General features: G+C 58.2%; 1 protein-coding gene across 1 annotated transcript; it reads right to left on the reverse strand.

The window, feature by feature from the left end:
• Positions 1 to 2,589: 2,589 nt before the first annotated feature.
• NOL4L (nucleolar protein 4 like) lies at positions 2,590 to 49,502 on the reverse strand (the record flags this gene model as incomplete). The annotated part of the gene is made up of 11 exons (XM_079543568.1): positions 2,590 to 2,789; positions 3,922 to 4,123; positions 4,239 to 4,361; positions 4,468 to 4,659; positions 4,745 to 4,930; positions 5,139 to 5,410; positions 13,286 to 13,427; positions 26,850 to 26,959; positions 30,557 to 30,668; positions 33,643 to 33,798; positions 49,194 to 49,502. The coding sequence occupies 11 exons, from the start codon at positions 49,500 to 49,502 to the stop codon at positions 2,590 to 2,592; spliced, it is 2,004 nt and encodes a 667-aa protein (XP_079399694.1).
• Positions 49,503 to 64,068: the final 14,566 nt, after the last annotated feature.

Here is a 64,068-nt window from a genome sequence, read left to right on the forward strand (position 1 = left end):
GAGTTCAAAGCAGCATTTGACGTGGACTGGTACTGATCCGACCGCGGGTCGGGAGGTCTGAGTGCCACCAACCCGGAGTGCTCCCATGGAGAGACCCTGCACGGGAACGGCCCCTGCGGGCAGCTGGGAGTGACCCAAAAGGGAGAGACGACAGGGATCTCTTTACTTGATCAGCGATGAGTTTGTGTTAAATAAACACAGCACGCGGCCCAGCGCCAGCACGGGGCAGTGGGACCTGCACAGAGCTTGTGCCGAAGGGACTAAAGGGAAAAAAGAAATAAGACAAACAAAAAAAACCCACAAAAAAAAAACCACCATAAATCCCTGACAGAAATCTGTAGTCAATCCCGTTTCATCGCTTGTCTGGGATGCGGCTGTCAGCGGGGCTGTGCGTCTGTACCGTGCAGCCCTGAGTTACAGCATCCTTAGGGCAGGGGGGGGGGCTGCTCAGTGTCCTTCCTACGCAACCGTGGGGCCTCCGCCGCGTTCTGCAGCAGCTTAGAAAAGAGCTACGAAACTTCAATCCACGCTAAGACAAAGTCGAGGGCGGTCTGCTCGAAACAGCTACAGCTCTGCGTAAATCAAAGCCAAAGGAATGGATGCGGGTGTGTTGGTGAGGCCCTGGGCACCCTCGTGCAGCACGGCGGGACGCGGCGGCTGCGTGCTCTGCGGCACAGCAGGGGCAGCAACGCGGGAGCACGTCGGAAAGAGAGAAATTCTGGGACAGCGATTGTCTCTGCCTCTCCTTCTTTAACAATAAGACTTGCACAAATGGCCGTGGGTTACATATTTCGTAAAAGGTTTTTGTTACTTCGTGGTATTCACACAAAAATAAATATTTACATAAATTCCAAGGATGGGAGGGATGCGAACGGAGCGGGCTGGCGGTGTGCGGGGGGAGCGTGAGCCGGGGATGGGGATGGGTCCCACTCTGCCCCGGAGCCACCCCGATGGCACAGAGCTGCTTGGGCTCCATCTGCACCGAGGGACCGAGTCCCCTTCCTCCGAACGTTACCGGAACTGTCAGGTTTGGGGAACAGAGCAGTCAACGCAAGGGTTCGTCCCTTCTGTGCTGGGCCAGGCGAAAGCCTGTCCTCGCGTCGGTGGCTTTTCCTGCACTGTAACTAAAGGCTGGGGGTTGTTTTTCTTCCAGTGTTTGGGCGTTCGGTTGGTTCAGAAGGCTGCACCGTGCTGCCCGGCTCTGCTGGCGGGGAAGCCAGCACCACAGCCTTCACCACAACCTGCGGTGCTGGGGGCTCCTGCAGCACGGGCGAGGGCAGCAGCCTTCGTCCTCAGGCTCAAAGTGGCCAAAAAAGGGCAAAATGAAACAGCCGGCTCCAAAGAGAGCGCCTATCTCTGCTTAACGCACACGAGATGTGGTTCTGTGCTATCGAATGGGTCTGGTGTGACAATTCCTGCCCTCGAAGAGGGCCGCGCCAGCACTGGGGAGGAGTGGCACCGCGGCGCCGAGCGCGTCCCTGGTTTAGCAGCACTGGTTGTAGGTATTGCACTGAGCAAACGAAGTGCATCGTTGGGGAGGGGGCGGAGCGGTGACCGGACTGCATCAATTCCACACTTTGGGAATTGTGGGCTTGTTCCAGGACTGCGGGTGGGGAAGGGGGGAGGGCAGGGTGGGGGCTGCTGCCCAATGCACTGCACACGTGATGCGACGGTGCTGCGCTGCTGCCCCAGGGCCGCTCTGCTGAGCCATCGGGCAGCACTGGGCACTGCGCTGCTGCTCTGTGCTCCTGGGCACCATCCACATCCACTGCACTGACAGTCACAGAGCCGGGGGGGGGGGGGGTCCTGGAAAAAGCCCACAATGGAGTGTGAGGTAGAATGCGGATGGTGAATGCAAGACAGTGTTTCTCGGGTGTTTCCTTCCTTCTTATCAGCAATGACTTAGCAAGTGCGAGACATCCTTTTAGCATGAGGTCTGCTGGGCATCTGAGTCTCTGCAGGACGTGGAGCCCCGCTGCTGCTGCGGATGGGGCCGGGTGGTGGCAAACGCACGCCCTGCGGGATGGGGGCTGCCCAGAGAAACAGGCAGAGCTGCCTGGGAATTAGTAGTGTTGTGATATGGAATGTGTTATCTCACAGGAACAAATTCCTTCTGATCAGACAGACACAAAACTGGCAATCTGTACAAACTCAAAAGAATCCATTTTCAGAAAAATAAATTACTAAGGGGAGAAGAGGGTCCATTTCTCAATAAATATGTGATTCGGCTCACCTAAGACTTGGAAATTATCTGGGGACGGGATTCTAACATTTGGGTCCATCAAGGTCATCCTAAATACATCTGCAGCCCCAAACCTCCCCAGGCTCCCTTCTGCCCTCGAGGTCCTGCGTCCTTCCAAGCCGCACGTTTGGCTTCTGGTACGGGTCAGGAACGTGGCCTCGTGCCTGAAGTCCCAGGTGCTCGGAGTGTAAAAGAAAACAGCTCTGTTGGGTTCCACCTTCTACAACTACGCGGAGCTGCCGCTTCACGGGAGGACGGTGGCGGTCCTGAGCGGGACACCGCTGGGAGCCAATTGCTAGCAGGTGTAAATTGTCTTCCTGACAGAGGAGCGCCGCAGCCACGAGGAGTCAGTTCTGCTGTAAAATGAGGTTTTCCAGTTCATCTGCAGAGCGGAGCAGAAACGCTGCGGACTCCCGGTAGCCGGCGATGAGCTGCCGCACGGCGCTGATCTCTGTGGGGCTGAGCTGGGCAGCCTGCATCCCCCTGCTGGTGCTGTTGGACTGGGCCGTGCTGGAGGCCCCCCCCTTCATGCTGAGGTCAGTCGGACCTGCGAGGGAAACGAGAGCCCGTCAGTGAGAGGCAGTCCTGCAAAACTTTGGGTCTCCCCATGGGTGGGAGCTGCCACCGTGCTCAGACCTGCACGGGGCTGGGTGAGTGCTTGGGAGAAGGAAAGAAAACTGGGAAGCAGAGGTTTAAAGATCCATTAGAAAGAAGCAAAGAGGCTGACGTCTGCTGCAAGCAGGGCCTGTTGGCTCACACCGGGGCTCTCCCTGCAGCTATTTGCTGTCTCATGTCATGGGAACTGCACTCGGTGCCCACACCTGGTAAGAGAAGGGCGGTGGGGCCAGGGCTGGGCTCGGGGGGACCAAGAACTGCAGCCACAAGGATTAGGTCTCAGCAGCTGGAGGCCAGGGTGGGATCTTTATTCAGGGTTAAGAAGCATTAGGAAGGGATGATAAGAGTTAATCCCAGACAGGCATCTCTCAGAACTCCGGAAATCACATCCCTTCAAATCCGCGCTCCGTCAGGGAGGGCAGGAGCAGGAAGCTGGGGTGGGCAAAGGCAGCGGGCCGGGAAGGAGTGGCCACTGGAGCTCACAGTGAGCAGAGCCACGGGGCTGCTTTGCCCCATTCTGTTCCCCTCCAGCAGCAGCCGGCACCGCGCTGCCTCCCTGTGTGCCCCGCTCCAGCCCACACTGCTCCATGCTGCTCACTTGCTTGCAGCCTCACGTGCCTCCTGCAGCTCCCTCCTGCAGCATCCATCCTGTTTGCCGTGCAGCCATGCTCCTGAGCTGCAGCCAGAGCTGTGCCCGCAGCCTGCACTGTCCCCATCCCTGTCCCCAAGAACAGGCGACGAAGGCTGGGGAAGGGACAGCTCATACCAGCAATGAGATCAGGGTGGCGATAGGCACCGCTCTGTTAATCATTAATGAATGGCTGGTACAGATTCCCTTTTTTTCTAAGTGACACTCCTTTCCTCCACCATTTCCACCTAGACTGTCCTTTCAAGTTCAGTTCAACAATTAACTGCTTGCTAATGATGCAAGCTGGATGGTGGGGCAGAGACCTCCGTTGGTGGCACAGGGGTGTTTCAGAGAGGCTCTACAGGAGTGGGGCTCCTTTGGAGCCAGCCCCTGCCTCACCCTATTGCCAGGGCTGGGTACTGCCAGGGCTGCTCACCATTACTGTGGTTCCCGGTCTGGAGCGGCGCAGGTGGCTGCAGGCTGCCTCCCAGGGACCCATAGCCACGGTAGCTGTAGTTGAGGCTTCCATTGATGTAGACGGGGTCTTGAGAGTAGGACGAAGCTGGCAGTGAATAGGAGGAGTGGGTGATGGCTGTGGAGTCTCTGGAGTGCTGCTTGTCCAGGGCGATCGGTTCGTCCTACACAAGAAGCACAGAGGTTGGCTGCAGAGAGTCTGATTGCCTGCAGCAGCAAGAGACCACCTCCCCCCTGCTCACAGTGCTATCCCACACGCTACAGCCTCAGGCACGGTACCTGCGAGGTCTGGTAGATCTCCAGCCGCATCCTCTTGGCTGCTTTCCGCGTCTCGCTCTCGCAGGCAGCAGCCAGGATGTTCTCAGCCATGGCCGAGGTGAGGTGCGGCGGCGTGGGCCTGGTCTGCAGGGACACAAGGGAGAGCCGAGCTCAGGCCCCAGTGCTGTTTGAGGGCAAAGCACAAGAGGGCACGGCACAGCCACGCTCACAGCACGGCACAGCCACTCACCATCTCCATGCCGTTCTTCTTCATGCGGCGGCAGGACTTGAGGTACGTGCGGATGCGTTTGCGAGCTCGCTCCTGGAACTCGGGGAACTGCCGGCTGCAGGACTCGATGATGGCCTGGATCTTCTCTTTGGGCTGCTTGGAGATGGGAACCATCCGATCCAGATTCTCGTCCACGAAAAGGCGCACAAACATCTGCAGGGGAGATGAGAGGTGGGAACACCAAACCCACCAAACCCACAAGGAGGGCAAACTCGATGCCCCGTGGCGCCGTCCTTACATTGAAGGCCTTTAGCCGCTCCGGGTCCATCCCTTCCGAGTCATTTATCTTATCGTTGTCCTCGTGGTCATCGTGATCGTCGTCATCCTCGTCAGCCGTGGGGGCTCTGCCAACTGTCAGGTCCTCGGGGCAGCCACTGACCTCGGTCTTGATGGAGTCGTAGCTGCCGGAGCTGTATGGTGGGGACTGCAAGGGGGCAGGGTTTCAGCAGACAGCCTCAACCTTCCCCCAGCTGCAGCTCAAACCTTTCCCTCTGGCTCGCTGCCACCATCCCCATTCCTGACGTCCCATCCTCCCGCTACAGCCCAGGCAGAGGGACTCGTGGCCATGCCAGCCCCAACATCACGCACACCCCAGTGCCTTCACTCCCCGCGCCGTGCCCCCAGCCCCCTACCTCTGCTGTGGTCTTCACCGCGTACTTCACCCTGCTGCGCAGCCCGTCGGTGCTGCAGCTGTCCGACTGGTAGGAAGGGGTGACGTGGGCAGGTGTGAGCTTGTCGCAGAGGTTGATGGGCTGGTCGTCGGTGGAGGCAGTGAAGTCCATGGGGGCTGCGGTGCCATTCCCATTCATTTCGGGGAAGGCGCTGTCGCCCTGCGTGCTGCTGGAGGTGGAGGGGTTCAGGGTGGAGGAGCCATTCCCGCTGCAGCTCTCTGACGAGGAGTCATCTGCAAAGAGGGGTGTGCGGTCACCTCCAAGGTCACCCTTCACCGACCTCGTGGAGAGAAGCCCATGGCCCGGGTGCAAAGGTTGCAGGGTCCAGCTTGGGGCCATCACAGGCAGCAGCCTGAGGGCCAGGCACTGCTGTTGCGACTGCTGGGCCATGTTTCCAGAGCTCCGCTGCCACGCTCTGAGCTGCTGGACACCGCCGTGTCCTGCACCCATCCACAGCGTGTCCGCCCGTCCATCCATCCATCCATCTGTCCCTCCATCCCTCTGCAGATGACGATCCCACTGCCCACGCCTCTGCCTGGGGCCTGCGGCACCTTGGCTTGAATAAGAACTTTGGAATTTGGTCCTTTTAGGTTTCTGTTTACATTGCAGGGAGGAGAAAGGGGCATTTCCTCTCCCTGCATGAATCCCTTGTCTCCAATGGCTTTAACGAGAGCAGCACCTGGCACAGAGTCTGGCCAGAACTGAGGTGACGAAGTGCAGCTCACAGAGGCTCGAGGAGGGCTGGAGTGGAGCAGCGGGGCTGGGGACCTGCCTGGGGACTCTGGTGAGGGCCTGCAGAGCCCTCATCTGCTCTGGGAAGGGGACAGGGACTTGCACAGACACCTGACCTGTCCCAGCTCACTGCAGCCCCACTGACCTTGTGTGCCCTATGTGGATGATCTCTTTTCCTGCCTACTTCCACGTGTCCCTGAGCTATCCATATGGCAGCAGTGCCAACCATACTGCCCATCACAGTGCAGAAGGACGCTGGGTCCCTCCAGGGCACTTTTGTCCCCTCCTCCTCCACTCTCCCCCTGCCCTCCCAAATGCCCTTTTCCCACTACTGCTGCTCTGAAGGCAAAACTCTCCTCACAGCCACAGCCTCCCTGCACTGCCCCACTGCCCAAGCAGACACATCACCACACCCTGGCAGAGCAGCACACCATTCCCTTTCCCAGCACACAGCAGTGCTTTCTCTTTCTCCTTTCCATTCACACGCCCAGGTCCCTGACTGTCCCCAGGCTCCTGTTTGTGCTGCTCTGCCTGACTGCAGCAGAGCCCATCCCCATCCCTATCTTCATCCCCATCCCCATTCCCATATCAACAACCGCCCCACGCACACCGGGGAGCCCAGCCCCAGCACTACATCTTCAGTCCCCGCTCAGCCCCTTCCCCTGCCCTCCCCCTCACTGCAGTAAATCCTTTATTTCATTAGGTGCCTCCGCGAGAGGGAAAGGGCGAAGCACGTGGGGAGCTGCTTCCTGTGCAAGTGTGTGCTGCGAACAAAGAAGCTGCAGCCACTGACAAGCAGATGGCGGTCCCTGGTCCCCGGTCCCCAGCCCCTGGTCTGTGGTCTGCAGGCCCTGCTCCCTGGCCCCCAGAGCTGGGGTCGGGCTGTGGGGCGGCACCAGCACCGTGCCACCAGCTCCAGGCACACGGGTGCCAGGTCCAAAGGTGCACAGGCGCGGGGTGCGGGACGGTGCCCAGCTGCTGCCACCCTCCTCCTCCTCCTTCCTCCGCCGGCATCTGCAGAGAACTTTAATGAGGGCTGTGGCAAACTTTCCTGTGACCCCTGCGGAGGCTGCAGCAGTGCAGGACTTTGTATCCCTTAAAATAAACAGATTGAGGACGCTCTGGCATCTGAGCAGCCCGCGGGGGCCGTGCCTGTCCTGAACCACCCCAGCACAGGAATGGGCGCTCCCTGCTCCGAGGCGGCTCCATTCCCCACGAGCCCCAGAACTGGAACACCCCCACAGAGCCTGCAGAGCTCCCTTCTGTCCTCCCCCCTGCACTGACCCACTTACTGCTCTGGGTGCAGGCAGGAGCCCCAGCTGCCAGCTGAGGCCAGCGTTGGCTCTGCACCTGAGCACTCTCCATGTCCCTGTCCCTGTGCCGGTCTCTGCCCCGTGCACAGCTGCCTGCAGGGGCTGGAGGCATGGAGGATGTCTGAGGGCCCTGCCCTGCAGCCAGCAGCCCAGCCCACCCCGCTCTGCTCCCCAGCCTCTGTTCCATGCATGCCCTGCGCTGGCATGTGGGCTTGCAGCCAAACCCGCCAGCAAGGCTGGGGCTGGGCTCTGGGTGCAGGCTCCATGCTGATTCGGAGCAGGTGGAGTGGTACTACATTCAGTGGGGGCTGAGCCTCGTCCCTCCCCCTGCTCTGCTCTCAGAGGGAGTCTCTGGCCTCATCCAGCGATGCCTCTGGGAGGATTAGGGAGCATTATTCCTCTGCATGGAGGCATGAGCTGCGTGCCATGCCCCGCCGCCAGCCCAGGCACGGCCACAGCAACAGCTCATGGCCAATCAGTGCCGCCCTGCAGCTATCAGAGTGACCTGCTGGCAGTCCTCAGGGGGCAGACAGCCCCAGCACTGTGCCTGGCACGCAGCGGGGCCCCCGCCACAAGAATCCCACTGTGCCAAAGCACTGAGAGGTGGCATTGGGGACAGGAGTTTGCAGAGCCCTGAGAATCCTCAGCCTGACCTGAGCATCCCTGTTCTGCCCTCGGCATCCTCAAATCGCCCGGGCAACCCCACATTGTCCAGGTATCCCTTACTGGGCCAAGCAATCCCACATTGCCCCAGCACCCCTTACTGCCCTGGGCACCCTGCCCACCCCTGCAGCCTTCCCATGGCCCCCAGCTGTGCCGCAGCTCCTGCAGCTCCTATGTACCAACTGCAAGAACACTGTAGTGTAAAACAAGGCTGAATGTAAGTAAACCCTCCGCTCCTGATCTTTTTCTTATTTCTACACTTATACGGGTTACGCTTTCCCAGAAGATCTGCATATAGAGTGGTGGATTAATCTGCCTTGTGGGCAGAGGAACGGCCGCAAATCCAGATTGCTGAGGACCCTGGATCAGAGCAGGAATGGCTTCAGCCAGCTTAAGAACGGGGATGCCCTCGAGAGGCAGCACAGGGGCAGATCCATGGGATCGGGACCGCACTTGGGTTCCTTCTCAGCTGCCACAGCCTGGCCCCAACCCGTCCTCACACCCTGCAACAGGGACTTATGGCCACAACACCGTGGCCATGGCACCCCGAGCCACATCATGCACAACCCCTGACATCTGGGAGGTCTTCTGCAAACCCCCAGCAAGCGCCCAAAGCACACAAATAAATAGCAGGGCACCGCGAGCAGCGGTAGAGCAGAGCCAGGCTGCACAGCCATGAATATATTCATTATCAACCAGCACGAGCCTCGTGAGCTCACGGCTCACGGCTGGAGTTTGGCTGAGCGAGGAGCCCCTCTAATGAGGATAATTGGAAGCCCCCCTGCTTCACCCCCACGCCCTAATTGAAGCAGATGGATCTGTAAAAACAATGTCACTTGGAGACGTTTTGATCTTTCGGTTGGGAAGCAAAATATTTCATTCCCCTCTTGGACTCAGCAGAGCTGGGCTGAGGGCCGAGGGCAGCCCAGGAGTGGGGTGTGTGGCACGGGGCAACACCACGAGAGCAGGGGATGGGGACACAGCCTGGAGTCTATTGTGGCCTCCGTCCCTCCCCGGCTGCGCCAATCCCGGGGAAGCGAGAAGCAAAATGGCTTCTTGGGTAGCGCTGATGGGGGAGGAGGGATCAGTCACTTATTAAATGAATTAATCAGGGCTCAGCGTTTTCATTTTGAAGAGGCTGCTGGATTATCCTTGATTTCTGTGACACTGGATTTGCAGAGATCAGGAGGGGAAGGGGAGATTTCCAACACCTGCTCCCCGGGAGATTTTACGGCAGGGAAGTGGTTGGGTTTAACATCTATGTCAGCGAGGGCCACCACGCCGCTGTCCAAAGGCAGAATTAAAGATGAATGGGGCAAATTGTTCCTCCTCCTGTCACATCTCCAGAGCCAGGACAAAACCTCTTTTGACTCGGAAAACAATGAGCTTATGTAAGAGCCAGCAGCCCACGGAAACCTCGCCGCAGCCCCGCGCTGCCACGGCCGGGCAGGGGCCGCCGAGCCCTGGGCCAGGATGGGACGGGTATGGAGACAGGGATGGACAAGGGGACAGGGCCAGGGCTCACTGCCCTCACAGTCAGACCAGAGCACCAGACCTAAGCCGAGGCCACACCGTGTCCCAGCTGTGCCCACAGTGCCCACACGGCCGTGCGTGGACGGTCAGGCTGGAGTGCCCAGCGCTCTGCTGCGGGCTGCAGCTCCGCATCCAGCCTGCAAGTGAGTGTCAGAAGTGTTCAAAGCATCCCGCAGACATCTGAGTGTAACAACAGCCAGGAAGATGAAAAGTGCCATAAATTATTCACTCACAAAAGAGACGAGAAGGGGGAAGGAGGGGAGGAGGAGAGCCTGCGAGGAAGGGACACTTAATACAAATTAGAGAGACCAGGTGGGGATGGCTCCTGGTGGAGGCACACGCAGGCGGCACGCAGGGCCCGGGGGCTGGGGTGCAGAGGGACGCCCGCTCCCTGCAGGTCCCGCCCGGCCCATTTCCTCCATGACACACAAAAAAAGGAAAAAAGGAACACTGATGGGGGATGAGGAGCAGCGGGCCTGGCCCGCCTCCACTGAAGGCGCTGTATTTCCTGCCTCCCTTCGTTCACTCAAACCTCCTTACATCCCAGACGAAGCCTCCATCCTCCTCCCATCCTCCCGGGTCCCGGCCTCCAGCCGCAGTCCCCGACAAGCCGACACCTGGCACAGCCGGGCACAACGCTCTGCTGGGACAAGGCAGTGCTGTGCGCCCAGCCCCCCCGGCCCGGCGGTACCCCCTGGTGCCATCTCCTGCCATCAGAGCGAGCGGCACGCAGCCGCACAGCACGGGGCACGGCCATGGGCATCTTCCCTGGCACAGCTGCAGGCGTTTGGCTTGGCCTCGTCCTGCCTGCAGCACCAAGGTGTTGGGGTGGTGGGAATTGATCGGGAGCCCTTCTCTCAGCCAAGAGAGCCAACAGAAGCCGAGTGATGACTTGGTGCTGGGATGCCCACAGTTCCTGAGATGACCTCAAAGTATGCCATGCGCACGTCCCTGTGGCTCCTCCTGGCCCTCAGGAGATGTCCTGGACAAGGGGCAGCCTGACGAGCGTGCCTTCATCATTAAGTAGGTTAAGAAAGTCCTTTCTCCAAGGTCTGGATTAGCGGCTGCAGCGGATCCAGGCAGACTGGGATCAGCGGGGACACAGCATGGAGGACAGGCACAGGAATCTTGCTGGGAGTGACCTGACCCTGAGCCATGGGAAGGCAGCCCCGAGCCCAGCTGCTGCGGCTCCATGTGAAGCCATCTTGGGGCTGGCAATGCCCAATGGCACATTGGGGATGGGGTCAGTTTGATGCCACGGATTTTGGGGTGTTTTGCTCTGAATGTGTGCTGGATCCCACAGACGCATCCCCCCAGGATGTCCTCCTGCACAATGGCTCAGCTTCAGCAGCAGAAAGTTTGTGTTGATCTTGCTGCTGCTCTGGGTATCCACTGGCTTCCTGCGGGGCACAAACGCTGTGAGTAACATCCTATAGGGAAGGGATGTTGCAGGGAGCTTCACATTTTCCGTGCTGGGGCCCGCAGGATGAGTAACAAAGGAAAATGGAAGAAGCAAGCGTGCGCCTGTGTCAGCGTTGCTGCTTGGGGATGGATTCTTTGTCCCTGCATCCTTCCACGTGTCCCTGCATCCCTGCATCCTGCTGTGCATCCTTGCATCCTGCTGTGTCCCAGCGTCCCTCCGTGCATCTGTGTGTCCTTGTGTCCTGCAAAGATCTCTCCATCCTGCAATGCACCCATGGATCTTGCAATGTGTCCCCACTCCCCTGCAGCCTGCAGTGACACCAAGCCAACACGAGCCCCATCTCTGCTGCAGACGTTCCTCCCAGCAGTGCCTCCTGCTGTCCCTCACCTCCTGCAGCCAACAGTTCTCATTTGCACCCTGTGCTGTTTCACGTTCCAGAGGCTGACGCTGTTTGCAGCATGGTTACATGGGGCCAAGGTTTCTGGGCACAGAGACAAAATGAGGTGCTGGCTTCCATCTGAGCTGCTTTTCAGCTCGCTGAAGATGCAGCAGATACCTGTGCTTCAAAGCATGGGACAACGGCTTCCTGCTCTCCCACCTTTCTGTTCCATGCTGCTGTGCTCATGTGTCATATGAGAACACTCACCCCTTGCAGCCCCCTGGAAGACATGCAGTTGTGCTTCAGCACTTCAAACAGGGCTTCTTTTAACCACGCGTGTCAGATGATACCGCTGTCCAAACAGGCACCTCTTCATTACAAGTCTGCCTCTTAGGAAGCCCGTCACAGAAAATACGCTCCAGGCATCCTTCCCATTAAACAACAGCGGATGGGAGCAGCTCAGAGAAGGATTTGCAGAGGATGGGGACCAAAACACCGAGTGGAGCCCTCATGCCGCCCTGCTTGTGCCCTCTGTGGTGCAGTCCACAAGTTTCAGTCCCTGCCATCTGTCTTTTTAGGAGTCTTCCCTGGGATAGCCTTTGTGAGTTGGCACAAACAAGGCAAAACACGTTTGCTGAAGCCCCACAGCAGGGTGGGTTAAATGAAGAGATCACCAGAGGCCCCGCACCCCTGCACTGCCCTGAGCTCACAGCTCCAGTGCTGGGTACACAGCAGTGATGGGGCTGGGCTCCTTGTCCCACAGCCCCTGAAACAGAGCAGTCTGATGGAAATCCCAGTGCTGGGCTTCTCCTGGGGGAGTTCTGTTAGTAACACCCAACTCAGCTTGCTCTCTCTTTGATTCCTCCCATTTTATGGTCAGTTGCAACTTCACGTGCACTCCTCACCAAAACGAAGGAGCTGTTTGTACTTTGTTACTCACTGCTGAGCCTTACAAAAGAAACTGAAAGAGCCAAGAAGGGCCCCAAAGAGGACACCTGCCTCCAAACAAAAATCACAGGGCACAAAAAATTGGACGCCTTTCCTAAGAGGGCAGAAAGAGGGAGAGAGGACTTAGCTTGAGTGAGAACATCTTGATTTGCTTACATACGTGAGTCCCTTATTAAATTACTGTCGTGTAGAATAATAGTGTTGAGTAAAAGGATCCAATCCATGTCATTCTAGATTGTAAACAAGACTTGGGAATTCATCAGCGAGAGATAAGCCGCAAGCCTGCAATGTCCTGGCAGGAGAACAGCAAAGTTTGGGGATACAGAGACCTGGCAATGCCACAGTTGGCTCCAAGCTAATGAACGGAGCATCCCTGTCCCATGGCTACACAAAGCCACCCCTGGGAGATGTTGGGCTGCAGAAGCCCCTCCTTCCTAGGGGTCTCCTGGCCCCTTCTCAGTGCTGCTCCTCACTCCCTGCCCGCTCTCTCCCCAGCATGTGGGCTGCGGATGAGCACAAGCCAAGGAGGAACCCAAGCACTGAACCCTTGCAAGCATCACAAAGATGAACTCCGACCTGAGCCCGTACTTCTGCCACTTATTTACTCGAGCAATTTTTTAAACTAGCTTCACAGAAGAAACACAGCACGTCACCTTACCAAAGGCCCCCTCCCTCCCAGCCCACGTATGGGTTCCAGCCACCTGCCCAAAGCCATGAGACACCTCATGTCCGTTCCATGATCCCAGTGCATTTTTCTCTCGTGCTGCCTCAGGTGCAGCTTTTTGAGCACGGATCCTCTTGCAAGAGGCTGCTCTCCTTCCCGTGGCAAGGAGCCATGGGGCTCTCTGGGCTGCTCCTGGGGACCCCAATCCACTGCCCTCTCAGGACCTGGGGGGCTGTGACCGTGTCCCCCATGAGGACCCTCAGCCCAGAGCTGGGCAAGGCCTGGCCACCGGCAGCCTGCAGGCTGACCGGGAAGGCTTCGAAGCCCGTGCTGATATGAAATCCATCCTACAGGTGGGACACCCGATCAGAAGGGACTGGTTAATGTTTAATGAGCCACAAAAACACCCCGAGCACAAGGCGCCGCGCTCTTCCCGTGGCTGCAGGCACTCACCATCCTCCTGGCCGTGAAGGTTCTGCGGGCTGCGCATGCTCTCGTCCTGGCTGGGGCTCAGGCTGGAGTTCAGGTGCTGGTCAGCTGAGATCCATGTGGAGTCATTCATATCAAAGTCCTCGCTGCTCACCGATGTCTCATCCTGAAGGCAAGCAGGAAACGGTTAAGGCACAGAGCTCTCTTCCTCCCTCCATCCTCTCGCTCTGCCATCTCCCCACCGCAGCCTTCCCCAGGACACGCAGCTCCTGCAGCCCAGGAGCCCGCGAGCAGCCCGGGTTAGGTGGCTCCCAGGAGAACGCCCCAGCGCCGCTTCCTGCCTGAAGACGTGCCTGAGCAATGGCACTGTCTCTAATTGAGGACAATTAGAAAGAGCTCGCATCCTGTAGGAGCGGATGGCTGAGCCCTGGAGTTTACCCTTTAATCTCCATCCACACTAGCGTGTTTCTGGCAAGTGAGCGGCACGTGGGAGTGGAGATAGGGCGCAGCTCCGCTCAAACGGCCCTACAAACAGTTCAGACCCTTCTAAGACCAAACCACCTCCTGCATCAAGGGAACGCTGACGGAGCTGCGCTGGTGGGGAGCAAATGGGGATGATGAGATCAGATCCCACAGACTCCAACTGCCCGGTGCTACAGGAAGGCCTCATGGAAGGGGCTGGGGTCAGCTCTGGGGTCTGGGGCTGCCCACGCCGTGCTGCCATAGGGGCTGCCAGTGTGGCAGCTGCGCTCATCCTATGCCGGGGGGGCACCGAGCGGGGCAATGGAACCCAGGCAGCCCCAGGGCCCCGCAGCATAGATTGCATTCCTCTCTCCCACTCCTGCAGCTGGAAGGACATTTTCTCTCTGCCTCTCTCTCCCTTCCCACTAACCTTTAGAGCACTTTGAGACACAGCCCTTGGATCGCTTCCAGAGCCGGAAAGGTCAGCCGCAGGATTTCAAAACCACCACCGGCGAGGCCGGGATCCTGAATGAGAGGAGGGGCCCGGTGCTCCCCTCACCCCCCCCAGCGCCCGCTCTGCAGGAAGCAGATGCTGCCCCAAATTAACACGGTCCTGTCGGCGGTCCCTTTATCTGCCTTCCTCTCCCTGACCGCTCCCCCAAAATAACGGATAGAGGCCGCATCCAGAACTGCGGGGCGGCGGGGGACACAAAAAAATGCCCTCCAGAAGGGCCTTCAGATGTGCTTTCCTTTGATTGAAGCATTTCTCAGGCTTGTAAATGCTCAGCTTCTTTTCTTTCCTTCCCCTCGTCCTGAGATTACATACACCGCCCGCTCCTTTTCCGTGTGAGGAGCAATTGGCAAGAGCCTCTCCAACGTACGGCTGTGCCTCGTAAAAGCTGCCCTGTCTGGCTGCCTCTGGCTGACAGATTTTATGGTGAATAAACGAACGTCTTTCAGGACAGGTTGGGGCTTTTCCTCCTCTCCCTGTCCCCACACACACATCTGCAGGCCCAGGGCACTGGCGCTCCCCACCTCCCAGGATCTTCCTGGAATTTATGGCTCAGGCACCCATGGCTGAGCTCAAGCAGGGCAGGGGGCACTGGGGAACTGGGAGCATGGGGGGCATTGGGGCACAGCGCTGCCAGCACACCCGGCTGCTACGCCAGCCAAGAGCGGCGCTGCCTCCCCACAAATCCCACTGTGCACATACAGGAGAGGACAGCACAGGTCTCCCCACCACACACTATATATAGTCTCCATTGCACACAGTCACAGGGAGCCAGCCATCCTAATATCTGGCCTCCTTCACGAGGCTTACCCAAGATTACTGTCAGAGCTTAAGAGACAAATGCAAATGCCAAGGTCCTGGCTGCCCACAGCCTTCACCTGGCAGGTGGGAGCCCCAGGCAGCTTTCCAAAGGGTTTGGCTCAGGCACAACTCCTGCAGAAGGCACAGCCTCAGCACCCAGACCCCGACCCAGAGGCACTTGTGCAGGCTGGAAAATCAGAGGCACGAAAGATGCCTCGCACGCACATGCAGCGGAAAGGGCTTTACAAAAGTGTACCATTCTCTTGAGGTGCAACAACGTCGGCCTATTATTAGAAATACTCAAGCCAGAAACCGTAAATGTGACTCAGGTCAAACACAGATGTTGCACGTTCCCAAGTCCACACTCCAGCCCCCAGCAGGAAACAGGCTGCCAGCGTGGGGCCGGGCCACGCCGTCCCCGTGTCCCCAGTGCCATCTTTTGCTGTGCAGCCAAGGCCATCCTCACCCAAAGTGCCAACAGGACAAACCTCTCCAACAGCGTGTGGGTCTGGAGGCAGAGCCCACCCTGTGCAAGCACGCTGCAGGGGATTGCAACACACAGCTAACACCGCAGGGATGCAGTGGGGGACTCAGCCACCAGAGCAGTCTCTCTGTTTGGCACCAAGCCGTGGGAGCTCCTTGTCCCTCCGTGCCCCTTCCCTGACAACCAACAGAAGCACTGCTTGCGTCCTGGCACTGCACTGAGCCCCAGCAGCCCCGCTGCCCTGTGCCCACCCCAGCCACCAGCATGCTGCCTCCCTGCGACACCCGGGGGGGGACACATAGCAGAGCTCTGGGACACCTGGCACTGCCTCCTCTACCAGCAGGACCCTGGGCACACACAGCCCTGGCCCCGAAGCTACCAATGCAGCAGTGGGACCGACCGCTTGGTCAGATGGGCAGCCCCCAGTTGTCCCCACATGCCACCAATGGTGCTGAACACCGAACCTCAGCAACCGGGAGAACAAGGAAGAATTTGTGAACGACGGCCACGACTCAGAGCAATACGGTAAATCTAATCTACCCTTCCACCCTCTTTTGGCTTGCAAGTCAGGCAGCTCATTCTTTTTCCTCTCTGGGTTCTCAGGAGAATTCTCTCTGCTAATTTCTTCTTTCCTGTAAACAAACTTCAAATGAAACTTTCATTAGAAAACAGAGCACAATCCATTACCATCGCCTGTCTCAGGACCGGCCCCAGCCCCACGCCACGCGTGGCACAGAGGGAGGTGGCAGTGCCCACCCTGTGCCTCCAGCCCGGGGCCCCGCAGCCGCTGCCTGCTTCCTTCCTGCCGTCCCCAGCTCTGCACGGGGATCTCCCCAGCCTGCAGCCAGGTCCCATCGCTTTGTTTCCAGCGACGAAGGCACCGAGCGATCAAGGGTCAGGCAGCGTGCGTGCAGCTCTTCTGCTAAAGGGAAGTCAGATCCTGCGGGTGCGCTCACAAACCACACCCAAAAGCCAGGGCTGCAGGCACCGCCGGGTTTGGAAAAACAACGTCCTCGCTCCTCTTCTTATCTACAGTCCAATATTCACAGCTGCTTTACAGACGCTCACAGCCAATGTTTTTGTACTGGCAAAGGCAGGCGCTCACATGTGCAGAGTGAACGCTTGGTGTTTTGTCCCACCAAGCACCACGCATCTTCAAGAGCCGTCTGCACGCACCTCTGCCCAACCCCTCAGCTCCCCTCCTAACTGGGAAGCTCTTCTCCCAGCCACAGAGCTCTCTGCCCTTCCCACACAGCGGCTCCAGCAATGGGACGTGGGCTGTGGGGTTCACCTGCAGCAGGGCAGCTCCCGCAGCACTGCTGGGCAAGCACGGGGCAGGGGAGCTGCTCCAGTGACCACACCTCAGCCATGCATGCAGGGCTATCGGTAACCTGCTTACTTTACAGCTTGGCTCAATTTCTCAGCGACTGCCTTGCAAACATCTCTCCCATCACTGACACTCTGTGCCTTACGCTACGTATTCCAGGCTCCACTTGTCAGCACAGTTTATTTTCTCTTCTCTTTCTGAAGTCTTTTATTTGAAAACACACCCTGTCACACCACAGCCGGACTTTCCTGGTGCAGCGGAACAGGAGCTGAGCAGTGTGTATCCCTCAGCAGCAGCGATGCTTTAGGAGCAACAAAGATGATGCACAGCCCGGGGATCCCAGGCACAGCAGCTCATGCTGGAAGGAGCCATTGGTAAACAGCCACTGGGAAGGAGTCACTGGGAGAGAGCCATTAGAGAGAGGCCAGTAGGAAGGTGGCCTCGTCTTCATCTCAGCCACTGTTTAAACCCAGCCCTCTGAGCATGCCAAGAAGGTACTGAACCAGATTTGACCCTAACTTAACCAGTTCAGCACAGAGAAAGGCTTACTAATTGAAGATAAACGCTCCTGGTCAAGGATTGGTACCACAGCCATGATGAGCACGGTGCTTGCTGCTCTGGGAATCGCTCGGTGTGAGGGAACACGGCTGAGGGGCAGCGATCTGTGACCACCAATGTACGCACCAACCAAACATCCCGGGCGCTCTTTGTCAAGTACGTACATCCTCACTGACTGACATTTCTGCTGATCTGAACGAGCACTTTGCTACTTCCCAAAACACTGGCTGGAAGAGTTAATCTGCAACGTGAACAACAAATGGAAGAGGAAGGGAGGACCATCACCTCTGCGCACACACACACACACACACACACACACATCTGAGCTCCCTTCCTCCGGGCGCATCACCCACCGAACGCACGGGCAGGGCGGGGGTCGCGGGCTCTCCCGGCTCCTGCTGTTCAGCGGGGAGGTGCTGAACGTGGGGCCGGGCGCGGGAGGGAGAAGAGAGCAGAGCGTCCGCGGGGTTCTGCCCCTGCTCTGCCCCTGCTCTTTCCTTGCCCTACCCCTACACGCTCCCTGCCCCGCACGCCCGCCGCACCGAGCTCTCCCCACGCCGAACACGCGTTCGCTTTGCATGCCGGTCGACGCTTCCGCCGCGGTGCCGGCCAGCAACCGGGTCCGGCGGGCACGGGCGGACAGCGGCCGCCGGCAGCGGGACGCGGCCCCGCCACTTCAGCGCGGGACCCGGGGCCGCGCGGAGCGGCTCCCCGCGTTCTCCCTGCCCGGCCCGGTCCCGCCGCCCTCCGCCCGAGGCTCCCGGCCGCTCCCGGCGCAAATCCTCCGCCGGCCCCGCGCACGGCCCCGCCGCTGGCAGCCGGGCTTCGGCGTGCGGCGGGGATTGACACGTAAGTAGGGCTTTACCTCGAGGGAGGAAGCTATTTCCAGCGCAATCCCCGCCCGGGGCCGGTGCCGGGGCCGGGGGAGCGACGCGGCGATGGCGGCGTCGGCGCGGGGCCGGTGCCCGGGAATTAATGGGGCCGGAGCGCTCCCGCCGCCGCCTCCTCCCACTTTCTTGTGGGCTTTTGTGCTCTTCCGGGGAAGGGGGAGCCGCGCCGGGCGCGGGGAAGGACGCGCTAACCTTAACCCTTCCCGCAGCCCCGCCGAGCCGCAACTTCCCGGGGAAGCGGCCGCTCCCTCCCCCCGCCGGCGGCCCCGGAGTTGGGGAACGGCCCCCGCCCCGCACCGCCCCGCACCGCCCCGCCGCCCCCGCGCATCCCCCGCACCGCCGCCCCCACCGGAGCCGCAGCCGGAGCCTACCTGGAGCGGGGCCCGGGCCCTGCCGGCTTGCGCCAGCCCGGCGGCGCGGCTCGGAGCGCGGGGCGGGGAGCGGCGAAGGGACGGAGGGACGGAAGGGACGGAGGGAGGGGGCCCGGGCTGGCGGCGCTCCGGAGAGGCTGACAACCAGCTGCTGCCCGGGGAGAGGGGCCGGCGCTGCGGAGCGCGTCACTCCCGGCTCCCGGGGGGGGCCGGGGAGGCGGAGGGGGGCGAGCGGGGCCCGGCCGCGGGCGGAGGGGGCGGAGGCGGCGGCGGGGGAAGGGGAGCGGGGCCGCGGGGGGCGGGCGCACCGGGCCGGGCGCGGCGGGGGGCGCGGGGAGCCGCGCCTGGAAGAGCACATTGTGGAGGGCCGGGGAGGGCCCTTCCTCCGGGAGGAAGAGACAATGTCCAGGGCCGGGCGCCTGCTGGAGAGCGGCGAGAATGCACGGCGCGGCTCGGTACGGCTCGGCACCGCCGCGACTGCACCCCGCCCGGGCTCCCCCGGCAGGGCACGGCCCCGGGGGTGCGCCGCGCCCGGCTCGGCTCGCCTCGGCCGTGTCCCGCTGCCCCGGCCCAGCTCGGTCCCGGAGCCGTGGGCTGGCGAACGGCGAGACCCCGGGAGCGGGACCCCGGGACTGGGGCCGGCTCCTCACCTCCGCCCGGCTGCGGGCGCGGTGGGCGCACGGTGCCCAGGCCACACGTCGGCTGCATCCTTTTGTTTCACACGCATCCCCTCCTCGCTCCGGTGGGAGAGCAGAGGGAGAGCACCCGCTCCGTGAGCAACACAGCTCTGCGCAGGGCTCAGCCGTTGTTCTGCAGCTGCTCCTGGGGCTGCCCGGTGGGGCAGTGCTTGCTGACCTCCTCCTGGACATCGCACCTCAGTGTCCCTCCATCCCCAGCTCGCTCTGTGCCTCCGGTCCTTGATGGCTATTAGGGGAATTTTGATGAAATAAGCCCGGCAGTAGGGCCTTCACCACCGCCAAGGATGAGAACTGCACATCCCTGTTTATTGCTTGTTGGTGCCCATGTCCAATTGCGATGTGCGTTAACCACAGCACTGCTGGGAGGAGAAGGTCAGGGAGCGCTGTGCTGAGCCCCGTGGGGTGGGGGCCTGAATGGGCACCGTGGGCAATCATGGCTCACCCTTCCCTAGCTCGAGCTGAAGGGCAGCAGTGGAGCCCCGGGGTCCCTGCGGTGGGAGGGCAGCGGCTGCACTCGCTTCCAGCTCGATGGCTGCCGCTCCTCCCTGAAGCTAAAATAAAATCCTGACCATTTAAGGTGAACAGGAGGCTTGCGGTGGACCTCGGAAGGGTTTTAACCCCTTCCCATTGCTGGGCTTTGTTTATTCCTCACGCTCCCTTCGCTTCGAGCTAGACCACGCGGCAGAGCCAGCCCCCTGCACCGGGCACACAGCAGCGAGGGCGCGAGCCTGAAGCGGCCGCTGTGTTGCCTCACCATGTGGACACTTATTTTATACTAAGTGCCTTTGTGTGGGCTAGGTTAATCCACTTTGGAAATGGATTAACCTAAATTTTGCATCGGCAAACTTAGCGTGGAACAGACGCATCCATTCGGGAAGAGAGGGTGGAGGAGCAGGCAGGGCTGCAGGCAGGAACCCTTCCAGTGCCGGCTGCGGGACCCGACCCCGGTGGGGTCACCGCCGCACAAGCGGGGTCACGAGCCCGACAGAAATGCCATTGTTTGTGGCAGTGCCTGCGGCCGCCAGGCCGGCACAGCAAGGCTGGGCACGGAAATGGGGCTCCTGTGGGAGGGAGAGCTCTGAAAAACGGCAACTGGAGCGCCCTTCTGGGGGGGATCCTTCGGGTTCAAACCGTGGAGGGGGAAATAACTGGCAATTAGGTATAGGATCCGTAATGATCATTTATCAAGTTGTCAGGAATAGGGTAAGTGCCTTACAGAACTGTGCTTTAAAAAAAAAAAAAAAAACATAATAAACCGGTACTACTGCTATTATATTATATATAAAACACATCAAATATATTATTTATAAGTCGCTTCCTTCCCTCGGCGCGTTCATTACCTCTGAACCCTGCAAACCCTTCCCTGTGGGCACACACATCCCTGCGACTCCCTGCCTGCCTGCCCACACAGAACCAAGCCTTGCCCACAGGGCTGCCTCCTGCACACCCAGCACCACGCCACGAGGGGCTGCTGGCAGCACCCGACCTCATCCTCCAGTGCTTCCCAGGGCACGCAGGCAGCACCGGGCTGCTCTCAGACCCAGGGCTTCTGCCTGTAGGAACACTGTTGGTGAGTGTGAGCAGAGAGATCTGCAGAGGACTGCGTGACGTGGGATCTGGCTCTCATGCTGAAGGAGACACTGACTCAGGGGTGACCTTGTGCACGGTTACTTGATGTTCTTGTGCCTCTGGAAGTGGGTTAAACAACAAATGGCACCTCCTGCACCTACCGCTCCGTGACCACCAAACCCTACTGGGTGATGAGCATTAAAAATGCAAAGCTTTGCCAAGTGATGCCTGTAAGGAAAGCAGGACAGCAAGGGGCAGGGTCACAGCCCCACGGCATGAGGGGAGGTGTGACTTCTGCCTGCATTGTGTTTTAGTTCCCTGGCATTCAGAGCAGAGTCAGGAAGAAATGGGGAGAAGGGGCTTGGGAAGCTTTGTTACAGAGCAGATCTGCGTGGGCTGAGGGCTGTGCTCCCCTTTCTCGTGGTCACTCCTTCTGCAGAAGCAACAGCTGTTGGCATTTGGCATATGCACAAATAGAAGTGCTCTTTTTTTTTTTTTTCCTTCTTCAAGGGCGAAGGCCAAGAGGTGGAAGGGAAACACAGCACACCTCAGGGTGCCCCAGTCCCAGCAAAGCAGCAGGAAGGAGCTGCTTCTGCAGGTGGAACGTGCCTTCCTCGGGAGCCCAGGGGAGAGCTGGATGCCAGTACCAGGGATCCATATTTCACCCCCACACAGGATCCATATTCCATCCCCACACAGGATCCATATCCCACCCCCTCCAGCTTCTGCTGGAGCACCGCCCCTCAGCACCTCTGCACTGTGCCATAGGTTGACAAAGACTCACAGCTTTTCTCCTAGCCACCACACCAGAACTGAGCCATTTTAACCAACGCTACACCATAACCAACACAAAGCCCATCTTTTGCCATTCTCAAGCCACACCGTGTTTCCAGCATCCATCCCTGTGAGTGCCAGCATTTGCTGGGAGATGCACGCGCCCATCCCCAGCCCTGCAGCACGGCACCCCAGCGAGGCGCACGCCTGCCTGAGCAGGTAGAACAGGAGCAGGAACAAAAGCAAGAACACAACTCAAGGTTACAACGCTGAACCACACAGCTTCATTTTCTGCAGCAACGGAAATCATTAATAACAGTTCACGCTCTCAAAGTAGTTGCCATCCAAGCTCTTGAAGAGCTTTATTAGTGTGCGAGACCTCAGAAGTCTCTCTAAGGTATTAGCCCCTTCTTAAAGGGAGAGGGCAATTAGGAAACGACCATTTGTGTGCCTCGATCAAAGTCAGCACGCAGCACGTCAACGAGTGAAGGGGAGGCAAGGCAGAGAGCCCACAGCCATGGCCTGCCCAAGGCTGCAGGAGGAATGGACCCATCAGGAGCCACAGTGCATTCCCCCAAGCACCTCTCCACCAGTCTGCAGCCGCCAGCAGGATAAGGGACCCGAGCAGTGCCACGTGGTACCTGGTGCAGCCAGCAGCCTTAAAGGACATGTGGTGACTAGTATCATTAGGTTCTGGTAGTGCCACCTCATTCAGTGCCTCCTTCCCATAGGAAATAAGGTGACTTCCCTTAGCAGTGCAGAGTCCGGGCCACAGCATCGCATCTCATGTGGAAGATGCAAGCAGTATTTATCCCAGCCAGCCCACACCTGGATCTCAAATCATTTTGCTTGCATTGAGCACTGCACTGAGCACATACAAAGCTTACCACCAATGCAGCTACAGACACTGAGGGATCTACACAGCTGGAAATGAAACGCCTCCTGCTTTAACCAGCTGGGAACCTCATGGTTAATTCCAATCACAAAAATGAGCTGACCTTCACTGAAAGCAAGCCATTCAGAGAAGTTTGAGACCAGGCTAAATGGTTTGATCATCTGACCTCCTGCATCTCATGAGCCATTAAGGCCAAGGATAAAAGTTTCCCTAAACTGTCTTTGTCAGCTTAAGAGGGGTGGAGGGAAGCTGCAAATGTGCAGAATGAAGTTGTAGGGCTGGACCCACTGCTGCCATGGCTGGAAAGCATGTCCTTCAGGGCAGGATTGAAACGCATCAGCCAAAGCCTTCTCTGCCAGCAGAAGCTGCATCTCCACTAGAGGGCTTTGCTGATGCAGAGCTACGAGTAAGCCTTTCCTGCATCAATTAAATCTGTATTTCCAACAGTTATGTCTGTACTGAACTGGGTAATTTGCATTCAGCGAAACAGTATCTTCCAGATACCTTCAGGGCTGCCCTTTCGTTTTGGTTATTTCTTCAAACCGTGCCCTCATGCTGCAGCCCCCTCCAGCCCTGCAGTGCACACTGTGAGCAGGGAGCCGTGCGCCAGGGTGCAGGACGAGACCCCCTCCTTCCTTCCTCCCTCCCTCCCAGGCACTCACTAGTCAGCGTGGCAAAGCCATGGCAACAAGAGAAAAGCTTCTGTTATTTCACATCCTGCCATTCACTGACTGGGTGACCTTCTGTCAGCAGCCACTGAAGCAACCTTTGGAAATTTTCCGTATCACTTCAACCTGGTTGCTGTGCCTGCCAAGGTAGCAGCCGCACCTCCAGAGCAGAGCAGGTTTGGAGCTCCGTGCATCTCAGCCTGCCGTGTTCCATCCAGTGCTGAGCACTGGCACAAATCACCTGAACAGCGTGGTGTGAAAAATAAACCCGGGGATGAGGCTGAGCGTGATAGAAAAAGATGGTCTGGGAAATGACTGCAATAAAACTCAAATAAGCAACCGGTTAAACACGCTAATGTTTATCGTTTGAAAACGAGGTGGAAGGATCGTTATAGATGAATATTAAATACCTTCATTCCTTTTTTTGCTGCAAGATTGAGAAGGTCAGAAGTTCGGGGGATGTTTCAATGCCTCCTCAGATCCCTGAAATATGGCTAATTCTGCACTGTGCGGAAAGGGAACGGGCCCTCCTGGGCCCTCTCACACATGAGAACTGCTATAAGATTGGAAAGAAGGAAGACTCACAGCCCAGGAGCTCCTGCATGTTCCAGTGAACCCAATTTAAACAGCGTGGGGCACTCATGCCAGAATAGATGTGCTGACTTGAAATATATTGATCTCCACTGATGTGAGAAAATAATCTGACTCCTGTTCTCTGAACGCTTCCATACAGGATGGTGATTTGCTTTCTGGTTCTGTCAATGCTGCAGGAACCCTTCACTGCAGGAACAACCCTGGGAAGAGCTCCTTATTTTGCGATGCTTTTTGTCCCTCGATGCAGACAAAATGCTCTCAGGTTCTTCTGGCAGCAATTCCTGGTGGAGACACTGCTGCCCTGATACTGATATGCTTAACAGCAGTCATAAATTACAGTTACATGCACTTTTTTTTTTCCTCCTGAATAATGAAGTTAAAAGGCCACTTTGGCATAAATTCATTCATTGTTAGCCCCTGTGAAGCAAGCTCCTCCTGGTGCTGCTGCATACAAATAATTGCTTTTGGCAAAAGCCAAGTAGAACACAAGTCACTTGCTTCATTTATTTCTATTATTACCATCAAATGCTGGCTTAGTGCTGGGCAGTGAGGTGGCAGGGCAGCAAGATGAGATAGAGGGACGAGTTCTTAGTGTAAAGTTGGATACATGAAAGCCATGCAGTGTGTATTTGTGAGCATGGTGTTCCTTCCCAGGGGTGGCCATGGCCGTGCCCCTCAGCATCAATGGCACCTGGGTTTTATCCCTGGGTTCCCACCCTGGTATCCTCCTCAGACTGCTGCTACAGTCAGGTATCATAAGGAGTTCCAGTGCTACATGGATCTGAGCAGCAGGGCTGTGATCTTTTGCCATTTTCTCTCAGGAATCTCACTGGAATTTCAGGGACACATTGAAATGTGAATTTTACTTCTTCCAAATAGTTTTTTTCCCTCATCTGCTGCAGCTTAAAAAGCTGCATTGCAACATACCACAGAGAGCAGCAAAGAGGCAAGGAAATAAACTGAAGTACAGTGATTTATGGTCTAGGCCAACCTCTGTGTGTTGCCTCAGCTGGTCCTCTTTTTGTTCCTGCAGGACTTGTGCTTTGATCACAGTCTTCAGGAGTGTTCTTATGAGCAGTACTGTATCTGTTCATCTAGTGGGAGAGCCAGTGCACACTCCTACAGCAAAATTCAGGGTACACACTTCTCACATCTCTGAATCACCAATCCAAAGTTCTCCAAGCAAGCAATCCCATAGATGTAACTTCACAACTCCTAACTCTGTAGGCCTGTCTGCTAGCTTCCATGATACTTTGTGTTATGGAAATAAGAGCAAACTAAGAGTCCTGTTTTCCACCTGCATGAACTGACACAGGAGTTTGGGCAAGCCTCATGGCATACATCTCCTGAATGGAGCTTTGGGGGTGTATAGGAACTGCTGAATCACAGCCTGAGCCTCTGATTGATCACCTGAGGCGAGCACTGAGTCAGCCACAGGAGCACAGGTGAAGGCAATTCAGCTGTGCTGCTGGAAGGAGTGGAGCCAGGCTGCACTTCTCCTAGACCCATTTAAGAGCTGACTGCCAGTGGGGGAGGCTCTCTTCTGGAGATCCCCTCCTCTGGAGTTTCACAGTGAGCCCAGGATACAGGTAAGCATCCTATCTATTCTATTTTAGTATAATAGCTGCGTAGCCAAGCTCTCTGGTATATCTCATGACTATAGCATCTGTATGTTCATTATACAGGGGCCAAGAGGAACAATCCTATCAGTGGAAAAGGTGTAAGTGGTGAGTACACAAACCCCTCAGGCTGTCTTTTACATACGCATCAAACTTAACTTGAAGCAACTGCCTCAAATTCTGAAAAGCGTGACCTGCAGTCCTTGGTGAGGAAAAGGCTGCTGCTTAACGGCACGCACGGCAGCAGGGTCTGCAATCACAGCTCTGCTTTGATTTGCACCCAGACCCAGCAACCGAAAGAAGGGCAGCCCTTGATGCTGCGTGGCCAAGCGGGTCCCGCAGCCCCGGGCTGGAGCTGTCCAGAGTTCTGCCTCCAGCTCCTTCTGAGCAGCTCTGCTGCTGCGGGCAGAACCTCCAGCTTGCTCAGTGTCCAACACCCGCAAAGGGAAACGCTGCGAGGTGCAGCAGTGCTTCCTGCCAGATGTCAGGTTTCAGGAAGGTTTCGCTGCTGCAATGCCAGAGGAGCTCTGTGCCCACCCCTTCGCTCCTGACGGCAGATCAACATCTGCAGTTTCACACCCTGGCACCAGATTCTCTAAGCGATGCCCCCTCGGGTTGCCCCCAGATAAAAAGCATCCGTTGGCACAACTTCACAGCTCAAGCTATCAGCAGTCTTCCCCTCCCTTGCACAATGCAAACTCTTTCATTCCTGTGAACTGGCAGCGGCGTAAGAGATCAGATTGAGGTTTTGGTGTGCTGGAAAGCAGATCCAGCACTGGCTCCCAGTGCCGATTTGTGGGGAGTGAGCAGAACATGCTTTGCTTTTTATAGACTGTTTCCATGGTGCACAGAGGTTCCCACTGCTAATTCTGCAGCTGCAGAACTCCAGAAAATTGCGTAGCCTGGGTTTAATCCTGTGGCATTCTGCCCCTTCTGCTCCAAATCCAAATGCAGTGGCCTGACACCCCCAGCAGCCAACCAAGCTCCCTCCCAGCATGACGTGAGGGCAGATGGTGCTGAGCCCCACCGAGCTGCTGGCCACAACCACCCCACCTGCAAAGGCTCCCAGAAAAACACGAGGAGGTAAAGAGATAAATTCCTATTCCCCATATGTATTTTTAAGACTTCATAGTAGAACCACGTGCCTAAAGAACAAGCAGACTGCTACAATCCATAACAGCAACACCACCCCACTTTCATGGACCAGCACTGGTAGTACATAGTCAAAGCCTGCCCCACCTGGACAAACACAACACTTCCAAAAGCATCTTTCAAACATCTTCCCAAAAGCACCAGCTGCCCCCCAGCCCCAGGAGCAGAAACCCCCCTCGTGCCTTGCACTGCCCTGTGGCAGGGGCATAACTCACCTGCTCCTGTGAATTCATCACCCGCAGCTTCATTTGCTTCAGATAAGTAGAGGTGAGAGGCATGTTGTAGTCGATGATCCCAGAAACCAGAGAGGAAGGTGGTTCGCTCTCTGAAGAACAAAGAAAGAACTTTGTTCAGATACAGAGATGTGGGAGCACAAACCTGCGACATGTTGCCATCATTATCAAACATATGTATTTAGAAGCACTTAAAACCCCTAACTGGAGCCAGTGCCCACTGAGCTGAGATTCCACACGAACGTGACCCAGAGGATAATTACAGAACAGATGTTGTTTTGCAGGAAAAAAAAAGCACTGCTGTCACACCTATGAAAAGCCCACACAATACTGAAATAATTTTTCAGTCTGCCAAACTAAAACCTAACAGAGGAAGAAAGCCAGCCTTGCTGAAGGTCTCAGAAACACTTCCATGCAAATGGGATTGATGCAGAGGGTGATCAGGAATTTCCAGTTTGCTTCGGCATAGCAAAGTCTCACCAGTTTTGCTGGGATTCCCTCAGGTAAGGGTTATCATTAAGGCAACTTATTAAGTGTCTCTATCTGCTGATGAAGATTATTTTTAACACCCTCATTAAAATACATTAAAAGCTTAATTTTAAAAACCTCTAATTTAAATTGTTCCTGTTGATTCCTCTGCCTGCATCACACTGAACTCCAGAGATCACTCTGGATCCAGCCTGCTCCTGCAGATCCCCTTTCCACCCAGCCTAGACAACTCCCAGTAAGGCAAACCCTCCATGAGATTTCTCAGCTCTGTGGTCATCGCTGTGAAGCTCTGCATGCAGGACTTGGAGACCTCTGTAATTATTTCTTCTGTCACAACCTTTACATGACTGTGCGTGTTCAAGAGGAAAGTTGCCTTTTCCCACAGGAAAAGATGCTGGTGAAAAGGGAAATCTCTGTGCCTTTGTACAGATATATGCCAGCACCAGAGGACAAGCCCAGCTTCCCAGCAAGCCCCAAAAGGCTGCGTGTTCTGCCCACCAGAACACAAGTCCAACAGCAGCAAAGGAGGATTTCCAGGAGCTGAAGGTGAACTGGCAGTGGGAGTTTTCCTTTCCTGTCTCAGAACCTCAGTGCCTGCCTTGCATTTTCTGGGGTCACCAGTTTCACAGGCACCTTTGACACAGCCCCTTTTACAAACGGCCTTCACAAAATGTTTTACAGCACCTCAGAAAATCCATCAGCCAGCCCTAATGGGGCTGCTTTTCAGAAATGCTGAATATTGCAAAAGCCCAGTGAAACTCAGCGGACCCGAAGGTGCTTCACACCTCTGGAAATATCAGATCTATTGTGTCTGATTAAGAAATGACCTGACCCAAAAGCATATTGTCCATAGCTGACTTAAACATTACATAGCTTTTGCAAGAGCCTAGTTAAGATCCATGGAAATGCAGAGTTTGCTCTTCAGGTCCTGGGCAGCTGCAGCATCCTGGATAGCTGATGGATACCCACAACTACTCGGGTCGCTGGCTTGCACACACATGGAGCTGCACGGCTTTTAGGAATGTTGTAAACTCAGGAATCTTGTAAACTAACCCCTCGCCTCTTTTCCATGCCTGTGCATCACCGCTCTCCATCATGCTTTGACCTACAAATTAATGACAAGCATTCCTCTGTATACATTAAGCAAGCAAAATAAGCCATTTTTCTGCTCTGTGCAAGGACATCAGCTTGTGACGAAGAGATGCTAAAATCTCAGTGCAAGGAAAGAGCTCCCAGGAACAAAATCTCCTTTGCTCAGTGCTTGTACAGCGAGCAGGGCTCCAGGGAAACAGCTGAGCACCCTCAGACAGGAGCTGGAAGAAGGAGGACCTCAGCGCTCAGCCCTGCCTGAAACCATCCTGGTGTAAACCTGCAGCCATCCCATCAGCAGCAACGAATGCCCAGTGAATCTGGACAGCTGCAGCAGGCGAGTGCTTGTGCCTGAGAAACCAAAACGTCTGGGTTTTTTTTTAAGCTAACTGAAAAGAAAGAAAACCTTCATTGTAAAGGGCCTGGGGGACTCCATAGGTATAATCCTCATACCTTATGTCACAAAAGGGGCAACTGGAATCATTTAGCTCCTCTTTAGAAGATACTGCACCACAGACCCCAAGTGTTGGAAATACGGATAAAAAAAGGCAAAGCTGAAGTGAAATGGTTTGGATCCTAATTCCAAGTCTGTATAATTCCACTGGAATTACTCCTAATTTAATAACAGTGTAAAAATGCCACATTGAAGCCCAATGTTCAGAGCTTCCCAGGCGCAAGATAATTTTCTTCTATGAATTATGTGAGTGCCCTGCAGGGTTCAATGTCAGGTATGTTTAATTAGGGATTTTTCTGATCACATAGGAAGTGTGTTGAGATTTGCTTAATGCACAGGTAGAAGTAGATAGGAATGACTTCATTTTTTTTCTCACCACGTTAAACGTTACGTACATCTGTCAGTCTGTGTCACACACACACACCCAGGCAATTTCCCTATGACCCCACCATTCTGTAGGTGATTTGCTCCAGATGAATTGTGGAATACGTAGTAGTGAAATCAGATACTCTTCCCCAGTAAAAGTAATCTTATCTAATCTACTCCATGTGGTTTCACAGGTACTAAGTCACTATTTAGGTGCTATTCTGAGCAGAAGGGCATTTCTCTCCTTCCATTTCTGGTGGGAAAGGAGAAGGGCTTCTATGCCTGTTCTCTTCCTTTTGGGTTTACTTCCAAGAGAACTGGAAAACTCTGTGACAGTTCTTTGCTCCCTGCTCAGGGTCAAGCCAAATGCTCTGCTTGGTGTAACAGCTGGGTTCACCCCCAGAGAGACCAAAGGCCAAAATTTCCCTCGACCTAATTTGGAAGTGGGTCCTCGGCAAGCAGGGTGGGCAGGTGCTGTGCAGATGGAGCTTGGGCTAATAAACATCAGGGGGTTATCTGGGGCAGTTTCTGAAAAATAGAGCTTTGCACTTGATGAGGTAAACGAGTCTGCAATTCAGAAGAAAACCCATCCAAACAGCAAACTTAACCATCTTCTCTAGAAGGAAACTTGGTCCCATCTTATGCTCTGCTCATAGCTCCTAGGCCTCGGAGCTGCAGATTGGCTCCCTTTATAAAAGAACTGTAATGAGCTAACTACCACAGTCACCATGCTAATTGGTTGTATACACAGGCATAATATAACTTTGATTACCAAAACATTTTCTGTTATCCAAAATGGGATCACGACGTGCGTATCTATTAATTACTGCCAATTTTTTCTTTATCAGAAACCTCAATTATTCAAACAGATTCACTGTCTTTCATTACCAAATTAATAGTTTAAAGAAAAAAAAAAAAACTTTCGGTCAGGTTTTTCCAGAGATCTGAGCTTCTACCCACGTACAGTTATGAGCTGATTGCAGATACAGCTGCAGTGCTTTTGACCCAGGCTTTGTGGGGTTGCACTGGAGAAGGGGAACCAGTGGTGGAACTGCTCAGAAGCAGAGCTGGGTTGGGCAGCCCCATCCCACTGCCTCTGCCAAAAACAGCACCCAAACAGCGATGGACAAATGGACTTTAAGCCATTCCCCAAGCTTTGCTGTAAGAGCACACTGAAAATACACAGGGTTAGGAAATGCATTTGGCAGAGACAAATCTCATGAACGAAGCAGTCACTGACAGCTCTCAGTGGTGTCTGCTGGCTCCGCTCGCGCAGTTTGCTTGCCTTTACCTTTGGGCTCCAGTCCGTTGGAGTTGAAATGCATCCTCTTCTGGCACTCTGTGCAGCTCATCAGGAACCTGGTCACAGCTTCTCTTGGGAGAAAAGCATAGGTCTCTGCGATCTGGGAAAATAAGGAAAGGGTTGTATGTGCTGGGAGGGAAAGCCTGAGGGCTGGGACACAGCACGAGCACTGCCCTCTTAGCCTGAATCCCAGAACACAGCTGTACAAAGCTCCTGAGCACCGTAACACAGCAGCATGCTGCTCCTGAACCCCATCTGTGGACTTTTTATGCAGCCCCTCCTGCCCAGAAACTCCTTCCTGCTCTGCTTGGGCTCTGAGCAGAGAGAAGTCATGGTTGTGTAAGGACTGACTGAGAAAGTTAGGGCTTTCCAGCTCTGTTTCACTAATTACCATTGCACTGCTAACCTGAAGAATGCATTAATCTTTTGGAAGGGCAGGTCACTTTTTCCCACAACGACAATCAATTACTGTTCATAACACTTTGCACTTTTGTGACATATTTTACCTAGGGAATCAAAAACATTTTTACAAATAGTAATGAATAAAGTCCTAAACCTTTGTGGGAAAACTATGGGAAACAGCTGAGGATGCATTTTTAAAATTGGATCCCTGAACACTGTATCCAGACCTCAGCACCCACAGAAGGCACCTGGAGGTCAGGAGCCCTCTGTTCCAAGCAGTCCCCATTAGCAGCAACTTCACAGCATTTATAAAGACCAAGCCTAGATTATTTTCAGAAGGGAGGATGTGATTTTAACGTAAAGATTTCTGTAAGGCCATAAGAGACCACAAAATCATGGGTGCCCCACCTGTACAGCAAAGTCAGGGAACCTATCCCAGGTTCTCCTGCAGCTCAGCAGCCAGTGCTTTGCCTATAAAACAACTTCCAGCATGATATCTGGTCTTAATTGAAAGACATTAAGAGGGTGGGGAGTCCACCTCTTACTTTGGGGCTGGCTCCTACGGTTAATCACCCATCGCATTTGGTCTGAAGGCCCTGTCCCAGCACAGCAGTTCCCAAACCAGGGCCGTGACCCCAACAGGGGTCACAGCACTTACAAGTGGGGTCATAAAGCAGACAGAAATCCAATTGTTTGGGCCTCTCCTCGGGCAGCGAGCCTGGCAGAAGCGGGGCTTCCAATGGGAAACAGCACAGCAGGGCAGAGCAGGGACGTCCCGGCCCCCTCCTCTGGCCCATAGGCACCATCCTCCCACCTATTTCATAACAAAATCAAAAACGCACACATTCCAAGCATTTTTTCTACCTCACGGGAAGGGGTGACGTTTAAGCTTTCTTGAAAAAACGAAGGGAAAAAAAAAACCTTGTGGAAGCAGTGCAGCCTGGGCAGGGCGGGGGGCTTGGCTGAAGCAGCAGAGCCCTGAGGCCCAGCAGAAAGAGGCGTCCACCTCCGCTGAGCGGCAGCAGAGCCCAGCCTTTGGCGCACACGTAAATGCCGTGCGGGTGGAAAGTTCAGGCAGGGACCTCGTCCCAGCAGCCAAATGGAGGATGCAGTGCTTGGTCCTCATGGGATTCTCCTGCCTAGATACAGCCCTATCCAGCTCTGCTGTGACTGCAGGGATGCCCGGCTCTGCCGCTGCCTCTGTGAGGTATTTATCAGCGCTCCAGCACTCGGAGCACCCGCAGAAATGCTGACATTGAAGGGCCTGAATATTGCTGCTGGCAAATGCGGCGCGGTGGCTGCCCCTCCGCCTCGAGCAGGGCTGTGCCTGCGTCCCTGCCTGCTCTGCTCCAGCAGAGCCCCAGCTCCCGCTGCAAACGTTCAGCTAATTTTAGTGATACAGTTGTTATTTCTCAGCTGATTTGATGCTCTGCAGAGCAGACAGCTTCCCTGATGAGTTATCTCCCATCCAAACTCCCTTTCTGATTGCCTCCCTCCGGAGGTCAGGGACAAGGGCAAACTCTCCAGTGCCTCTCTAATCACAAATGGAGGGCAGCAGGGAGGCAGGAGGGGCCGGCAGGATGTGGCCACGCAGTGCACGGCCCCTGGGTGCCTTGCTGTGCTGCGGGAGGAGCTCAGCTGGGAGGGAGGGCGAGAGGGAAGCGTGCTGAGCAGGATGCAGCCTGCTCCCAGGGCACGGCTTTGTGCTTCTGAGAGATGAAGCAAAGGGATCAGGGAAGGGTCGGTGTGGTCTGCAGGGCACAAAGCACTGTGCAGTGACAGCAGAGGGGACCCGCAGGGTGGGGGCTGCACAGCCAATGTCACGTGCAGGACCAATGGGACACGACAGCCCCCAGCCCTGCACTGAGCCTTGCACAGCCCCAGGGTGAGCACACAGCAAAGCAGCTCCCTAAAAGGAGGCACGTAGCAGGCGTGAGCTGTGCCAGCCACATGTCTCCAAGCGACCCAAGTCCTAGGCTGCAGGATTTGTGAGAGCAGCTTGGATTTGGACCGTGAATTCAAGATCTTCTTGCACCAGAAGAGCCCAAATATTTGCATCGAAGGGCTGTGCAGAGTCAGGAGAAACGGCAAGCTCCCTGGAGAAGCACACTTCAAGCAGAATTATGCCTGACCTAACTAGAGTGGTTTCAGGATGGATAGATCTGGTTTTCAGCACCGGGGAGCACCTGAGCAGACCCAACTCGGGAGCTGCCTCCATTTTGCAGAGCGGGGAGCCAAGGGCAATGCTGTGGTGCAGCACAGGGCTGGGCTCCAGCCGAGCCCCAGGGCCCTTCCCTGGCTGCTGCTGCCCCAAGGCCCTGGGGACAGCGGATGGCACAGGGGAGGCAGATGGCACAGAGCAGCGGGGGGGGGGGGGGAGGGGGTCTGGGTAAACATCCCCTCACATCAGCAACACTGAGCATTTCTTTTTTTTTTTTCCCTTTTCCCCCAGACATGTACAGTTGCCTTTGTATAATTCATTTGGTCTTTCCTCCTCCAGCAGCCGTGCTGCTGCTGCGGCCCCGTTTCCCGTCTCCCTGGCGCAGCTGCTGTGCCTTTAAGCAGCCCCTTTCTCACGCCTCCTCGTGCAGGCGAGCGGCCCCACTGCCTCCGGCCTCCCCTGTGAGCAGCAGTGGTCCCCTGTGCCCGTCCCCCCACAGAGGGAGTCTCACCGCTCGGTAGGTTTTCTTCTGCCCAGCATGTTTGGGTGCTTTGCCCGGCTCCGTCGAACTCTCCACATGCATGGAGTAAATGATGTCAAAGAAATCTTCCACCACAGCCACGCGTTTCAGAGAGATGCCCTCGGGCTCCGACAGTCCATCTGCCCCCTACAACAGTGCAGGCAAGTCGAGTTAGTGTCAGCGGTGGGTGACAGGGGTGACGAGATGGGCCCGGGGCTAACGCGATGGCGGGGGCAGAGCTGCAGCATGCTGGCCCCGAGCTGCCGCGGGCGCAGGGGAAGGGGGGGGGGTGAGAGCTCCGGGAGGAGGATGCTGTGGTCAGGGCAGTGGCTGCTGCTGCTGCTCTGCTGCTCACGCTGCCAGGGAAATTGGGCCAGGAATAAAAACAAGAGAAGGGTCCAGAATCACAACATCCAGAGTCACAACCAAGCGAGAAATGTAATTTTCGTAATTTTGCTAGGCTGGGAATAGGCAGGGGAAGCTCTTTGGGCCCGCAGGGTGCTAAACCACCTCGGGAACCCCTGGAATGCGCGTGCTATGAGTAGGGTTGAAGGCAGTCCCCTTGAACACCACCAATAAGCGGGACAAGATTGCACCGCGATGCCAGGATGCGGCCCCGAAGGGAACGAGGCAGCATCGCCCTCCTTCCCCGCGCTGACCTTCCCGCGGCACCCTCCCTCCCTCGCCCACGCGGAGCAGCTGAGCGCTGGCAGCGGCAGCACAGCTCTTTGTGTCAGGATGTGCCGGGGAGCAGGAGGCTGCATGCAGCTCAGCGTGGCGACAGACTGGTGGGAGTGGGAAGCGCGGAGCAGCGCTGCTCCAAGCTGGCTGCAAGGAGCAGAACGAGCTCGCATAGCAGGGGGGCTGTGGGGCTGCCCGGGCGCTCCCAGCACAAAGCACAGCACCAGGGGAGGGTTCTGGAAGCTGCTCAGGCTGCGCCATGAAAAACGCCAGCAAAGGATATATATAAAGATATATTATACACACATTCCTACAAATATGCCCATATACAACGCACCCCTTTGAGGCTTGCTTTCTGAAAATAAGCGCACAGATGCAGCCCAGTTTGTACACAGCAGGCTGGTGAACGGCAATCTGCACTTATAGGGCTGAGCCCCTCTCCTATGAAGACAGACTGAGGAAGCTGGGAGTGTTCAAACTGGAGAAGGCTCCGAGGAGTCCTCACTGCAGCCTTCCAGTACTTGAACGGAGCTTATAAACAGGAGGGAGACTGACCTTGCATGGGCAGATAGTGACAGGACAAGGGGGGATGGCTTTAAACAAAAAGAGGGGAGATTTAGGTCACGTGTGAAGGGGAAATTCTTTACTCGGAGGGCAGCAAAGCACTGGCACAGGCTGCTCAGAGAAGTGTGGGTGCCCATCCCTGGAGGTGCCCAAGGCCATGGATGGGCCATGAGCAGCCTGATCTGATAGGGGAGGAAGGAGAGGGGCAGCCAGTCCACAGCAGAGGGTGAGGCAGAGGGGCTTTGGGGTCCCTTCCAACCCAACCCACTCTATGATTCCATGATCTAAATGACCTGCAAACAATCTATTTCATGTGCATTTACATCTGTGCATGCAGGCAGAGGTCTGCGTGCAGAGGAAATATCCCACCTCTCAGCCTTTATTGTTTTGTTGTTGCTTTTGGTGGATGGGTTTTACATTCCCACACAGCCTACAGACTGAATAAATGCTGTTAAGTCTCCAGTCATTGGAATCTTAAAAAAACCCAATCCTTCAGAGCAACGGCCCCTGCTGAGGACTCCCACAAACTGGGAAGTAGCCTGTCGGTCAGCTCCTCACCCCAACTGCAGAGCAGAGCACTCATGCATGGCATGATGTATGGGAACTGTTGATCACAGCCTGAACCTCTGATTGACCACCTGAGGCAAGCAATGAGTCAGCTGGAGGAACACAGGTGAAGGCAATTCACCTGTGCTACCGGAAGGGATGGAGCCTGGCTGCACCTCTCCAAGATCCTATGTAAGTGCTGACTGCCACTGAGGAAGGAGCTCTTTTTGGAGATTGCTCCTTGTGGAGTTTGCTGTGAGCCTACGACACTGGTGAGCATTTCCATCTATTTTGATGATCTTTCCGTTGCACTAATCTTAATAAGTCTAACCTCTGTATACCTACTGACTGTACCCATGACCACAGGGGTTCTCCTCCACAACCCAACCACTGCCTTCCCCTGGGTGCCCCAACTGAGCCTTATATAAAGGTGGCTGCAACAAAGAGAATATTGAGAGCGAACACAAGGGGCACGGCGCAGGGCTGACGTGGCGGGGGTCGGGGAACTTTGCCTGAGGGAGGGTTTCTGAGGAATAGATCTAATTTCTTCTGTCACTATTCAGGGAGTTTCACTTTAATCCAGGGCATGGGTACTCCCTTGCCAAGGAGGAGCAGGCATTAGGAGCCTTCCTACTGACCAATAATCCTCAGAGCAGGGTTGAAATGAGGATAATTAGAGAAATGGGACAAAGGAAACTGCACCGGGGAAAAAAGGACAGGCAGACAAAACAAGCAGAGCCCTCAAAACTGAGGTTGCAACCAACTGCACATGCTAACCACTGTTTCCGGGGCCACCTGACCAACAGAGAGCCTCACCCCTGCAGGGCTGGTGGTTGCCTGTTTCCTCCTGGGTTTTACAACGCCTGCAGCTAAGGGCTCCACGTCCCCTCATCATGCTCTCTGTGATGCTTATTCAGTTCTGGGAAGCAGGTGAGGTGTGAGCATCAAATCCACTGGATATCAGAAGCCATATCGAGTTGGTGATTCTAGGATTACCAAGGTTCATCAGTGGCAATATAACCAAATGTTGACTCAGGCTTTAAGAGGACACATGTGCTATGTGTTACCTCTCCAAGGGCCTGTGCCCATCTCTTTCTTCCTTCCACACCAGCACTGCTCATGAGAATTCAAGGCATGAGTCACAGCCCGTAGTATCTCAGAACGGCTTAAAAGCCATTAGGTTTAAAAAGCAATAAAAATCATTTGGGATGAAGGCGGATGAGAACACGGGATGTTTTTGCCCCCTTCTGGTGTTGGGGCTATACTGGAAACTGCCTGCCCCCAAAGTGCGTAAAAGACTCAGGAGCAGAACTCAGCCTGGAGACGCAGCAGTGCCAGCAGGAGCCTGGCAGAGCAGCCCTTCGCACCTCCTGGCTCCCTGCATCCGCCCTGAGCTGCCCTCCAGCCCCCCTCCCACCTTCCTGTCCCCGTCTCCTGCAGACCTTGCTCCTTCCCCTCTCCCCACCTCCATCGCTCCCTAACCCTCCTCACCCCTTTCTCCCACGTTTCCCACCGGCCCTCTGCTCCCCGCAGCCCTTTGTTTCCCTCTGGTTTCGTTTCCTCGCTCGCCCCCGTTTCACACTTCACATCTGCTTTACCCCCATCCAGCGGCCTTCCTCAGCCCCCGCATCTCGTCCCCGCCCCAGCACCCTGCAGCTCATCGCCGAGCTCCGCTCCCCGCGCACACCGAGGCCATTCGGTTCTCCTCCCCGCACCTTTGTTCTCCGCTCGCCGCCCTGCCCTCTCGCCCCCGTCCCCCGTGACCCAACCGCTCGGGCGCGGCCGTCCCCTTCTCTCCCTCCCTCCCTTCTCGGCGCTCCGCCGGGGCCGCCCCGGAGCGCCCAGGCCGGGCCCGGCGGTGCCATCTGCCGCGGCGGCGATGAGGAAGGGCCGCTCCCCCCCGCCCGGCCCGGGCTGAGGCCCCGGCGGCGGCAGGTAGCGGCGTCGCCATGGCAACCGGCGGGGCCGCGCACTGCCGGCGGTAATCCGCTCCCCCGGGCCGGGCCGGGCGGCTCCGCCTCGCGGCGGGAAGGCGGCGGCCGGCGGGGGCGGCCGCGGGGAGCTCGCGGCCCGGCCCGCATCGGGCCCCGCGGGTCGGCCGGCAGCCCCCGTTCGTCCTACGGGCCCTCGGGTTCCGTTCCTCAGCCGGAGGGAGCGGGGCCGAAGGGCGAACGCCGCGTGCGGCGGGGCGGCAGGCCGAGGGCCGGCAGATCTGCCACCTGATCTGCGCTGACCCCCCGTCCGCCCTGCGCGAAACCGGAGCCGGCCTGCCTCGTGTGCCCTGCCGAGCCGGCCGACCCGACGGCCCTTCCCCGCTCGGTTCTGGGACGGGTTCGTCCTGAGCGAGGCAGGGGTGCGGCTCCCCGGCCGTCATTGCTGTTGGACGTGGTGTACGGGCCCGAAAGGAGCTCAGGAGGGGCCCCGCCTCCACTCGGGGCAATCCCTGCCCCCATGCAGGGCGCTGAGCCCCGCTTCACCGCTCCCCAGGAAAGCGGTGGCTGTTCTCAGCGGGGTCACACGAGGGCCGTGGGGGTGCAGGAGAGGGAGCGGGGTAGGAGGGAGCTGCTTCCCCATCTGCTGTGCTCAGCGGCAGATAACGGCTCCAGCGCACGGGGCTGATAGCAGCCGAACTGAGCTTCCTGCGAGCAGAAAGCCACTTCCTGGCACTGCACGGCCTGGTAATGGCTGAGCTCCGCGTGCTGTCCGTGCAGCAGACCCTCTGCCCCTTCCTGCTCATGTGAAAATGCTCATCTGGGACACAGCATCTCCCGCTGCACGGCACAGCCTCTCTCAGCACGTTAAGCTCTCATTTCCCATGGCTATCTGAGGACGCTGTCACGCTCATCCCCGGGGACACCCGCATGACATGGCTGCACCGAGCCAACTCCCCCCCCCCCCCCGGGTCACATTCACACAGTCAGGACAAGGGGCAGCACCGGCCCCTCTGTGTGCTACGCTGCAGGTTGGGACCAGGCTCCCATCTGCCATCAGCAGCCCCCAGCTGCCCGTGACAGTTCCCTCTGCTGTGCTGCCAAATACCTGCATGGAGATTTGCAAGCTCGGTGTTGTGCCTTTCTAATTTCCTGTCAGTTGTGTTTTGTTCTAGGGAAATCTTTTCATTCTTCTCCTAAAAAATGATCAGTTGCGAGGAAAAAGCGGTGGGTACTTACAGAGGACAAAAGTGGTAACACACAGCAAGCGAGGCTCTGCTGCACATCAGAACAATCCCTTTCAGAGCCCTGAAGGATGCAGCTCGTGCCATCCATGCACACAGGTGCTGTGAGCCCACTGCTGCACAGCCCTCAGCACCGAGTCGGACGCTTCACCCCAATATGGACCCTTACAACTTTTGATCAAGAAACAGTTCTTGGTGGTTCTCATCTCTGAGAAGTCAGCCCTTGATTGGCTTCTATATTTAGGTTTCTCCAGGGCTTTAGGAAGTTCACTCCTCATGGTATTTAGGTGTAGGATGAAAGCAGCTTTTGCGGGGGATATGTTAAACCACAGCAGGCTCCCTCGGCTAATGCTGCAAGGGAGGAAGGGCTCCTTTCCTAGAGCTTCCCTCTTCCTCCTGTCCCTCGTAAGGTGCGTGCCTCAGGCACAGGCCCTGGGGAAATGCTCAGCCAGGGAAAGCATCAGTTGCACTACTAATAATAAACAGAACCCATTGGGGGAGTATGGCAAATCTCCCTCTTCAGGATTTTGCTCCTTTTTCTCCTGGAAAGATTTTTCTGACTATTTTTTCCTGCACAGATCGGATGGGAAAACAGAAGAAAAGCAGTAGCTAAACTGCTGGTAATGTTTCTCTATGTTACGCACTTGCACAGCACGTTGTACCAAGCAGATGTGTAGCAGTCCCCTCCCTGCAGCACAACCAGCCCAGCGGATCCCCACACAGCCCAGGAGGGGCAATTCCTGTGGGAGAGTCCCAGGGCAGATGGAGGAGTGCTCCCTGGGCTCCATGCTTCCTCCGGCCAAGCCCTGCAGAGCAGCATGCCCAGCGCCCACTGCCAGCCTAGCACTGCTGCCCTGCATTGTTCCTCTAAGCAGCATGGCACACAATACTTTTTCTTCCCAAGGTAAATACTTCCTTGTCAGGGGGAGCCGAGCGCATTATTTTTAGATGGCAAACAAAGCTGAGGTGTGTGCCTTTCACTGGGGACAGTGGCCTCGCAGAGCAAGCTGCTCCTCCAGCAGCCACAGCTGAGCCGTCTCTGTGAGCTCTTTGCTCTGACCTCAGCTTATTTCTCTGCCAGCTCCCAGGGCTCTGCATGAAAACGCAGCTGCCTGGGAGGGGCGAGCCTGGAAACGGCAGCGGGGAGGGCCCAGGTGGGGTGCAGGATCTGTGGGTGCCGAGGTGCTGCCGGTGGGGTGCAGCGGGTGCAAGGGAGCAGAGGACGCTTTGTTGGATGCAGGGCAACGGAGCTGCAGCCTGGAATCTGAAAACCTGAAACATTGTACCAGGTGGGGGATGGCACGCTGCTGGGCCCCCGCAGCCCCACAGCCTGGTGCAGCCTGGCATGGCTCAGCACGGCCTGATGCAGCCTGCAGAGGGGTGATGGGGTGCGAGAGCCATCAGCCTCGAGGGAACAAAGCGCAGGGTGCCCAGAGCAGGGCTGGGCTCTGCTTCCATTCCATTGGGCTGGGTGAGGATCGGGGCAGCCCTGTGACACAACGCCCAGCACTGCCGCGCAGGTGGCACCGACACTGCGGTCCAGTGGCTGCTGTCATGCTGCAGTGGTTTTGACTGTTTTGAATTAAGCAGAGTTTGTGTGAGTTTGGGACTTTTTTTTTTTAATATACATCGATCTGTAACAATTGCTTAATGTCATTTGGATCTGTTTTACGTGGTTTGGGGAGGTGTGCTGGGGGATGGGGAGAAACTGCGTTTGTAGTTAGAAGAACATATAAAACAGCATTGGAAGAGCACATTAAGTAGCATTCCGAAACAAATCTACAGATATATACTGAAAATTACGTATTGAATATTGAGATAATACTGAAATACATTGCTGCAACACTAAGAACATGCTTCAAGGTGGCTCTTCCCTACAGCAGTTCATCGCTGCAAACAACCTTCCCAGCGCTGTGGCAGGAATCTAACAAAGATCACAACCAAAGTAAAACCTTTCAGATGGAGAGGAACAGGCAAGGTCACCCTTTACAGTAAGGTCACCCCTTGTTCCAACTGGGAACAGACTGAGCAGCACTGGGGCAGCCACACAGCATCCTCGTACCTGCATTAGGACATGGCTATGTCAAAATGGAACTCCGTGGGAGGAGGCAGAGCGCAGCAGTGCTCGTCAGGGCAAGCAAAATTATGTAAAGTGAGTTACAAATGATGCTACAGCAAATCAAGGTCAGGCCAGGCTGGGGCCAAGCCCCAGATGATGGTGTCCTGGTGTCAGCTCATTGTTCCTAGTGATGCAGAGGACATGGGCCACCCTAAGAACATGCTGACAGCTTGGCAATGTGGGGGGGCTCAGCCCCTCCTCCAAAATCTGGGCCTCCTCACCAGATAAGGGCACTGAGGACCTAAGCATGCTGTGCCTTTCTTCTGTCTCCACCCCAAAAGCAGTGCCAAGCCACAGCAATCACACTGGACTCCATCACCACCTTTAGTGATGCTGAACAAAACAAAACACGCAGCACCCACCCCCAGTGACAGCAGGCTCCTGACGTTGTCACCATACTTATTTACTCTGGGACCAGAAAAGGTGGCCATCCTGCACAGGGGCTGGGAGGGAAAGGTGACTGAACTCTGCCCAATGTCTGCACTTGGGAAAACCCCCTCTGAATGTGGCTTCTTTCCACCACAGCCACACACGGCAGACCCCAGCTCCTCCAGGAATTCCCAAGTAACCTGGGCCAACCCAATAGATTTTTTTGAGCTCTCGGCCAATGCTATACATAGGGAAGCCAAAGTTGAGCATGCTGCTCAGTGCTGGCTGCTCTGTGATGGCAAAGCTAATCAGAGGGCCCCTCTCTTGGGTCGGATGCAGTCCAGCAGCATCCCATCACATCTGGTCCAGCAGCCACAGCACTGCAGGTCAGGGACATGGGTAAATCCACACAGCCACACAGCTGGGCTCCCACGGCTGCCTGCGAGCCTCTGTCTTGCAGCAGGGATGCTGCTGGGGAGTAGAAGAAAGGGAGGGCAAACCAAATAGGGCAGGGGAGGCAGACAATTAATGCAACCTGCCCTCCGCGTGAGGACTAAATTGGCAGCTGACAGGTTATAATCTGTGCAAGCGAGATCTTCACAGGAGAGGCGAAGGCTCCATTGGGGGCCAATTGGATGGTTAATTAGGAGAACAAAGCAAAGGATTTGCGAAAATGTTTATGAAACAGTGTTTTGCAAGGAAGCCTCTGAGAAATGCTCACCGGTGAGGAGATGGTTTTGGTTAGGAGGGGGAAACACAAGGGTGAAATAGCAGAAGCAAGCACTGAGACAAAAAACAGCAGTGCGAATGTCCCTGAGAGGGACAGGGGATTCCCAAGCGTGGTGCAATGGGGAAGGACCCTGTGACACCTCATTTTTCTAGAGATACACGGGCCGTGTTCTCCTCTTCCTGCCAGCCCGGTCCCCACCCCACGACCAAAAGGCAGGACAGCACAGAGCAGCCTCCGCAGGCAGCCAATGGGCGAGCCGCTCGTCTTGTAGAGACAGGGCACGAGGAAAGCAATTAAACCGAAGCTTTGATTAGGACTCACAGATGACTGCTTGTGTTAGAAATGCCTGCGCTTCTCTAAGCATCTCGGCTGTGGTGAGAGCAGGCCGGGTCCCCCATCCCCTGCTTGGTGCTGCTGCTGCTGCCACAGGAGCGTGACTGATGCTCTCTGTCCCACACACAGCTCCAGAGCTCAGAGGTAGGAGCCAGTTGCTAAGAGACAGGACTGTACTTTCCAGCCCACATCCAGACCTTTGTCACCAGCTCAAGGGCTTTCTGCTGGATCACAGCTCTTGGCGCAGGTGAGCTGGTGCAGGCAGACCTCCTCCTCCTGCTGCTGCACTGAGCTGCCAGCACCCCAACCGGGAATGGGCACGGCACGGCCGACACAGGGACCAGCTGCCCTGGCTGGGTGCTGCCAGACCCCCCCTAAAGCCCTGCTGCAAATGGACACCAGCACTCGCAGCAGCACCAAAACCCAGAAGAGCTCATGAGCCCCAGATGAGTGGATGACCCAGAGTTTGCTTTTAGATTACTCATCATTCAAATGCAAGCCAAACAAGGAGTTCCTACGTTTTTTTGTTTTGTTTTCCTTTTTTGGGGTAGTGGCTGTTGGTTGGAATTTACTCTTTAGCCCAGAGTCGCCACATTTAGCAAACAGAACACCCAACCTGCCCCATCCTTCCCATTGTAACCTCTCTCACAGCAAGGAGAGGGTTTGAGATTGGAGAAGAATTGCGTCCTGGGCTGCCAAGCTGAAACAGAACAAGGGCGAAGGGAAAATCATTTACACAGCATCTCTGGTACAGGCCCTGTATCGCTCTGGTACAACATAACCAGCCTGTCCTAACTTCTAATGGCTGCTGCCTTAATCTGAGACGTGCAGGAGAGAAACGACTGCTCCAAACCTCGGCTATTACTGCCTGCTCCCATATACACGCACATACATTCTGCAGCTTTTTCTTCTCAAATAAATTGCTCCTCTTTGGCACCAGCCATAACAGTGGAAGTCAGCAGCATTCCAACAAAGACAGCAGTTCTGGCCCACAGGTACCTCCCAGCCACAATCAGCTAATTAGATGAGACACTGAAACTCAGCAGCGACTTTGGCCCATCTTGGTCCAGTTGTTCAGAGGTGGGCACAGCTAATATAAGATTAGGGGAAGATCGTTGCTAATTTGCTTTGAAGGAAGATTCTATGATTCTATGAAGATAAATTAGTGCCTATTGCTCTGTCCCAGCAATGCAGACAAGGGCTGGGGGAATGGATGCACCCGTGATGCTCCATGGTTCTCTGTGTCCTCCCCACCATTTGTTCTGTCCACGGAGTTTATACACTGCACACATGCTGTATCTTGCTGCTGCCATCACAGAATCACAGAATGGCCAGGGTTGGAAGGGACCTCAAGGATCATGAATCTCCAAACCTCCTGCCACATGCAGGGCCACCAACTTCCCCATTTAATACCAGACCAGGCTGCCCAGGGCTCCATCCAGTCTGGCCTTGAACACCTCCAGGGATGGGGCATCCACAACCTCTCTGGGCAGCTGTTTCAACACCTCACTGCTCTCTCTGTGACATCCTAAATCTTCCCTCCCTCAACTTAAAACCATTTCCCCTTGCTGCTGCCATCAGTGCTGAGCTCCTGGTTAAAGCAAGGCCCCAAGTGCCTGCATGCCTCTGCCATTTGCAGGGATGGGATATAACCTGAAGAACCCCAGCAGCTTCTCACTGGGCCTGGCTTCCCTGCCCTTCCATTTAAGCACCATTTTTAACAAGGTCTTACAGAGCTGTGCTTCATTTGTTTCTTTTTTTCTCTTCTCCAGTGATATGAGTGGTTCATTGAGAAAATATCAGGGATCCTCCTGGAGCTCAGCTACTCTCAGCTCAGCAATGCCACAGTGCGTCTGGAATCACGGAGATTGCACAGCACAGAGGATGGAGAGAGATTATTCTTTTAGGAACTGTTCATTCAGGCCTGTGGGAGAGGCTGGGGCCATCCAGCACAGAATGCAGGACTGTCAGCAGCATCACCCTCAGCACCAGCAGTCTTTGGCAGTAAAATCTGCTGCCAGCACCGTGCAAACATGGGGGCTGAAGATGGAAGCAATACTGTGGCAGGAGACTTCCTCTGGGTTCGGTTACAGGACCACACACCCAGCAGCACTGTGCTGCTCTCCTAAGGGTACATCTGAATGTCAGCCTGCCATCGGCCCAGCTCCCTGCAAAGCCAGTGCTGCCCTGCACGGGGGGGCTCTGTCACAGCAGGTGAAGGCTCTGCGTGCTCTAAGTAAGGCTGTGCCAGAGAAGTAAGAGACTATTTCGCAGATAATGCCCTTAGGCCCATTTGCCTTGTCTGAGGCTCTTCTGAACAGCCTTAATTTTTTTTTTTTTTTATCATGTGAAGTCCACAGAAGGTCTAAGTGGTTATTCACAATAGTGAAAACCTTCTGTTGGCTCACGTTCTTGGAAGTCATAGCCGTGCAGCTTTGGGGGGCACTGAATATGAGCACTGAAGTGTACTTGCACCAGGAAAAACATAGCCTCTATTAACTGCTGGAGCAGCATCTTTATAGCATGCCCAGCTTCTCAGCTCGAGCTTTCTGCCACTGTGCTGTGCTGTCCCGAGGCCGAGCACTGCAGCTTTCAGCATCATGGCTTTTGCACGCTCCAGCAGCACAGCATCCCTGTCTCTGGGAACTAAAACGTACTTGGGGATGTGCTGCAGTGGGTGAGCTGGTGTCCCATGTGATGCTCTTCCTGCTGCCAGTGAAAGGCCTGCATCCATTTTGCTTTTTGGTCTCATTCTGTTCTCTACAGCGCTCTTCTCTGCTACAGTACCTCCCCACGGATGGATTTCACCGGGTGCAATTGTGAAATGATTTCCAACACCTGGTTCTGGGGGAGCCAGCATAGGTGAAACGCGCCGGTACAACAATAGCAACCCACCCTCACAAATGTCATCGGCCTTTTATTAATGCCTAAAAGAACTCCAGAACCTCGTGCCAGCTCTGCAGGGGACAGACAGCGAGCAGGAAAGCAACATCAAATTGCAGGCAGTGCTGCAGAGCCTACCCAATCCCCAAGCTCTGCACAATACCCTGTGGGTCAGTCTGATGCGAGGCTTCCTTGCACCTCTCCCCACGGCCCCTCTCACGCCCAGCCTGCACCATGGGCTGCCATGCCAGCACAGGGCACGGGAAGGGCAGCACTGATGGAGAGAAGGGCATGACCCCTCCTGCAGCCGGGCTGGGGTCTGGGACTGGCCCTGCCCTGCTTCACACTGAGCTCCAGTGCTGCTGAAGGGCTGCCTGCCCCTTGTCGCACTGCCTGAGTGATGCTAAATGCTTCAGACAGGAGGGACAAGAGATTATAAGGAACTGCATTTTAGCACCTTGTCATGAGCAAATTCTCCCAGTTCTCAGCAAAGCTGGGTTGAGGGGAGCCCCCACCGAGCAACGGGGCAGGCAGATAACGGGGTGCATTGCACCTCAGCTCTCGCCACGCAGCGAGGGAACGGCAGCCTTGGGCACTTTGGGACAGCCATTGTTCACGCCGCAGCAGCACACAGCACACAAAGCTGCCCTCCTCAGCACAGCCTCAGTGCCCGGACCTGCAGGCAGCGCCCAGCCCGAGCTGAGCTGTCACACAGCCACGTCCCACACCGCCGCACCTCAGCCGTGCGGGGCTTTTTTAATTGTGTGTGTTAAATACCCAGCATCTTTGGGACGTTCATCTGGGAAAAAGAAATCCGAACAGCCTCTGTGCCAGACATCCGTCCGCACTGCTGCTCCTATTCCCAGTGCATTCTTTGAGAAGACCACCATCTGCTCCGGCCACCACCTAAGGCAGATGCCCCCTTCTCAGCGCACAGTCACAGCTCTCAAGCCACCCAAATCTGATTAGGCCTGTTCTGATGAGAGGCCTGGAGGAGGGCAAGGGAAAGTTCCTCGGGAGAGAAAATAATAACCACGCGGTAATGATGTTTTCGCTACAGATGCGCTGAAAATACACAAACCAGCTCGAGATGCATAAACCAAAAGGTGCTGCTCTCCCTGGTTGCTGCGGGGCTTATTATTTTCATTTTTGCCTTTTTTTTTCTTTTTTTCCCCTCCTCTCTAAGGAGCCGCCCCAGCCCTGTTGGGGGCCTGCCCTTATCCCCACCGCTGCACGTTGTGCTCCTCAGCACCTCTCCTCCAGCTCTGGCTGTGGCACCTCGGAGCTCCTGGAGCAGCCCAAAGGTGCCCCCACCCACACTGCTCCCAGCCAGGGTATTTCTGCTCAGCCCTTCCATCGTGGGACGGACCTGCAGGACGCAGGAGAACAGGCACGGGACGGGCGGTATCAGGTTGCTGCACGGCCAGGAGAAAGCACGCAGCACACCAGCCCAGGAGTATTTGGGAAAAGCAGCAGAATGGCATGAAAGCAGAGAACGCACTTTGCTGTTGAGCAAAAAGCTCAAATTATTTGACTGCATGCATGAAAGAAATGAAATCCACCCACAACACCAACCCAAAGCACTGAAGACCAGGAGAGCACCGAATTATCAGCAGCCGAAAAAAATCCCTATTAAGTTATCTCTCCATTGGAGAGCCACTCCAGGCAAAACCAAAACCCAGCAAGCGCATCCATCCGAAACCAACGTGGGATTCCCTGCAGAGAGCAGCACTGGGGGTGTGGGGGGAGGAGGGGAGGGAGGAGAGAGGAGAGGAGAGGAGAGGAGAGGAGAGGAGAGGAGAGGAGAGGAGAGGAGAGGAGAGGAGAGGAGAGGAGAGGAGAGGAGAGGAGAGGAGAGGAGAGGAGAGGAGAGGAGAGGAGAGGAGAGGAGAGGAGAGGAGAGGAGAGGAGAGGAGAGGAGAGGAGAGGAGAGGAGAGGAGAGGAGAGGAGAGGAGAGGAGAGGAGAGGAGAGGAGAGGAGAGGAGAGGAGAGGAGAGGAGAGGCAGCAACCAACCCCATCCCCAGTGCTGGAGGATTTGGGGGGAGCGCTGACAGCTCCTCCCTGCAGCCCGTGAGCAGCTCCGCACGGCACTGCCGGTCCCAGCTCGGGGCAGGTACAGCACACAGGCTGCAGGAAAGACAGATATCTTTGCCCTTTGGAAATAAATCCAGCCGTCCCTCCCGGGCATGCCTGCTTTTTGTTGGCAGGCTGTACGGAGCCTGGGTGTAGCTCCTATCTGTAGCCTGCAGGGACTGTGGCGGGGGAGATGTGGGGGGCCTGGACGCGCTCCTGGCTGAAACTTCATCTGTGCGGGAGCCCTTTGGGAATAAGCAGGCTGGCAGCGGGCTGGTGGAGCTCCTGACCCTAAGGACTCCGCCACGGACAAAGGGGAGGGGATGTCTGGCCGGTGGTGAGGCTGGGGGAGCCCGGCGGCGGCCTCCGGGGTGCCATGACTCTGCAGCATTTGGATGGTGTGGGATGGAGCGGACGGAGAGGTGGGGGGAACCCTGGGGAAGCACAGGATGTGAGGATGGGGTTCGGCTCTCGGCGGTGCTCGGCAGAGGAGAGCTGAGAGAACGGCTCAAAAAAAAAAAAAAAAATCGCCAAGAATTTTTTGGGGGCATGGAATGGGGGAGGGGGGCTGCAAGGGGAGAAAGAAAGGAGCCTCTGAGCACCACGAAGGGAAAAGGAGAAATAATGACCCTTCCCCCTCCCCCCAATAATAAGGCAGACCAGATGGGAGGTAAATAGTGCGTTTAGAAGCATTTGCCACAGATGGGCTGCCCTCAATGGAAGCATCCTCCAGCCACATCAATGCTGGAGTCTGTGTGTGCACAGAAAACACTGCACCCTTTAGAGCAGCGGCAGCAGCAGCAGCAGCAGCAGCGGGGAGAGGAGGGGAGGGACAGGAAAAAAAAAAAAAAAAAAAAAAAAAAAAATTCTCTCCCGGAGTCCTTCTGTGCCCGGCGGCCCGGAGCAGCCCCGGCCGTAGCTGCGGGCCGGTCCCAGCGGGGGCGGCGGGGCCGGGGCGCTCCCGTGCGCGCGGGGCCGGGGGGCCGCGAAAGTTGCGCGTTTCCCTCCGCGCCGGGGAGCCGAGGGGAGCGCTCGGGACGGGAACAATGGGGCGGCGGCGGGGCAGCCCCGAGCGCGGCGGGGCGGGGGGCAGAGGGCGGCCCGGTGCGCCCCGAGCCCGGCGGGGCGCCGAACAATGAGGCTCCGGCGGGGGAGTTTCCCGGGACGGGCGGGCGCGGGGAGGGGGGAGGCAGCCCTGATCCGGGCTCTGCCGCTCCCGCACCCCCCGGGGCAACGGCCGCAGCGGCCGCGCGGGGCGGGCAACGCCGCGGGACGGCGGGGCCGGGCGAGCCGCAGCGGGCCGGGATCGCTTCGCTCCGCGGCGGCGGGGCGGGCAGGGCGCGGCAGAAGCGGACGAGGAGCGGGGGAGGGTGGAAGGGGGGGGAAAGAGGTTGCCGGCGCCCCCTCCCCGCCGCCGCTCTGCCCTTGACTGCAAACCTGTCTCCGGCCGTGGGGCGGATGGGAAATGCAGGGCGAACGTGATCGGACAGGGTGAGGGGGGGTGGGGGGCGGGGGGGGGGCGGCGGGAGCCCGCAGCGGGCGGCGGCGGCGCGGTCCCCCCCGCCCCCCCGCGGGGGCAGGTGCACGGCGGCGGCGGGCGCGGGGCACCGCCGCCCTCCCCCCCTCCTTTCCTCCCTCCGATCCCCTCCCGTCCCCTCCCGCCGCTGCCGCCGCCCGCTCGGGGATGGAGGCTGCGCCGGATGGGACGGGGGCGGGGGTGCGAGGCTCCGGGCGGGCGCCGCTCGCCATCCGCATCCCGACGGGGTCGGGGCGCGGGGGCGCGGCGGCTGCCCCGGGGCCGCCGCCCGGAGCCCCGGGGGCTGCGGGAGCGGCCGGGCCCCGCGTCGCGCCCCGCATGGGGCATGCGCGCTCCCGGCGGCGCGGCGGGGCTGGGCCGCCCGGTGCTGACGGGACGGGGCCGGCGCGGCGCGGGCGGGGGCCCCGGGGGTGCCCGCCCGGTGTACCCCCCCCACCCTTTCCCTTCCCCGCCCGCACCCCCGGGGAGGACAGACAGACACGGACAGGCAGACAGACAGACACAGACCCCCGGGCACGGAGCGCACTAACCGTTCCCGTTTTCACCGGCACATAAACCACCACTTGACCCATCTTCGTCGCCTCCCTGGTGCCGTTTCCCAGGCGGAAGCCCTTGGACCGGACCCAGAACTGGAACTTGCCTTTCTCCCCCCCGCCGGAGCCGCTGCCGGAGCCGGATCCCCCCTGCAGCACCTCGGCGATGCGCTGGTACTTGCTCCGGGTCACCGTCTTGGTTTTGGCCGAGTCCCCATAGGTGCGCAGGCACCAGTCCCGGAACTGCCGCCCCAGCTCGCTGTCCCCGGGGCGGCTCCCCCGCAGCAGCAGCGGCGGTTTCGGCATCGCCCGGTGGCGGCGGCGGCGGCGGCGGCGGCGGCCCCGCGCCCTGTCCCGGCGCGGCGTGCGGTGTGCGGCGGGCGCTGTGCGCTGCGCGCTGCGCGGCGGAGCCGGGGAGGCGCGTCGAGCCCCGGCGCAGCGCGGCCCGGGACGGACTGCGGGGGCGATGCCCGGGAGGGGCCGCGGCGGGGGAGCTCCGGGGCTCGGACGGCGACCCGGGAGCCGGGCGGAGGGAGGCACCGGCGGCGCCAACAGCAGCAGCAGCCGCTCCTGTCACAGGATCACAGGCGGCTCCGGCTCGTCCCCCTCCCTCCCTCCGCCCGCCCGCCCGCCCGTCCCTGCCTCCTCCGCCCCCTCCGGCCGCCTCCTCCTCTCAGCGGGATCCCACCTGTTAGAGCGGCCGCGCCGCCGCCGCCGCCGCCGCCGCCGGGCCCCCTCCCTCCCACGGGCCGGCCCGGAGCCGCGGTGCCCCACTGCCCTCCGCCCGGCCCGGAGCCGCGCTCTCCTCCCCTCCCCTTCTCTCCCCTCCCCGCCCGCCCGGCCTCGTGCTCCCCGCGGTCGGCCCGGAGCCGCGGGCACGCGCTGCGCTCCCGGCCCTCTCGCCCTCGCGCTCGCCCACCCCCGGCGCTGCCCCGCGCTGCCCCCCGGCCCGGCCCGGCCGCGGCGGGACGCCGGACCCAGGGGGCGCCCGGGGGCCGGGCCGGGGGGCGGCCGAGGCCGGCGGAGGCGGCGCGGCGGGGCCGGCGGCGGGGGCGCTCGGGGGCCGGCCCGGGGGCGCGGGGCCAGGTGTCGGCCCCAGACAAAGGGCCGGGGCCGGCTGCGGCGCGGCGGGGCGCGGGCGCACGTGTGCGGCGGGGCCGCGGGCCGGGCGCGGCGGGGCCGGGCGGGCCGGCGGAGGCGGGCACCTGCCGAGCCGCAGAGCCGGGGAGGAGCCGCGGGGCAGCGGCAGCCGCAGGTCCGCCGCCCGCCGGAGCGGCCTGGCGCTGCCCGCGGGGGACGAGGCGGGGACCGCCCCGCGTCGCAGGTCCCGGGCCGGGCTGAGCGGGGCGCTCGGAGCGAGGCACCGCCGCTCCCGGGACGGGCGCGCCTCTGTCAGCCTCGGGGCTGGAGACAAAGACCGGAGCCCGGCCCCGCGCGGGGGTGGCACGGGGCTCCGGGGCCGCGCTCCGCTCCGCCGCGGCCGGGGCGGCCCCGCGCTCGTCCGCGCTGCGCCGCACGCACCGGCCCGGCCGGTCTCCGCGGCGGGATGGTCCCGGCGCTGCCCCGCGGCGACCCCGGCCCCGCACGGCGGCTCCGTCCCTGCCCGCTTCTTTCCCCCCTGGGTTCTCTGGTGGTGGCAGCCTCCGCCAGCACCGGGGGTAAACGGGATGCGCCGAACCCGGTGATTTCTCACTCGGTGCACGCGTGGGCCGTGTTTCTCGTGGTGCCGTGTGCCCGCTCCGTGTCTGCCCGTCCGTGCCACGCCTGTGTGCCGTGCCAGTATGCGGCAGTGGCACGCTCCTGCCCCGTGCCAGTAGAAGTACGGGTGAGCGGAGGAGGTGGAAGCAAGATGTGAGCCTGGAGAAGGGAGCTGACGTGGGCACGGAGGTGCAGGCGGGGGCACTTGGCTGCCTGCTGCCCTCACCCCACTCCCTTAACCCGTCCGACACATCCCCGAGGTGACAGTTGGGTTTGCCTCGCTGGAGGCGGCGCGGTGACAGCAAGGTGCCGTCTGTCACACGGAAGCACTGAAATTAATGATTGAAACGTGCCGCTGTGAATCGCATTGAGCCTTTCTACCCCGTTAGGTCTCTGGTCGGCTCTGAGCCGTTTCCCGGTGCCGCCATCCAGGTAGTGCAGAGCCCGGAGTGACACCGATGGAGTGGGACAGGGGGAGTGCAGGAAGTCCCAGTTTGGGATTTTCTATCCGAAGGCACACAGCACAGGGTGCCTCGAGGAACTTGCTCACACGCTGCAGTATTTTTGCTGACCACTAAAAATAAGATGGACATCCTTTAAAGCCTCGGTCAGCCGTGGAAGCACGGCTTTCTCAGGGGACAGCTGCAAGGAGCAGTTGGGGAAGGGTGGAAGTGGCAGAAAAGGGAAAAATGCTCTGCATGATTGGGATCAGTGGCCAACTTTCTGGCACAGGCGAGGTCAGGCTCAGCACATGGGCGTCTTGCGGCACGGCTCGGGGCAGGGACCTTTTCCCATTCTATTTTCCCCAGTGATGAATTGACAGCCTCCCGGCCATGGGAGGTGCTGCACAGTGCTGGCTCCAGCAGCGCAGGATGGGGCGTTGTGTGGGTAGGGCTGTGCCACGGCAGGAGCAGGAAGGAGCACGTTGGAGGCTCAGTCTGTAGGAGGACCCGAGAACTGCTAAACCCTGCATGGGGTTCTGGGAGGACCCCTCGTAGATGGGCCCGGAGCTCAGCTCCCTGCTTTGGGTCCCAATCCAGCACAGATCCAACAAGGCTTTAACTTGTGCTGCATGGGTAATCTCATGACATGCCAGATCATAACGCATGAAATTGAGGCCACTCTTGTCCTTAAAAATAGAAGGGGAAAGGAAAAAAAATAAGTGTGTTTGGTGGCGCTGGCATTCAGGCTCTCAGTTCTGGATGACAGACACCGTTGTTGAGCACAGAGGATCTGCTGAGGGCTTCTTTGCACACAAACACGTGATAACGGCCAGTCCAGGGCTGCTCACGCTCTGAAAGTTGTCCTCACTCACTGCCAATTAATATGAACTGGGCATCACTTCTCTTTGTAAAGCTTCGCCACGCAGGGTACCCCAGGCTGTGGGCTGTCGTGTTGGTTTATGATCATTCTCTCACCAGGAGAGACATAAAAATGAGGTAGTTGGGAATTAGCGGTTGTAACACCCAGAAAATACTCCGCTGGGAACGTGAAGGAGGTTTGGCTGAAATGGGAGATGAGCTCAGGGGCTGCAGTGGGGTTCTGCAGCATGGGGAGCGTGTGGGGAAGGCGAGCGGTGTGAGCTTTGAGGTCTCTTCTCATGGCAGAAGAGCGAGGGTCCCCATTTGGAGGAGAGACACATGGAAGGACTTCAGGAAAAGAAAAGGAGAGATAAACACGTGTGCTGCAGAGGATAAGCCTGAAACCGACTGTCAGGAGCCAGAAAGATGCTTCCTTTGTGGCCATTTCATTCCTCGCCGTGGCACTCCGGCCTTCCTTTGAAGTGCTGATGTTTATCAGGGCCGGGGCAGCACAGCACTGTGCATGGATGGATCCAACCCAGCGATATCCCATCGCTTCCTGCCTTCCCCTCTGCTCCGACCCCACAGCTGCTCTCCATAGCCGGCCCCAATCCATGCAGCGCTACAGGGCGCCGGCCAGGTGGGCACCGTGATGTTTTGGAACAAATAATCACAGGGGGATTAGTTGTATTTTGAAACAAATGTCACAACTGAGCGGTATCCTGGGCGACTGGGCAGCTCCCTTCGTGGGAGCCGCAATGCGGAGGTGGATGCGGAGAGGGAGAGGTTTGTGGACCATCAGGAAATGGACACAGGGAAGAGAACCGAACTGCAGCACTGCATTGGACAGCTAGGAAGGAACCAGTAGCGTAAATCCATGCTTGGCTTTGGAAGGTGCTACCAAAGCATGGCAGCAGCTCCCTGGGATCACCCCTGGAACATCCCACTGGGCATCACTGCTGGTCCATTCCTCACACAGCGGCTCTCATTCTCCAGTAGTGCCAACTCTGAGGTTTTTCCAAGTAGAAACTATTCCTGACTTTAATCAAAACCTAATTTAGATCCGGGTCAGATAATAAGTTGAAACAGCTAAGGGTAGTCCGCAAAAAGCCCGCATTCCTTCTGGAGCCCATTGAATTTCTGTCTGTGTCACAGCACCAAAACATTATTTGGTGTCTCCTGCCTGGGACCGAGGCAAGTTGAGGAGTGGGAGCTACAGACTGAGTTGGGATTTGTGGGAATAACAGGTGCTGCTCCCACCCTTCTTACTCCAGCTTCAGAGCTCTGGGAATCAGACCACGTGAGCGCTCAGTTGGTGAGCGTGGGGGAAAAAAAAAGATAGGAGAAAAAAAGGGGAAAAAAAAGGCAGAAGAAGGAGTGCAGCAGTTTCTGGTTGGACTGAGACCCACCAGGTGCTGGGGCAGAGAGGGCAGGGGCTGCACTTCGGGATTGCATTACGTCCCTGCACTGTGTGAGGACATCAGTTGGCACCTGCCTGCACTCTGCATACAGCACTGCACCTCAGGGTCAGCGCGTTTGCTGCTCTCCTCTTCATCCTTCAGGAGAAAGAAGAAAAACCTCAGCCAGGAGGAGATGTCCGGGAGCGGCTGCATGGATGTGGTGTGAGCAGAGCTGGAGGGGACAGGTGCAGGGAGATCTCATCGTCTGTGTGGCAGGGAAACGATGTGCATTGAAAACAGCTGTGCGGTTTGGGAAGTGAAACGGTGAGCTCAGAGCAGCGCAGGGATGTGGGTTCTTGTGCTCTCAGCCCAGAGGAGCGGCTCTCCTTCCCTCTAGGTGTCATTCGTTCCTCTATAGGTGCATCTGTGTGGGCTGTCCTCCCCCATTGCTATTGTCCTCCTCTGAAATCCATGCTGTGGGTGCGCTCTGGCAGCAGCTGCAGCTGCAGACGTCTGCAGGGGCTTTGCCTGCAGTGCTCCGAGGTCAGGGCACTGTGGGACAGCAGGGCAGCCATGTTCCTAGCCTGCCTCTGTCCCACCTCCTCACGCCAAAACGCTCAGACAAAGCTGTTAACTGATAGAAGATGGTCCTCGTTGTTGCCCTGCCTGTCTGGGGGGCTCACTGCAGTGTGAGCATCGCTGCAGCAGCACATCCTGCAGGGCTGGGTGCTGGGAGAGCCCCGTGGGATGGGATGCTGCTCCTTCCTCCCAGCTCCAGCAAGACAGCAGCTGAGTGGGCACTGAGGCGACTATTTCCTTTTTTATAGGGGCAAATGGTTAGGGGCTTTTTTTTGCCAGATTTCTTGGTGTTTTCCCAGGGGTGCCAAAGGTCACCCCGGTCCCAGGATAACGTGGATTCTGTGTCACACTGGGCCTCAACGGGTTAATTTTTGTGCTTCCCTCCCCAGCTCGCTGCGGACTCTGGCTGGGACAGAACATCTGTCTGTTGCTATGGCTGCAGTACACTTGAAGGGGATGACTGGATAATTATTGCAAACATCCATCCTGCCTGATGTGCTCCTGGACCTTGCTGGCCCAAGCGAGGGGCAGCGGCCGGCAGCTCCAGAGCCGGCCTTGGCCACGGGGACCCTACCTAGGGACGGCGCCTTGGCAACACCTTTTCATTTGCATAATTAATGAGGCCGAGGCTGCAGTGCTCCTGGGAAATCCGTCGCAGAGCAGCAGCGATGAAATGGCACGGAGGGCTCGAGCCTTCTCGGCGGCTCAGAGCTCTGCCCCCAGCTTTGGGGCTGGCAGGGGGATGTTCTCCTGTTCCCATTCATTTACCGCCCACTTCTATGGGAACAGATTGCTCCGGGCCCGATCCTGCACACACCTCCTGCAGGCGTGGGCTCTGGGTACAGCGCTGGGTGCAAACCCACTGCCTGCAGCACCGCTGTGCCTGCCAGGCCCGGCCCTATGCCTCGTGTCCCTGCCTATTCCCACATCTGAAATAACACAGCAAGAAATGACACCGAGGTTCCCCGTCTGACTCGGTGCTGCTGCGCTCTTTGCCCAGCCGCACAACTTCAATGCGTCCATTGTACGTTTTTTTTTCTGTTTATCAACAAGTGGAGGGACAGCATGTCAGCAGGGGGGAGAGCTGGGGCTGGGATGAGCATGGGTGTCCTCACCCAGGGCAGCATCACAGCATCACAGCAGGGACCCTCTGGGGGGCTCCGTGGGAGCCAGGCTGTGCAGGACAGGGCAGCCCTGCTCGCCCCAATGCCTGCGACGTTGGCAATACGTAATCACAGAGTGCCAACAAATCAGAACAGAACACAACAGAACTCATGTCTGCTTCATGCCCACAGGTGCAATGACTGCGGAGCGCTCCCCAGGACTGACGCCTTGCTGGGAGCTGGGGCAGATCTGTGAGCCCCTGCATGGCCCTCTTCGATGGGAGGGTGATGGGAAGGGCCACATGCTGCTCCTGGCCCTGCCTGATCGCTATCGCCCCAGCAGTTTTGTGTATGATTCAATAAACTCCTTTGCTTGCACAACTTACTCGATTCTCATCAGCATGACTCAGGTGCAAATGATCCGCTCACATTAGCAAGGGAGAGAGTCAAACCCCACGGCTGCAAAACCTTCAGGAGATCCAAGTTTTGATTCAGGTCGGCCTGGAGGGCAGCCAAGCGCTTCCCTCTGCGGCCATTGCGGAGGGAATGGGGTGCATGTGGGTGGAAGCACAGGCATTGCCCAGCTCTGCCAAGGGGGGGGGTCCCAGGGCGTGCCACGGTTTGCTAAGCCCACTGAAGGTCTGTCAGAATCCGGGTGCCCAGCTGCCAGGGTCACACGCTGTGCCGTGGCAGGGAGCAGGGTGTCACCTCCTGGCAGGCCCAGTGCCGGACCGGCACTCTCCGATGGGGAAAGGAGTCCTGCGGCAGCTCCTGGTGCTGCGATGCCGGTGGGGAGGGGACACGCAGGCCGTGGCTGGAGTACAGAGCTGAGCTGTGCCTTGCTGCGGGAGGTGGAAGGAGCAGCTTCAGCGAGGCTCACCCAAAATGTGCCCTTACCTGGAGCTCACAGCACGGGGATGGAGGCTGCCACCCCCCCCCCCCCCCCCCCCACGTCCCGGGTTTGGCCCCATTTCAGCGGGGCTTGGCACCATATGGTGCACGCTTTATTTGTTCTGCCGCCACTCGGGAAGCAGGGCAGGGGCTCATTGTCTGCAGCAGGAGGTGGGACGCAGCGCGGGGCCGTGCCCGTGTCCCGGGGAGCGCTGCCTCCCGCTCGGCGCAGCGCGGACCCTCAGCACCCCGAGCCCCGCGGAGCTCCCACGCGCTCAGCCCCCGGCACGCAGCGGGACTCGGGCGGGTGGGAGGAACGCGTGGCAGCGCCGAACCTGACTCATCGCAGCACAGGCAGTGATCCTGCGACAGCGATGCTGGGCTTGCCCAGCACCAAAAAGTGACAGCTCGCTCCTCCCACCCGGCTGCGGGAGCGGGAGCGGGAGCCCTCCCTCCCCTGCACGCCCGCGTCCCCTCTGTGCGCCCGCACCCCATCCCGCAGCCCCCGTTCCCATCCAGAGCTGCTGTTCTGTCCCGCTGCTGCTCGGCGCTTGGCTGCTCCGATTCGGCTACAGAAATGGGGGAAGGGGAGAGGATGCTTAGAGCCTCCTAGGCCCATCCCTGCAAAATTTGCATATATATATATATTTTTTTTCCCCTGGGCCCTAAATAAGACGTTTCTGAGGGGAAGCGAAAGCGTCTCCTTCCATCCTCGTGGATGCTGCGTGCTGGGACAGCAGCAGCCGCTGGTGGAGGGGATGTGGCCCTGTGCCCACCATGGGAATGCTGCAGGCACAGCCGGGCTGCCCCCCACTGCTCCCTGCCCACCCCATCAGAGCCCTTTTCTCAGCAGTTCCACAATCCAGAGGCTCTCTCTCTGCTGACCCAGGATCAGGTCCCGCTGCACACAGGAGGAGCCCTGAAGGTGCCCGGCTGCACAGATCTGCACCTTTTTTCCTTTCTTTTATTTTTTTTTAATTTTTTTTTTTGGCCAGGATTTCCAGCTCGTCCCTCGTCTCGTGTATAATTCAGTCGCATGAAGAGAAGCCGTGCGCGGAGGGGAGAGGATGGGGAAACTTGCAAAGTCAGCCGCGGAGAGGGAATCTGTGTCAGAAAGCATTACAAAGGGAGCGGGGGGATTGGCTCCAGTTGCTTCCAGTTGCTGTTTGTTTGTGCCAACCCCTTCGGAAATTGCCCAGCGCAACGCACGGCTCTTTCTTTCCCTGCGTCCCTCTCTCTCCCTTTATTGCACTGCAGACTCCGGCTGGGACAGCCCATCTCTGTTGCTATGGCTGCAATATGCTGGAAGGGTTTGGCCGGATGATAATTGCGAGCATCTCTCTCCTTCCTGCCTTGCGGTTCCCCGTCCCCCGTCCAGAGATTCTGGCGGATCCTCGAACCTCTCCGTCTCCCGCACGGCGAAAAGCCGCGCGGCGGGGTTTTAAGACGCATTCGATCCGACAGCGCTGTCTGTGCGCGGGGCGGCGGGGCCGTGCGGGCAGCCCCGATCCCGCAGCGTCGCCGAGGGCCCCTCCTCGGGGAGCGGGGGGGCACGGCTGGGGCGCGGCGCAGCTGATCCCGAGCGCGGAGCGCAGCTGAGCCCCGCCCGGCTCCCCCCAACCCCCCCCCCGCCTCCCACCCCGGCAGCTGCCGCAGCGGGGGCAGCGCGGAGCCGGCCCGGGGGTGCGGGGCGGTGTGCGGGGCGGTGCGGTGCGGTGCTCTCTCCTCCCCTCCGCCCCGCCGAGCTCTCAGATCCCAGCCCGGACCGGAGGCGGGGGATGAGGGAAATGAAAGTGGCAGGCAGGGGAGGGCAGGGCGGAGAGAGCCGGAGCGGGGAAAAAGGGGGGAGACGTGGGGGGATGGGGGGCGGGGGGGGAGCAAATCCCCGGTGCTGGGAGGGAAAGAAAGGGCTGAGCGCGGGCGGGGGCGCCGGGCAGGAGCTGGAGCCGCGCCCGGGCGGGACGGTGCCCGCAGCCCCAGCGCCGGGAGTGAGGAGCGGCGGCTGGGCGGAAAACGACGGGCTCTGCCGGCTCCTTTCAGCCCCCGGTGCCGCCGCCCCGCAGCAGCGGGAGGTTGGGGATGGGGGGGGGGGGGGGGGGTGCGGCGGCCGCGGGGCACGGAGCGCCGCAGCGCGGAGCCGCGTCCCGAGGAGCAGCGCTGCGAACGGGAGCCGAGCGCTGCAGCAGCTGCACGGCCCAAGGAGCCGCGCCCGGCCGGGCTGCGCTGCGCTGCGGGCTCTGCCATCGCCCGGCCCCCCGCGAAGCTTCCCATGGTGCCGGAGCCCGGAGCTTTGTAGGGCTGCTTGGGGAGAAGCCCCCGGCTGCGGGCACAGCTCCATCCCATGAGCTGTGCTGGCAGCGGGGGGAGGAGGGGGGCGCCAACAGCACGCCAAGACCTCGCCTTGGCTCGCTTTGCCCTGTCCTCGCCGTGGGGCCATCTGTGCCGTGCAGCTGAGAGCCGCAGCGGCCGTGCCGTGCATTGCCGCGCATTGCCGTGCCGTGCCGCGCATTGCCGTGCCGTGCCGTGCATTGCCGTGCCGTGCCGTGCCGTGCCGTGCCGTGCCGTGCCCTCCTGGGGCTGCAGCCACACTGCGGTGTTTTCCCCATCGTGGGTGCCATGTGATGGGTTGGGATGAGTTGAAATGGAATGGGTCGGGATGCGATGGGGTTTGGCTGCAGCCTTGGACCCATCGTGAGCACTGGGTCCCTCTGCCCCCGGCTCCTGCTCCCCTCTGCGCCGTGCCCTGTGCCTCCCTGCGCTCCTGATTACCATCTTGTTTTGAGCCTCTACAGCGGCTGTAATTTGATGCTCTCAAAGTTGGTGTTTACGAGGGACGAGGCAGCCATCAGAGGGCTCTTCTTGTTCTCCCAGTGAAAGAATATTCCTCCATCTGAGCGCGTGCCCACACCGTGTGCCAAGCACTGCTGGGTTACACCCGGCACCTTCCAGACACGCTCACGGGGTCAGCACCTCTGGATCTACACAGCAGAGCCTGAGGGCAATGCATTGCTCCAGGCAGAGGCTGGGAACCACGGGGTGCTCAGCGGGGTGGGTGGCACTGAGCCCAACAGCACCCGGCCACGTGCTTTGGGCCTCCCACCGGCCAGGGGGTGTGCAGGGCAGCCCTACGGGACTCATCAGCTCCCTGATGACAAATCTCTTCGCTCACAATAGAGCAGAGCACAACACGGCTCAGTCCGAGGCCCCCCAGCATGGCTGCAGCCGTGCATTGCTACCTCTTCACTCCATGGGGCTGGGCAGCCGCCACCACCTCCACCTCCACCACAGCCCCCAGACCCCCCCAGTGACTCATCCACAGGCCTGGGGGGGTTGGGTGGCACCCTGCTGCTCTCACAGGGACTTAAACGGAGCCGGGGATCAGAACCCAGCTCAGGTCCCGTGTGGGTGCGGGCCCTTTGGCAGCGCTGCTGCAGCACAGCGTGACACCGGGCAGCTCCTGCAGAACAGATGGCACCGCCTCACTGACAGCAAAGGACCCGCTGCCCTCCAGCCTGTTTGTCACAGCCGGGAGCGGGCAGCCCACCCCAAGGCCCTCGGGAGCGGGCTTTGCAAAATGCCATCGACAAGGGCAGGCTGTGCTCCAGGCAGCGAGCGGCGCGGGGATCAGCAGCAATAAAAGCTGTGCGAGCCCTTTGTGCTGCGCCATGTTTAGGCAGTGCTGTCTATCACAGGGCAGCAGACCCTCCCTTTTTCTTTTTTTCTTTTTTCCTTTTTTTCTTTTCTTTTCTTTTTTTTTTTTTTTTTTTTTGTGTGTGTGTGCCCCCAGCTGATGGGAATCCCGCTGGGAGGGGAGCGAGGGATAAAGGCCAAGCAGCTAATGAGAGGGAGAGATGTTAATGGGGGAGCCTTGGAGTGGGAGAGGCTGGGGGCACTTGAGCAAGGGGCTGTGGGGCAGATTAGAAATCCTATGGGGAGGGGTCTGGGGAGGGCTGCCTGTGGTTACCGTGTGCCCTACATAGGTGGTGGATGGTGACTCCTCTCTGTATATAGAGCCAGCTCCTCCGTAGTGGAGGCTAAAAATACCAGCCTGCCTGGTTCAGTAACCAGATGCCTGGAGGTAGCCCCCAATGAGCCCAGTGTTTCCTATCGTTATTATTTTTAATCAGCTCTGACGGGTGAACTGCCCCGACGTGGTGTGTTGTGCAGCGGGATGGGGCTCCTCCATCACCATCCCTTGGCAAAGGGAGGGAACGGGGACACTTGGTCTTAGGTTTTATTGTGTTTTGAATAACTCTGGACAATGAGGAGAGGGTGGCTGATGTGACAGGGCTCCTGCCCCCCCCAGCCAGGGGCTGACTGATGCTGCCTGAGTGGGGCTCAGTGCTGTGTGCCCGTGTTTCCATTTGCCCCAGCACTCTCAGGGCAGTGGCATAGGACTGTCTGGTGGTGGACGTGGTAACCATGGGTGATGCTCACGGCTCTGCCTTAAGGTGGTTCCAGGGCTTCTGCCAGGGAAGCCCACGTGGGAAAGGGCTCGTGGGAACTGGGGGAGATGATAATGCCAGAGAGGTATGGGGTTGGGAGGGGGGTACTGCTGCTGAGAGCCATGGGCAGGGGGTAAAGAAGGGAGGAATGCTTGGAGAGAGGGAGGGAGGAAGAGGAGTGGATCTGGAGGGAGAAATGGGGAAGGGATGGATGCCCACAGCGCAGATGTCGGGAGCCGTGCTTGGAGGACGAAGGGCGAGGCCTGGGGAGCAGTAGATGCTGGGGTGGGGTGGGATAACTAAGGGCAGCGGGGGGCTGAGACAGGGATGGGGTAGGGATGGGACGGGGAGATGGGGCTGCGCCGGGATGGGGCTGCAGGCACAGCGCAGTGCTTTGGCGCCCCCTGCTGTCCGTACCGCGCGCTGCACGCAGCGGGGCGGGGGAAGGGGAGCAGCGCGCGGTGCCCGCAGTGCCCCGGGTCGGCAGCGGATGGGGGGCTTTGCCTGGGGGTTCGCTCCTCCTGCCTGGAGAACCCATCTCGAGCCCCACGGGGTGGTGTGGGAGCATCGCTGCGGGGTGAATTCGCGAGGACAGTGAGCAGAGCCGTGCTGCTCGGCGGGAGCGAAGCTCGCCGCCCCCTATCCCGGCTACTGTCCTCTGCCATCCGCCATCCCACTCTGCTGCGAGACAAAGCAGGACTGGGGCTGGGGCTGCTTCCCCGATCCCATCGCCAGGGCACTGTGCTCGAGGGCCGGCGCTGCTCTGAGGTTCAGCGCTGTTTCTGCAGATGTGGCAATGCTCGGAGACGAGGACGGCACGAGGGCTCCTCGCCTGCTTTGCAGCAGCACCGTCACCACTGGGACCAGCGAGGGCGCGTGTTGGAACAAAGATGCTCCGCAGCGCTGCGCGTTGTGTCGGCAGCGCAGGGGTTAACGCCGTTTTCCCTCTCTTTCCATGGCGAACTCGGTGGCGTGGTCGGGGATAACCTCATTAGCGGCTGCGCTGCAACAGCGATGCCCCTGGGACAGAGCAGACCTATAAAATGGAGCTGCGCGCTGCGGGGAGCATGGGGAAATGGTTGCTGTGTGGCGAGGAGCGGGGCACTGCCCTCCGGTGTGGGGCTGGGGGTGTTGGGGCACAGCGGTGGGATACAGGCTGGGCCCATCGTGGTGGTGGGGGAGGGGGGGGGCTGCTAACAGAGCTGTGTCTGTGATGAAGCCACTGCCACCGGACCTGGACTGGAATGTTCCAAGGGTGTGGGGCATTGTGAGGCACTGGGATCCCCTCCCTTTGGAGGAGCTGCAGGGCTCCACCACCACCCTGTGCCCGGGCATTATTTGCTCTTTGTGCTTCTTTTTTGTGCCATGGGCCCCCATTCTGGTGGCCACCTCCCCGTGCTGCAGGAGAAGATGGGTTCCTTATGGCTGAGCATTCATTCGCTCTGCTGATCGACAGCCTGCGGTCTGGCTGAGCAGCCCCAATTGTTCCCAGAGCGCCCGGACAAAGAAATGCCTCAAGAGATGGCACGGCTCGGGGACGGAGAACATGCTAGGAATATTTCTGCTGCCTCACACACCACCAGCCTTTCCTCCTCCTGCAAGAATGGGCGGCAGCGCTCCAGGTTCACGCATCCCCACGCCTGGAGCAGGGCTGCAGCGTGGCTGTTCCCATGCAGGCTGTCCCCTTGGCCCCACTCCGGCCACCACAGCCTCCCCGCAGAGACGGGGCCGGTGCTGGCTGCCCCGGGCAGGCTGTGGGGTCAGCACCATAATGCAGTGTTTGTTTCGGGCCGTAGAGGTCACGGAGGCCCCGCTGTGCGTAGCCGGGCTCTGGCCTCTGCTGCGAGGAATTTGCTGATCTGTGGGTTTGGGGCACCTGAACTTGTTCTTGCGATTGCTGCAGATTGATGTGGAACTGGGGCTGTGTTCCCTGCCTGCCCCCAGTCCCTGCGCTCACCATGCTGGCGCTGCAGTGCAGGGCTGTGCTGGGGGGCACTTGGCTGCTGGTTCCAGCTTTGTATCCCCCTCCCCGCCTGAGCCCCGTCTGCAGGAGCTGGGATGTGTCCACGTGGAGCAATTCCCAGACAGCCCCCTCCTGCCCAGGTCTCCTGATGGCTGCCGCAGTGGGAGCTGCCTGTGGCAGGAATGCAGTGGTGCTGCAGATGGGAACAGCAGGGCACTGGGATAGTGGAGGCGATTTGAGGTGTGCAGGCAGGGAGCAGAAATGGAGCCACGCACAGCACAGTGCCTGCATCACAAGGCAGATCCCATGCCTGCAAACCCTGGGTGCTGAACCAGGGCTGGGGCTGGTGCACCATCGTCCCATAGCTCCTCCAGGGAGGTCTGCCGGGCCCCACAACCTTCTTTCCTGCAGCAAACACTTTCTAGGAAAAGCTCTTGGCATTCCTCCATAGGTATTTGTGTGTTCTGGTTGCTCCTGGTCCGGTTCCAGCTCCTGGAATGGGAGACCTGAAGTGCAGAAGGGATGAGCGTGGTGGGAGAGATCACCCTGCCAGGCAGGCAGAGGTGAGGGGCTCTGCCCAGAGCAGAGCTGGCCATCTCCAGGGATTGCTGATCACAGCAGCACTGAAGCTGTGCTGGGGGCGACGAGCCATGGGGGAGCAGCCCCCGCATCCCAACTGTCACTCGCCCTCATGGGACTCTTGTGGGATGCATGGGCCTTGGGATGGCCTCATACCCATGGGGTGGTGCGGTCCTTGACAGCCTCTGGGTGGGAGGAAATGGGCCGAGAGAGCCCCAGGGGAGGCAGAGGACAGCAGCAGTGTGGTTAAGCTTCACCCCACACCGCGAGAGGCCCCGTTTCCCCCACTCCTGCTGTCCCACAGAGATTAGCTCTCGCAGGCGGCCGCAATTGGCAGCACCGGTACTGCAGAGACCCAGAGCTACCAGGAAACCCAGGCAGAACCAGGCTGCTGCCGGATTGCCCACAGCTCTGCACCCCTGCGCTCACCTTCCCAGCCCCACGCAGGACGAGGCCACACCACATCTCCCAGCCTATGCCAGAATGTCCCTCCCCTGGGCCCGGCTCCATCGCATGCAGCCCAACGCAGGGATGAACGGGGCTGTGGGTCGCCGTGACCCCATGCTCTCTGGGGACCGTGGAGCAGTGCAGAAGTGACCCCCACGCTTGGGGTTGGCGTGTGTGCTGTGCATCAGCCCCACAGAGCTTCATCTGAAACAGGAGATGGGGATCCTGACCCGGTCTGAGCATCTTCCAGCACAGTGGGACGGGCTGAGCGCTGCGGCACCGGGGGGGGTGAGGGGAAAAGGGAGGAATGGCTGACAGAAAATGTGAAGCAAAAACATTCCTTTTGTCTGCAGAAAGCACTCCGGGGCTTTTTCCTGCCACCCGAAAGGGAGATGGAATATTTTGCAGGGCGTTATGTTAAAAAAAAAAAAACCAAATTCTTTTATTACCTTCATCACGTGACAAA

This window comes from Tetrao urogallus (genome assembly GCF_951394365.1).
Source record: "Tetrao urogallus genome assembly, chromosome: 16".
NCBI classification, from domain to species: Eukaryota; Metazoa; Chordata; class Aves; order Galliformes; family Phasianidae; genus Tetrao; species Tetrao urogallus.